Raw genomic sequence first — 72,089 nt, 5'->3', positions numbered from 1 at the left:
ACAAAGGAAGTTATGCATCAGCACTTACGCTCCTAACTCAAAGGCCATATCTAGTCATTTGTCTACATCCACTTAGAAGGGGGCCAAAAAATACATCCTACCAAATACCTAAGAGGAGAAGAACCAGAAACATTTGCTGAATTGACTGAGGATTAGCACATTCCACTATTCTAATCATCAAGGATCTGTGTTGTGGTCCGAATGTTTATGTTCCTCCCAAATCCATATGTTAAAATCCTAACAACCAGGGTGAAGGTATTAGAAGAGGGGCTTTTTGAAAGGCCTTTCGGAAGGCAGAGACTTCATGAATAGAATTAGTGCCCTTATGAAAGAGGTTCCAGAGAACTGCTTTGCCATTTCCATCAAGTGAAGAGACAGCAGAAGGCACAATCTACGAGAGAGCAGGCCCTCACCAGGCACTGAATCTGCCAGTGTCTTGATCTTGGATTTCTCAGCCTCCAGAACTGTGACTTTTTTTTTTTTTTTTTTTTTGAGATGGAGTCTTGCTCTGTGGCCCAGGCTCAAGTGCAGTGGTGTGATCTTGACCCACTGAAACCTCCGCCTCACAGGTTCAAGTGATGCTCCTGCCTCAGTCTACTGAGTAGCTGGGATTACAGGCCCGCTACCACACACAGCTGATTTTTGTATTTTTAGTAGAGACAGAGTTTCACCGTGCTGGCCAGGATGGTCTCACACTCCTGACCTCAAGTGATCCACCTGCCTTGGCCTCCCAAAGTGCTGGGGTTATAGATGTGAGCCACCGCACCTGGCCAAATTCCTGTTGTTTCTAAGCCACACAGTAGTTTATGGTATTTTGTTATAGCAGCCCAAATGGACTAGGACTATCTGATTCTCTGTCTTTTCTTTGTATAATATATACTTACTTGGACCTAAAAGTAAACAACACATTAAGCCTTCACTATTCACAATAGTAATCTAAAGATTGAGATTATTTGGATGACGAATGGCAATCTTTGTATACGAAGGTGATACATTAAATTCCCCACATCAGGACCAGAAATGGCTTTTCTTGATCCACATCAGGAGTCCCCAACCTGGGGACGTTGGATCCATACCAGTCTGTGGCCTATTCCTAACAGGACGCACAGCAGGAGCTATCAGTGGGCAAGGGAGCTTTACCGCCTGAGCTCCACCTCCTGTCACATCAGCCAAGGCATTTGATTCTCAGAGGAGTGCAAACCCTATTGTGAACTGCGCCCTGCGAGTGATCTAGGTTGTGCGCTCCTTATGAGAATCTAATGTCAGATGATGATCTGAGGTGAAAAAGTTTCATCCTGACACCATCCATCCTCACGCCTGTTCATACAAAATGTGTCTTTGACGAAACCGGCCTCTGGTGCCAAAAGGTTGCGGATCACTGATCTAGTTGTTATGTGTCCCCACAACCTGATATATAATGGTACAACAGATGCCTTAAAACTGCAATCAGTACTCACATTTAAAAAGCAGAAGATACAAGACACATACATAGTAATCTGTAGCAATTCTGGGAAAACTTTTTGATGTACTCCTATTCCAGTGATGAGAAATGTTCCTAGAATATTCTCTGATTCTGTCCTGGAAGATAATTCCTGTAGTCTAACATTTTTTGTGGTTCTTTGCACCTCTCTGAGAGAATTTACCCTCTTTGTTTTCCTTACTGTCCATACCTTAAGTTCAAATTGGAAGAATACATTACCCTTGAACATTGAATAGTATGCTCAGCCTGATTGCTTTCCAGATAAATTCATTTCAAACCTTAGCTATCACTTTATCTTTTAGTCAAGGTTGAAGGTTTTTTTTGGCCATAGAAGTCTCTCAATAACTTCTTCAGCTTCTTAACAATTTGCATGCAGTTAGTTTTATGCAACAATAATACCACAGTCCTGTTTGATATAATATATGCTTCTTAATCACAGATAACTTGAGCTTATCAGATTTTAATGGGCATGTTACACTATGAGAGCTTTCCTGAACAATCCTGTCAACAAAAGAGATTTTTTGGGAACCACAACAATTCTTTCAGACATTTTAACAATCAGTGTATAATGGTCCTCTATTTGATTTAATCCTCCTGCAAAATAAATTTTGATTGGTATTTTTGCTTGTGACATTTCTCATTTTTATCTTAATCTCTTTAGGGTGAAGAAGCAGCAGCCTTTTCCAACTTAAAAACTTCTCTATTTGTGGATTCTCTCTGTCTATCCTTTTATCTCTGCTTTTACAAGGCCTAATTATTTACCGAGGCTATTTCTTAATTGTAATAGCTTGTCAAATGCAGCTAATAGAATGCAGTTCATACAACATTGGCTACTATAAGTCTAATGTCCAACCTATTATCTGAGCATTACAACAGTCTCAGCTTTATATTCTGAGTTCCAAAGTATCTCGGGTGATTCTTTAACCAAATGTTTCTGCCACTAAATAACATAGATCTTTATTGTTCAGTTTCTTCACCCTGAAATGATCCATCCATAAGACGCTGCCACATGTTGAGGTTTGTTTGTTTTGTTACAGCAGCATTCCTCTTCTGATTCTGATTTCTGCATCATTCAGGATAGATCAGGTGATGCTCTGGTAACAGTCAATCCTAAATCTTGGAGGTTCAAACAATAAATGTTTGTATTTTGCTCGTTCTGTATGTTCATCATAGGTCAGCAACTCTAGTTACTTTTAGACCAAGAGTGACAGATGGCAAACATGTTGAATGTTGCTAGTCACCACAGCAGAGTAAAAATAGAGCTCTGGAAGTTCTCACTGGCGATTAAATGCTTTTCAGAAGAATGATATATCTCATTCATGTTCACAAGCTTTTGGTTAAAACTAGTCAAAGGGCCTCATCCATTTTCAAATGAGGCAGGCCATGCATCCTTATTCTTAACCAAGAAAGCAGAAGAACCGAAAATGATGAGCAGCACTAACATCTACTATATATGCTATCTGTGATGGTCATGGATGCAAAGATCACACATAGGATTTTTAAAATATCAGTGCAATATGGGCAACATAGATAGTACATGGAAAACATTTGTTTAAAGCTGAAAGTTCTCCAATCCAGAAAGCATAAGCTAGGAAAACAGAGAATATGTTTCCAAATTTGTAAAATATTTGAAGTTAGATGACAAGTTAAAAGGTTCCTGTGGAGATAGAAGTCCATGCTCCAGTAGACTGAAGTAGTTACACATTAGGTAACTTAGAAAACCCTTCTATCAACTGAATAGCAATATTTTCCACAAAATTAACATTTTGCCATCTCTACTCAGTAGGCAAAAATGCATAAGAGTATTGGTCAAGACAGATACTATAAACATGATGTTATTTTAGGCTGATGGCAACACAGTTAACCTCCGATTGGATACAGCTCTAAGTCATAGTTTATTCAGTCGTTGTTAGCAATATATTTAAAACACTTGTTGGTTTCCGTAGCTTACTTATTTGTTTCAGTTTAATCTGGAGGCATTTAATTCAGTTCAATAGATATTACTGCATGTCCCTACATTTTCATTCTGATGGTGAGCCACTATTAAACTATTCAAATAAATAAGACTCTCAAGGAATTAAACAACTACTGTGGGAATGAGGAGAAACATAGACAAAGGGATATTAATATCTAGAATGTGAGTGCTGCAAAATAGCCAAATTATTGAGCAAGGAGGAATATGTTGAAGGATTCAGAAAATGCTTTCTATAGGATGTATATTTTCATACTGGAATTGAGAAATGGAAACTATGTCATTACGTAGAGATGGACCCAATTATGAGGAAGAGAATCAAAGGAAAGGGGACAAGGAAACATTCCAGAAGTTGGGAGAATAGTAAATCAATTAGTTGAACTATAGAGAGTAGCCAACATAAGAAAGCACTGAGATCAAAGAAGAAACAAAATTGTGCAGAAGCCAGTCTTTCTCTTTACTCAATATCTGAATACATTTTATATCCTGGCTAATTACCTCTACGACTCAAACCGTCGCTGATCACTCTCTCTTCTTGAATACAAAAGTATCTGCATCACATCACTTAGATCACAATTATGGGCAGTGTTGATTTTCACCTGAGTATATAAATACTTAGTTTTTGCCCTTCTGATGGCTGGAATTCGCTATAGCTGAATTTACATATTCATGTTCCACATAACAGTGTTGACTATTAATTATATTAACATACTGTAAAATTATTGTATAAAATGATAATATAATTTGGGGCTCTCTGCTCACTTTTTAAAGGTTTACGTTGGAATACAGCCATACTCATTTGTTCATCTATTTTCTATTGCTGCTTTCATAATACAGCGACAGAGTTGAATTGTTGTGACAGAGTTGATCTGGCCTGCAAAGCCCCAAATATTTACTAACTGGCCCATTACAGGTAGAGTTCACCATTCTTTATATAATGCATTTACAAATGTGATAAATACTTTAATAATTATTTCACATACATTTTTATTCTTACAACTAAAAGTTATTTGTGGTAGATATTTCTATTTTGTAATCTATTAATTATTTAAATTGTTAATTCATAATAATTAATTATTGTATCTTATTGTCATGTATTATTAATAATTTAATTATTATGAATTAATTTGTATTCATGCTTGCACAGGCTGCAACTAAGTATTTGTATTTCTCTAAATTTTGCTCCAAATTTAATGTATATCATAATCCATTAATTATAATAAATGCACTTATTATAACAAAACGTTATGGTAATTTTCTTCAAACATATAAGTTAAATAAATAAATTTGATATTAGTTCCAAAAGAAAAATGTTGTGAATAATATGCTGATTTCTAATCACAGATAATATAATTATAACTCAAAAAAACTGACCTTTTAGACAGTAACAAAAGTAATGTAACCAATATTTAAGTGCATGAGGTGTAGAATCAGGGAAACCTGGTCTAAAATCCTGATTCCTTCTTTTTTTTAGTTGTGTGGCCTTGATCCACGTAGGAATCTTCTGCCTCAGTTTCTTAATTTATAAAATGAACTTGATAAATAGACCTATCTTATAATCTGACTTAATTAAGATAATAGTTGAAAAAGAGCAGGCACTAAATAAATATTTTATCATTTCTGTTATTATTATCATTTATATTTTTATGGTATCTATGTACCAGATTATCTTAACTGGAAGCATTATTACTGAAAAAAAAAATGAAGTGGTTGGTTAAAGATAAAAAAACAAAATAACAAACTGGCCTCACACATCATAATCACGAATCTATTAATAGTGAGAGAAAACCCTTATAAGTAATTTTCTTTGAGTTCATGTTTGCTTTTTTGCTTATCCACCCTTACAATTTACTACTGCATGCTTTTACTTGTTGTCACTAGTTGTATTATTATTTTTATCTATAAATTAAACTTTAAAAAACTTAAAAATAAACATCATATTGTTTCTAAGGAAGCCTGTTAAATCTTTATAGACAAAATATAGCAAAAATCTACTTGTTTTAACTTAAAATGAAGTACATTCATTTTCACAAAGAAATTCAATACGTATTATTTTTAATGACTATATATAACAAGAATAGCATATCTACCCTTTTCACCAAAGAGTGAATGTTTTGATAAAGCTTTCAAAACAAACAAACAAAAGCAAAATAAAAAAGGGTATGTACTGAAGTTGGCTGATTACAGGGTTTTTTCCTTTCATGTTGTCTCTTCAAAATTTCAAACGAGTCATGTCTATGCATTACGTGAAATTGAAAAGCATGAATCACCAAGCCTCTCTCACATTGCAATATGTCAAGTTTTAACCTTCTAATCTCTAATCAAAAGGATAGGATTACAATTAAAACCTTATGAACAACAGGGATAAATATTTCAATACCAAGTAATTTATTCTCATAGTACTGTTCATAGTTAAAACACATGCCCATCAACTGGGAAATGAGCTCTCTGTGTCGTTCCCTTCTTTTCAAGCGTTGGAAAATTAATTGATTGGAAACATTGAGGAGATTAATTGGTGAATGTTCATAGTTCATCATAAAGGCATTTAAATATGATGATTCTGGTACTTTTGAACTGTGTGTCAATTCGATTTTTAATAGAAATCACTAAATGAGGAATTAGATTAAAATAATCTCAAACACCAAACTAATCTTTTTTAGTTGTCATGCTTTGGAAAGCATTAATCACAAGTTAACACAGTAGATAAGTAAGGAAACAAAGGAATTCTTGTTGCACTACACAGGAACAAAGATATCTAAGTTCTAACTACTATGATAAATATAGTGTGTGTGTGTGTGTGAGAGAGAGAGATTGTGTGTGTTTATGACACAGTGAGAGAAAGGGAGAGAAAGTGCCTATGTAAGTGATTCATAATTGAATTTATACTCTTTGTATTATAAAGTAAATCAAAGCCATTTTATTTTCCCTTTACCTTTAGAGTTTGTCTTAATCCATTTGTATTGCTATAACGAAGTTCCTGAGACTGGGTGACTTATAAATAACAGAAATTTATTTCTCACAGTTCTGTAAGCTGGGACATCCAAGATCAAGGTGCCAGCAGGTTTAGTGTCTGATAGGGGCCCTCTTGCTGTGAGGCCCTCCTCTCATGGCACAAGGCAGAAGGGAAAAAAAAAGATTTAAACCAATTCTCTGCAGCCCTTTAATGACACACAATCCAGTACTCTTTAATCACTTTCTGAAAGGCCTCAACTCTTAACCCCACCACATTGAAGATTAAGTTCCAACATGAATTTTGGAGGGAACACATCCAAGCCATAGCAGAGTTGAAAATGCCTTTGCAAAAATTATGACAATGAGAAAAATTTGACATAGAAAAAATACGACAGTGAAAGAAATCTGACTTAACTGACTCCATTTTGCTTTTAACTTCCAAACTGCTCTTGTTCATTCCTGGGCGTAGGCCGAACTAGCTATAGGAGGAATTTAGTGTATAGTTTAATTTTGAAGCAAAGATGGTAACAGCTCTTCCCCCGAAAACTGTCACCTTGCCTGGGGACCAGACTGCTTTTCTAAAACTAACAAATTAACCACAAGATTACAAATTATGGCTCAGGAGTCATGCAGCCAGAGCCCACAAGATTCCTAGCCTCCCCAATTGCTCCTATAGATAACATCACTATTGTAAAACCAAAGACTGGTGTTCAAGATATTTTTCAGAGTCTGCATTCTGATGAATTAGCTGGTGCCACCCAGACTGGTAAGCTGGCTCAACTAGTTCTGTGATCCAATCCAGGAATGAAGACAAAAAGAATAACATGCTTCAGCCCCCTATGATTTTATTGCTGACCCAACCAATCAGCATTCCCCAATCCCTGGCCCCCTGCCTGTCCTATTATCCTTAAAAAACCCTAGTATCCAAACATTTTTGGAGACTGATTTGACTAATAAAACTCGATTCCTCCATTTAGTCAGCTCTGCATTTGTTAAAATCTTTCTCTATTGCAATAATGCTGTCACAGTAAATTGTCTCTATCTGTGTAATGAGCAAGAAGAACCCGTTGGGGTTGGGCAGTTACAGAATTCTTCCAAAGAAAGAAAAAAAGCCCTATCTTTCTTCTAAAAGCTGTAAGTAAATTCCTATTGGGCCATAATATTGGTAACTTTTATTCCAAGAATTTGAAGGCAAGAGGAAATGAAAATTGTGGACTTTACTGAGGAATACAGAATTACATGTGCTCACTTCCATGGCCACTGACATAAATGAATATTATAGCCTTATTTCTGTCAGGCTTCTGTAAGGCACAATGGAAAATAAATTACAGGTTTCTGTACCAATCCAAGCAAGTCTTAACAACAACGAGAGTAGGCAGCTTTCTATGTTGTATGTTGGGACTGCTATTGCTCAGTCTATAAAACAAAAGTGTGTGCCATTCACTTGAATCAAGAGTTTGTTTTTTCATGCAAATATTTCCTAGAAATGTAATATTTAAGTTTCTGTAAGTTAAGCCCATGTAAGGAGTTCATTGATAGCAAGGCAGAAAAAAGGATGTTTTGAAGGGAATATGTCATTATAGAATATTAAGTTTCTATAAAATGAAAGAAAAAAGAAAGTTTCTCTACAACTAAAGAATATTATGTGATTAAATATATGGTCATGACCTTTGATTTCCCACATATTTCATCGTGGGTATTTCAAGTTCAGCATATCAAGAGAAATAGCCACTTATATCGTGTCTACTTATTAAAATATATACCACAAAGCATCTCCTAAGATTTTATAATAAAAATACCTCACTTTTTATTGGACACTTGGTATGCACTAGGCCATATGCTAAACCATGTATGCAATGTTACTAACCCCTCATGATAAAACCATGAAATATACATCTCTATAGTCACTACTGTCGTCATCACCATTTTACAGATGAAGAATCTGACATTAAAAAAATTAACAATTCATTTAAGATCATACAACAAATTTGTCAAACATATTAGGCAAACTTATAGGTACATGTTCTCAAGTCCAATATCTTTAGCAATATTAATACTTTAAAGTTTGGACTTAAAATGCAAACCCTTGAAACTGTGGAGCAATTGTCTATTTTGTTTCCCCCCCTTAATACTTTATATTGCACATATATACAATATGCATTCAACAATAGCCTGTTAATTAATTGTTAGAAATTCATAATCTTATAAAATTTTTAAATCTATGTCAGCCAGTGTGATAGTAGTTGTGTACTTTTTCTGTATTTTTGTATTAGAAGGAAAGGTTTGAGATGTAGTTTACTATTTAAAAATTAAAAATAAAACATGCTTATTTTCTACTGTAACTGGAATGGTGTACTGGCAACAGTATTTAAGAGCAATATTGGCCAATATATGTCTAAATAAATCGATATTTCTTCTCTTTTTATATATCCTATGGAAATGGTTAGTTCACATGTCAGTGCACAGTCTGACCCACATAACTGTATATTGGAAACCAGAAGTTATATAGGGTTGAGATATAGTCATTTTCTCTTTCTCTTGGTTTGATACCAGTATTCAGTAATACTTTGCATCAAAGATGTGGACCAAAATAAGAGATACAGAAAGACCAAAAAATCAAAAAGCAGCTATAATATTTTATCAAAATACTTTAAAAATTACCAAAGCTAAAAATGACATTTAACGTAGCTCTTTAGTACAAATTGATTTCAATAAAAGTAATATATTTTATCAAAAGTATCAAATAATATCCTTTGCACCAAAATGAATGGAGCTAGAGGCTATAATCCTAAGTAAATCAATGCAGGAACAGAAAACCAAACACCACACGTTCTCACTTACAAGCTGGAGCTAAGCATTGAGCACAGATGGACATAAATACGGAAACAATAGACACTGAACTACTAGAGTGTCAAAGGAGAGAAGGTGGGTTAGAAAACTACCCTGATGCTGACTACTGGGGAGACAGGATCCATACTCCATCCAGACCTCAACATTACACAACAACTCCATGTAACAAATCTGCACATGTACCACCTGTATCTAAAATAAATTTGAAATTTAAAAAATATACACATGAATAAAACTAAAATAATAATAATATATTTTATCATTTAAATATTAATCATGTATTCTTCTTTTAACAAGATTTCTTTTTCCTTTCTAAAGGACAGTGAAAACAAAATGAATATTTTATATTTTTTCCACTAATTATTGCAATGAATTTTTTGTCATATAAATATTTTATTGTGAAAAGTAATAATGTTGCTTCTTAATAAATGGGATAATCACAGATAATCTTAAGCAACTTAAGTCATTTGTGACAGTTCATACTTCAATGTAGTAGATTTTTAAATATATTCAGTCTCATTATATATATTTCAATCGAAGTTTCTAGGCAGATTCTTCTTACTGACTCCGACCAACACACTGTGCATGATTTTGAGTTAGTCCCTTTACAGCAATACATTAAGCCTAAGGACATATTGGATATTATATGCAGTTGGCACACCCTGAATACTTGTCTTTCTGGTATGCTAATGCTCTCACTCCCTTCCCCCTAAATTGGATGTTGTGATGAGGGAATTTTCTACGTTATCAGTAATGATACATAAGATTGAAATTGTGCAATGCCCAGTATGTACTCATCTTACTTCATTTTTGCAACAACACTGTGACATTGAATATTATTTTCCCTTTTACTAAAAAAAATTAAATTTGAAGACACTAGTAAGCAGCAGAGCCTCGATTTGAGCTCAGTCAAAATGGTTTCAAAGCCTACGTCAAAACTCTCTATATCTATGAATTGTAACAAAATTAATTTTAGCATATCCACTAATTTTGCCGACTCCCTTCAAAATACAATAGATTGGAAAAATAATGACATCACAGAAGGATTTTCAAAACATTCATGGTCATAACCTCATGTGTATTCATCTGTTATTTATGTATTTATGTGTATGTATGTTAGTATGTGCATGTAATGTAATTTTTTACTTGTAGTTTCTTATTTACATATGTAATATCAGTTGTATCTTTTCCAATTAATCATTTTAGCAGTTAGTGATTTTATACTTTGTGATTTTTGTAAAAATTTTTTATAACTGCACTTGAAAATAGTAATGATAATACATAATAATTATAATATCTACATGTTAAAAATATTTATCAACATTATTATCTGTTGCTATGTTAAATACAAAGGTTAGATTCATAGATGTCCTTGTAGTCTTTCAAAACATTCATAAAAATGCTGTGAACTTAAGGACTTAGAGTTCATCTAGAACTCTCTTTTCACCTCTTCTTCTATAACCTCTCATTGTTCTTTTTCATACGGTAGTCCGTGTGTGTTCTAGAGAAGCAATAGTGGCAATATTTAATGACACACTCGCATATTTAATCAAGACCACTTACATCATTATTTTATTCTTTGTGTATTACTCTATGCTTTTTAAAGGCATTTTAAGAAAAATATATTTATTTTACCCAAATTATTTATTTTTAGAAAACAAATTTGTAAATTATTAACAGTTATACATTTTTAATGTTAAAAGTTATTCATGGAAATTGGGTGGTACTTAAATTTTGTGTTTATATTTATCTAGTTTTTCATTTATTTACTGTTGCTGACAAATCAATAAATAGGTGGATGTGTTCAAACCAGTATGGGATTTTAAAACAGGGACTTTTGAGTATATAGTTGCATAGATGATGAAATAGATGAAAGGCAACATATTTAGACTTAATGAAAGAAGATAAAACTATGTGAGAACACAAAGAAGCACACAGTTGAGAAGGCTTTCTGATGATAGAGGTATCATTTAGTAATATGACTATTTGGTCAGGGGATTTAAAAAAATTTATGTAGGATGTGAATAAATAGAATAGTTTTTTTAAAAAGAGATACAAACTATTTGAATTATAGTTTTCTTTTGGTTATATGCCTCTTTGGTGCGTGGGCATTATGTTAGATCGTAGAATCAAGTAAGAGATTAACAACAAAGCATAAGACTACAACCCAGGGATTCCCCAGGTTCTTGGCTCTACAAGCATGTCTACCTTTTTTCTGTCTAGAGTGCTATCATTTATGAGTCATTTCAGCATAATTTTAAAGCATATGTATTTTTGTTCACATTTCAAATTACCAGGAGATATAGAATCTGATAGGCTTTTTTTTTTTTCTTGAGATGGAGTCTCGCCCTGTCGCCCAGGCTGGAGTACAGTGGCGTGATCTCGGCTCTCTGCAAGCTCCGCCTCCCGGGTTCACACCATTCTCCTGCCTCAGCCTCCCTAGTAGCTGGGAGTATAGGAGCCCGCCACCACGCCTGGCTAATTTTTTTTTTTTTTCGTATTTTTAGTAGAGACAGGATTTCACCCTGTTAGCCAGGATGGTCTTGATCTCCTGACCTCGTGATCCGCCCACCTAGGCCTCCCAAAGTGCTGGGATTACAGGCGTGAGCCACCGCGCCTGGCCTGATAGGCTTATTTTAATATTTAATCCATGATTTTTTTTTATTGTTATCAATCTTTGAGGACTTGACAGGAAATATTCACTGGAGGAAACATTGTGAGTCAAACAGTCATCTTAAATTGTAATGCACAAAACATTTGAGAAGTAAATATTTGGCTGGCAATACATAAAGAGTATGTATGCTTTCAACGTGGTGATGTATATATTATATCAGGAAGGTAAACTCAAAGAGATCTGGATTCTAGGGGAATAGTAAAGAATGGAGTCTATCAGGTCACATTAACAGTCATCTGCTGGATACCCCTACAGAAGTGACTAAACTCTCTCACTTTTCCACTTGGAAATTTAAAGTAATAATAGTATCTTGTATTTTAGTCACAGGTTGTGTGCTTTAATGAAATGTCTGTGAGGCCCATCCGCTCACTGAAATCAAGATATTATTTTCTCAAAAATGCTCACTCTATTACTGAAAAAAAGAGAGAGTTCAGGATTAGCATTCTTACTCATTGCTCCATTTTGAAATAGGTGAGCAATGTATTAAAATTAGTCAGAGGAAATGTCAGGAGACTGCAAGCAATTTCTTGAAATCGTGATGACTCACATAAGCCGATATCTACTATCTCTGCATCTATAAAACTAAAGGGTAGGGAAGACAGTTTTTCCTCTCTGTCCTTGTATCTCCCTCATAAGTTTTGGTAAAGATAGTAATTACTTCGGATGCAAGAATATATTTATAAAAATAGTAAGTTACACATGACAGTATAGCAGCATTTAGGTCAATAGTAAGTCTAACAAAATATAATTAGATAGTATAACTAAAGAACAGATGGCTTTTACATAATTCTGACCATGTATATTTGAGCCTTTGCAATTTGAGTCTTGCAAATTATCTCCCAAAACAGTTTGTATGAGCTTGTACCAACATTTCCTATGCAGTAGCATCCCTTAATTTGCCATCTCCTCCCTTCCTTCATGTATAACTAGCCTGAGAGAATGCAGGCAACTTCCTGCAAGTATTATAGTTACCCCCAAAGAAAACACAATCACAGAGACCTAAGAGAATATCAGGTAAGTTTCCTAAAATAGGTCTTTTCATTAATGAAGAAATTAACATTTCCTTTGGAAAAAGTCTAAACTCTTGGGTATTATTAAGCTTGTGAACCAAAACTGTTCTTATGACTGTCATTAATATTTTCTCTCTCTCTCTCTCTTTCTCTCTCTCTCATTTCCTCTCTTCTGTCAAGTTTCGAGCAGTTGGCATTGTTCTGTGAAATGATAAACTACAAACTAAAGAGCCTGAGCATATTTTTTTGAGGAGCAGAATTCAATTTAGTTCATACTTTAAGACCCATTCCTGCCTCATACTCTTCAAACCACAGGAAAAAAAGTGTAGAAAAATTTAGAGCCATAATATGTCAGTGAATCAGAGAGCCCCTGGGATAGGGAGAGCACTGCGTATGGGCAGGAGTGGAGAATGCAGCCCAGCATCTGAGGGCACTCCAGGAATCTCCAGGCCACAAGACACAAAATTGCCCTGGAGAGCAAGTTCTGTCTTAGTCAACCTATTTTGTTAGCCGGGAGGACAGAAGGGCTGGATCTTTTCAATTCATTGCTTCTGGCTCTCAGATGCCTCCATGAGGTGGTGTTGGGAGGCCGGAAGAGGAAGTTTCTAGAACTTTCTACTCTTTTCCTCTGAGTTTTTTGCCTCTGTATTTAAGTCATAATTACCTGTGTTTGCCTGTTAGTGACTGGCATTTAGAGTTTCAACACAAAGTATTCTATAAATACGTCAAAATAAAAATATGTAATGAGGCTTGAGATTCCTTACAAGGAAACTATATTTTGAGATATGAATACATAAGGGGAAGTAATTTTTTCTCTCCCTCAGAAGAAGATGACGTGTGCCCCACCCCACCCTTCCCAAGGCACCCATTGCTTGTTCTGAGATGTGATTTTACTGTTGTTTGAAAGGTATCCTTCTCCAAAACTCAGTCAGCTTCTTTAGTCTGCTAGTATTCTGAACAATCCCTCTACTTACAGATGCATTTGTCCTTTTATAAAATTCAAACAAACATTATATGTAAAATTAAGATACTAATCCTTCAAAGGCAGGGACCTTGTTCTACACAGCTTGGGACATAGAGAACTAACAAATGTATTTTGTAATAAATGGAATTATTCAAGCTGGTTTTTCTGTGTAACAACTTTAAGGTCAGTTCATTGGTTAATATTTCTTTTTCCAGAGGACTGCATGAGATTTGCCTGTGCTGGAGAAATAGGAATTAATGAAGGAATAGAAATGGAATGGATTGAATTTGGGAGCCAGGTATTTCAGATTGATGACAGGGTTCTTTGAGTGGTCAGAACACAATACGAAGGGAGGAATAGAGAGGTGGGAGGTATGTGCTTAATCTTTACAACGGGAGATGAGAAAAGCTGGAGAGTGACTGGGGCAAGGAGTCAGGAAGATGGATACTTTTCTTTGTGATTTTATAATACTACCACGCCAGCTGTGCTTTTCTTTATGGTTCTATAGAGCTTTCATACTGGGCCTATGTGGAGTTAGTTTTTGTTGCTTATGTCACCTTATACCTGATACTTCTTCAAACCTGATCCCAAGGTTAAAGCATTCTGATGGAAATATTCCCAACAGTGCCTTCAATATAAATTCACAATATGCACTTTAATCACACAAGAGATATAACACTGTAAACTGATCATTCCTTATTAATCATGCTTTGTGACTATTGCTGTTGTTATTGTTAACCTTATCACTAGCCCTGCTTTTCTCTCAGATCTAAGGCTTATTACAAAAAATATTGTTAGCGGGAAGACCACTCCTTAGTTTGCTATAAGCAAGCAAGTCAAATTTGTAGTTCCTATTTGAATTTCCAGAACCCCTCTCCCATTTCACGCTGCTGTGTGTACTGCATTAAACCTTGAGGAACACCACTGGAGCCCTCACATACCTGGGATTTTATCTGCATTAGGTTAATTTTGACATGATGCTATGCATATAGCCAAAGACAAATTCATGATTCTGAATTTTACAAGCTGGTATGGGAGCAGAAAGATAACTGCTGACAATGTCATTGCATAGTTGAGCATAAGATAGTCATATGGAAGAAACACATGTATAGATTCAGAAATAGATTCTAACCATGTCTCCTTTTTCCTTTGATCCTTTATATTTATCTTGTAAGATGAAAAAAATTACCTAAAAATAGAAGGAAATAATTCTACTTTATTTTTTCTATCGGTCTGCAGAAATTTTAAAGATGCTGTTGAAACACTGAAGATGTATTTTGAAGACTTCAAATAATCTAAAGAATTATTTATATTTTGCATTAACATTCAAGTATGGAAATAAATGAAATTGTAAATCTACATGCCTTCTGAATTCAAGAGACATGGTATTTCTGAGCTTACAAGCAAAGGAAAAATTACTTACTTTACACACAAAAAGGTGTCATAGTCTGACTAAAAAGCTATATCAGGAATCTAAGTTCTACAAATCCAAGTTGCACCTGACAAAAAAGCAGAGTCAGCTGAAGTCTCATCTTTTTTTATCAGGCTGCAACAAATAATTAAGAGTGCAGTTCATAGTTTTAAAATTAGAATGCCTTGTAGTTTGCTACTTGGCTCTCAGCCTTGCGTTGAGACTTCCTTCACTAACCAGAGTATGTCTTAATGCTATTGACCTCCATTCTCTGCTGCCAGACAGGGGCACTCTCAGACACAAGAGTGCACACCATTCTGCTATGTAAGTTTGAATGGAAAATAATTCATTGCCATTACTTTTGAGGATACAAATGTTAACTCTTTGGTAGAGGGTGTATGCGTGTAAAGATGGGAGAAGCTCTTTTTATACTTATTTCTTAAAGGGCATGGTCAAAGCAGGGTTCACATGTAAACTGTCTGCTCAATCTCGGTCCATTGTAGGCACAATATAATAGGTGTCAGTGCTTCAGGCACAGAAAACTTCGGCATTTTTTTTCTCTGCCTTGTGTCTACAGCACTGTCTGACAAAAGTAGATACTTCAAAAGATTTGTTTGATGGATGAACTAAATCTTAAAGGAATAAAGAAATGTATGTATAAACTCAATTGTATTATTAATTCACTTTTAAGTTGTAGCCTATACCTGAGGGGTTTTTTAAATGTAAAATACTCACTTAAATTGTCACTCACAATGACACTTGTCACTCACAATGACAGGATTTAACTTTGATACCCCAAGAAATAACTGGTGGTCCCTTGGGGACCTGCACTGTGTATAGGCTTTACTGAAGATGGGGGAGATCAGTGCCCCTGGATGGGAGGGCTCCATGAAGTTACTCTCAGAAAGGCTGAGTGGCAGAAGAGAGTAGAGAGTTTGTGTTTCCACTTTTCCATCAGCCAGGGAACTACTACTTCTAAACATTCCTCACATTGGACTTTCACGTAAGATTTCATTTAAAGAAGTGTTGCTGCTTCTAATGTTGTTTTGGACGTCATAGGTGTGCTACTTACACTGATTCTAAAATTTTCTAAAATAAGACTGAAGAATGGGAAATTCAAGGGAAATACAATGTGGTCTAAAAAGGAAAACAAAGCTGTGAATGCAGAGTATAGAAATAACCCAACAGCAGGGGACTCGCACGGTAAAGAGGAGCAGCTCTGCACTATTGGGTTGTATTGGTGTTTCGAAGTGTGGCATTCCCATTGCTAATGAAAGTTCTAGAAATGGCTGAATTTATTCTGTGTCACTGTGTTTCAATTCAGGCTCTCATGACACGTGAGCAGTTCAATCACTTACCAAGATTAAGCAGAGCCTCTGCCATGGAAGTTGGCAGTCTGAAATGAACACGGTGTGATCCAAGACATAAATGTATGATGTACCAGGTCTAGCCAGCAAAATTAGAGAAGAAATAGAAAATCAGGACTTAAGGACCTAGAGCTGAAAGCAAATTGTTTGTAAGCTGAACCTCTAATCTCTTTGGTCTTCTTCTCCCTTTAGCACTTAGATGGCCTCCTAGGCTGAAGTTCTTAATCTCTCTTCACAGACTTACTTTCTTGAAGTAAAAAGTAATTTAAAATTTATAACCAGAAAAGGTAAGGACCCATCTTTACACAGACTAGGGCCCTGCAGTGTGTTCAAATATTGGTGGTTTAGCACAATCCAGTTTGGGATTATTATCAGAAAGGAGCAGGACTTTGGTGAACAAAACCATAGGACTGAGAAGGGAAGAAAGGGAGCTGAGATTAGAATATACCAGCCAGAATCATAGGAATTGAAACATTTTTAATTACATAAGTTACAAAGGATTATGTTCCCATTATAAATTTTCCAAACATTGAAAAAGTATCCATAGGAAAACATTCTCATTTTAAGGGTAGTCTCTGCTGTTATGGGGTAAGAATGAAATATTCTACACTCAGGGACACATAGTTCACTTTTTGCTGTGATGTTTCTATCTTCCCTAGGAATGCTCACCATCTGTGACCTCTTTGTGCCTCTTGGACCCCAACATCCATAACTACTTGATTGTCAGGGAGGCAGATGTTGCTGCAGTGAGATCTTTAGTGAATCCAAGGGAAGGTGGAGAGCACTGTGTTTAGAAACCCAGCAGAGCCTAGGACAGTTCATCTATTCATCACTTTGTCAATTGCCCCAGGACTCCCCCTGACCACTTCCTTCTTCGCAGCAGGCCTACCCAGTTCGTCGGCTGCAAATATTTCATGGATTTTCTACTCCATTTGTCTGCTCCCATCTGCTTTCTATACTTTAGGAATTTCTCAAAAAAAAAAAAAAAAAAAAAGTGGCCCATTGATGGTAATAGTTCTTATTTTCTGGCCCCGTTCTCAATATATTTCTTAAAAACATTCTCTGCCATTTCTTTTTTTATTTTTTAAATTTATTTTAAGTTCTGGGATACATGTGCAGAACGTGCAGTTTTGTTATATAGGTACGCATGTGCCATGGTGGTTTGCTGCACCTGTCACCCCGTCATCTAGGTTTTAAGCCCCACATGTATTAGGTATTTGTCCTAATGATCTCCCTCTGCTTGCCCCCATCCCCCGACATGCCCCGGTGTGTGTGTGATGTTCCCCTCCCTGTTCTCTGCCATTTCTGAGGAATTAAGATAAAGGAAGAGATAACATATATACTAGACCTGCAGTCTTCATTCAATCTCCCACCATTCTTTCTTTCAAACACAACCATCTCATCTTTACTAATAAACTAAAAGACGATCAAAGGTCACAGAGTTCAGGTGTCCAGATAAATAATATCACCACATTTAACCACAGGTGTGCCATCTCCACTGAAGTGGAAGCCACAAATTTAAATAGGTGGGGTTTGCGATTCTTTGGGTTTCTAGAAGACAGAGACTATGGATGCCCAATTTAATATTAGGTTAAAAAGATACCTTAATTCCTATGTTATACATAAATATGTTTTTGAAGAAAAAAGAAAATCTCATCTAGCTTCAACTAGCACTCTGTTTGGACTGAGATATCTCCAGGCCATGTGTAAAATTGATATTAATGCTAACATGAGCTGCCTTCAGGGTCCTAGTCTAATCTTCCTTAAGAGATTTCCCACAGTGTTCAAATTATTCCATGTACTAGAAAAGAGGGCACAAAAGCAATTAAAATAGGACAAACTGGTCAAAATTATGAGTGTGATAGTGTCTGATGCATTGGTGTATATGAGATTTTTTAAAAAACTAAATCTGAACAACTTTACAAGAAGATTTCACTGAAATCACTGGAGGGAAGAGAAATCTTGTTGTCAAACACATCAAGTAGACACTGGCAAACTGTTAAAAATAATCAGCAATGAAGAACGTAAACAAATTGAAATTATGCATTTGTCTTAGTGTTGCTAATTTGGAAAGATGTGTGTATGTTCTAATATACAGAGACAGAAAACACGTTGAAACCAGTGTTGTTTAAAACTTTTCCCTAGTAATTTTTATTTTAAGAAATCTATAGGGTTGATTTCCAACTCTGATTTCCCAGTATATTATAGCAGTAGCTGCTTCTTTTATTTTTTTCTTGAAATTAAAAAAAGCTTGTAGCACACGAAGTATTTCAGAAATGTCTTAAAAAGAAAAGAATTATCCTTGCTGAATGTAACAATGTTACAATATTGGATCTCTGCACAGATTGAAATACTTTTTATAAATATAGGAGGAATTTTACATTGAAATACTATTCATATCCATTTTGTTCTCAATTGTTTTATGTCAGCTCTTTAGATTATAAAATGTGTTTCCCTCATTGAGGGACTATTATCAGTAATTGCCTAATTAACCCACAATACGATTGATGTAATACATGTTGCTGGTGTGGGTCTTTTGAAATTAGAATGACAGCGTTCTAAGCCTGTGTCGCTTTGGGACATAAGTCTCTTTCCAGTGTTAGATTTATCTAAGAGTCAGGACAAATGTGTGCTTAGAGCACTTACAAAATGGAGCCATGAAAACAACATGAAAGTACTTGCTATTTGCTATTTCAAAAAGAAACACTGATGGAAGTCAAAATGGAAAAGAAATAAAAGTGCTACGTATTTCCTTGCATTACTATAGCTTAAGATTAAAAATTGTTTTTATTTTGAATAACCAGCATTCCTGCCTATCCCATCATGTTCTTTAGGCAATAATCTCTTCAGTGTTTTGGATCTCTAAATGTGATCATCCAATCCTGCCTCACAGAGGCGTGAGCTCAGTTCTTTCTACCCCAAGCAGGCAAGAGACAGGATCATGATCAGAAGAGAAAATATTTTATTGGCTAAGCAAGGTAATTGCTCCAGTAAGTGATGAGATCGAAGTTCTAAAAAGAAACTGGGAATTCTTTTTACCTTTCAAGGGAAGGGTGCTGCTTCAGCAGATAGGAGAAAGGACTAGAAGAGAAGAAGCCTGAGAAGCAGAAATCTCTGGTGATATGAATCTGGAAAAAGAAGTTCTCAGAACTCAAAAGTAATCTGTTATAAAATGAGATGTGTAGATTGTTGACAGAAAGACAGTTTCACATAAAAATTAAAAGCATAGACGCACCAACTAAATTGCCTAAATACAAATTGTAGCTCTGCAATGCATTAGTTGTGAGAACAAATTATTTAGGCTTTTTGAGCTTCACCTTCCTCATCTGTGAAATGAGATATTAATTATGCCCACTTTATGAAGTTTTAGGAAAGATTAAGTGAGTTAATAACTGTAGTAAAAACTTTATCGTGTCCCAGCACTTTTGGAGTCCAAAGCTGATGGATCACTCAAACCCAGTAATTTGAGACTAGCTTGGGCAACATAGCGAAACCTTGTCTCTATGAAAAATACAAAAATTAGCAGGGTGTGGTGGGTCATGCCTATAGTCCCAGCTACTCGGGAGGCTGAGTGGGAGGATTTCTTGAGCCAGGAAGGTCAAGCCTAAGGTGAGCCATGATTGTGCCACTGCACTCATGCACAGCGACAGAGGGAGACCCTGTCTCCCCACCCAGAAAATAATAACAAGAGAAACCAGCAACAACAAAAGTTTATTGTGGTTTAAAATATATCCACAAAATCTTCAGACATGAAAAAAGTGGAATGAACATAAATTCACTTCCCATGAGTGTGGGTTAGATTTTAACTCACTTCTAACACATAAAGCAAAGCAAAAGTGGTGAGTGTGACTTTGGAGATTAGGTCACCAAAGGCATGTAGCTTCCTTTTGGTTCTCTACCTAGGATCACTCACTCTGGAGAAAGCCAGCTATGCTGCACAGGGGATTCAACCAGCCTTACTGAGAAACCCACCCGACAAGGAAACGAGGCATTCTGCCAACAACCAGTAAGAAACCAAGGTCTTCGGTCAACGTGACTGAGCCCTCTTGGTAGGGGATCCTTCATCTCTAGTCAAGCCTTCACATGACAGCCACGCTGGTCTTTTTTATCTGCCACCTCATGAGATACTATAAGTGAAAGCCCACTCATGAATGTCTCACTTGAACTTTTCATATGCAGATGAAAAACTAAGGACTCCAGAAGGAAGACTGTCCACACTTTACGTTATATATAATGTACTTCTTTCCTTTCTGTGTCTACTCTCATTGAATTATACACTTTCTTTCATATCTTCAATGCGGAAAAACACACACACACACACACACACACACACACACAATAAGACCAATCAAATGGGGAAAGCAAAGGGTATTAATTCATAGCTTATTGTGGCAAGGGAGTCATTCACCTTCACTTTCATTTTGCCCAAAACTCAAATGCAGGCATAGAAGTGATAAACATTTACAGTGGAAAAAGGAAAGGATTTATTTATGCCCTGATTGGTGGTTGTTGACATGGGAAGGCTGTAGGTGAACTAACTAGAGGTGAGACACCTTATATAATCAGTTAGGAGTGTGTATCTTACTTTCTGTGGTTCTTCTCAAGTTGGAAGCAGGGACAAAAATTAAGGAAACTTTCAATTATTACTCATGCTCTACCTATTTTGAGATGATTGCTATAGAAGTTATTGTTTAATCTGTTGTCACTACAGATAGCAATCCGGCTTCCTGCAAGTCTGATTTGTAGTAGGCTGGCTTTCTGGGTGGTTTTCATGGTAAGGGGTTGGTTTCCTGGGCAGATTTCCGGAGGTTGTGAGTCAAAGCTCTGTTTTTATATATTATCTGGCCATTGTCATTTGTATATTCAATTTCTCATCAACTATATGCTATTTTTTACACTAATGTACTGATTGTAATGCCTGCTTCTTTGTTCCAAGTTTCTAGCACTATTCAATTCCATTTCCATATCAAAGTGTTGCTAGCATTTCTATAAACATCTGATTTATGAAGTACTGAAATCAACTTTTCTGGACGTGAATAATAAAATAATCAAGAGGATTATATCTTGGCAGAAAGATACTTTCTGCTGTAACAATAGACCTAAGCACAGAAAAAACAAAACAATAAACAAAAACACAGTTTAAAAGTCAACACATTTCCAGTAAAAACAGGGAATGGGAGTGGAAAAAAATTTATCAAACTGATGAATGAACCAACATAATCATATTTTTCTGGCTTCTACTAGATTGTTTCATATGTGGTATTTGATGCTATTTCTAACAGTATCTTTTGTACAAGTATATAAATGATCATAGAGAATGTATTTTCAATATAGCCTTTTATTTTTCACATTGCAATTATTGCTTGCTATTGTTTGACTGGCAACAATGAGTCAATAATCATTTGATTAGTATAAATTGTTTTGGGCTGGAGCAAAAAGAAAAAATGATTAGCATTATTGAATGTGAAAGGCAGAAAATAGTTCCAGTTATATTTCACCAGTTCTTAAATTCCATTGTTCTTGCAATGACCCCATGAAGTCATCAGGTTGTTTACCCCCTATTGGTAATACATAAGCTGAGTTGTAATGAACCTAAACAGTACATCCTTGATGGAGATCCAAAAATCCAAATGCTTACTGTGATGTAGGCAGTTAATAAAAGCACATAGGCAGTATAAATTTATTCATTAATTCAATACGTATTTATTTAAATACATTTATTCATTCATTAAATACATATTTATTGAAACATAATGCCAGGAGTTATTCTAGGTACTGAAATAAATTTTGTACCAATTATCTTGCCGTTTATATACCCCTTGATCTATATTTAGTGTTTATACATTTGATAGAGACATGATTATTGATAAATATTTTCTTTATATTTTACAACAAGACTGATGATAAATGATTATTTGCCCCACGCTTCTTTCAGGAATTTAATAGAAGGTGGTAAGGATTTTAGTCCACTGTATTTTCTAATGGCAACAGCCACTTGTTTACATGCAGAAAGACCAAAGGGCTGCCACATCATCTTGTATTATTTTCATGTTTTTTATAAGACAGAACTACAGATTTCTTTTTCATAGGAACCCATGAAATTTTATTTATATTGTCTATTAACAAAAACAGTGCAGATGAAATGACACATGCCAATCTATTTTATTTCCGAACAGTTTGGAACATTTGATTTCAATAGAATTAACTCAATTATCCTTAAGAATTTAAATATTAATGCAGCTCACAAGCTATTTAATTAGTCTAAGGCTATTAGTAAGCATTACCAGTGATGACAACTATAATAGATGAATGAAAACATAATCTTGGATATATAGACATGGCCATAAATGCTTTGGTCTGTTTATTTCCTAACTCTCTGGGTGCTCTGTTTCATTGGTGGATTGTTTCCCTGATCTAATTCCTTCAATTAAATGTTTTCCAACATTTTGTTTTTAATCATTTGCACATTTTTAAATCATATGATCTACTTTCCGTACTTCTATAAGCTACTCTACACATTGCCTCTCAAGGCATCCTAAAGCAGAAGATATTCTACTTATTAAAGCTTTCATTGTCCTCCATTTACACAGCGAACAAAATGCAAAGTTGTCCAAAGTGTTTAATCATCGAAGCCAAATCAGATTTTCCTAACTTTTGTTGTGTTAAACTCTCTTCCACTTGTGCAACCTCTTCAATTGTCTGTAACTGGTCAAGTAAGCATGTCCTGTGCTTTTTCACTCTGTCTTTGCTTGAACAAATCTTTCCCCTCCAAAGTACTCTTCTAAGGTATCTGCCAACACTGAATCTGTTCTCACAGGTCACTTTCAGTTTTATAATTACACAGTTTTTTTCTATGTTCCCTAGTTTAAGTAAAACATGTCTACTCCTATTTTCTGTGTGCAAGCTGTTAAGAAAATTAGTCTCATATTTAAGTCCTTTGAGAACAATATTTCTCTCTAGATATGGTTCAAGTTCCTGGTCACCTCTATGTGTGGGTTGTTGTATAAATAATAACTAGCACTGCTCTTTCTCCATAATAGGCATTCAGTTTCTGTTTGTTAAATTGAATTTTAATTAATTAAGTCCCAGATGTTGAAATGAATGCTCTTTTATTAAGGCACATCATTTTGAAAAAGGATTTGTGACATGAACATTGAGAGAAAAATCTAGGCTGGGAGAAATAGTAGAGAAAATGGTTGTAATTGTCCAGGAAATAGCACATTTGTTGTTTCCTCTTCTATGTTGTCACAATTAATTTTATAGTACCCTTTTAAAACTTATCTCAATATAATTATGTAGTTATATATCTGTATCATCACTAGACCACAAATTCAATAATAATGAATTATGTTTTATTTGATGTTGCATTTAAATGTCTTGCACAGTGCTTGACCCATTGTTTATACTGTAAATGCTTATCATATGCTGAATGAATAAATGTACAAACAAAAGACTCAAATCTGGAGATGCTTGCATCTCTCAAAGGAAATCTAGGAATATTGTATTGCTGTTTAAATCTGTGACTTGAAAATGTATAATTATTTTATTCTCATTATTCTTTTGATATTGAAAAAATGGAATAATAACCAGAGTAATTATCTACATTTTCCTGAATTTTGTCTTCACTTACTAAGAGACCTCTCAATCTTTGTTCCATAAATTACTTTTCTTCCAGTTATTCTAGGACTCAGAGAATTCCCTTTTTCAAATGATCAAATCTTTCAGCGAACACGTGAATGTTATTTTTTTTTTTTTTTTTTTTTTTTTTTTTTTTTTTTTACCAACAGTCACATTGCTCTTTAGTTAAGTGTGCTGCTGACATCTCTGATGTCTGCAAAGCTGAGTGAAGGTGGCTTATCCATTTGTCTGCCCATAGTTTAGTCCATAACAGGCCTGCCAGGAAAACTGATCCTAGGGAAAAAAACATTGATAGACAGATAATTTTCTTTTTAAATTTTTTTTCAGTTATTGTGGGTACATAATAGTTGTATATATTAATGTGGTACATGGGATGTTTGGAAATGGGCATACAATGTGTAATAATCAAATCAGGGTAATTGGAGTATCCATCATCTCAAGTATAACTATTTGAAAATAGTTAGCAAATTATTGTTAACTATAGTCACTCTATATTGTGCTGCCAAATACCAGATCTTATTCATTCTACCTGTAATTTTGCATCCGTTAGCCATTTCTATGTTAGCCCCCACTCCCCGCTACCCTTCCCAGCCTCTAGTAACCATCAATCTACTCTCTATCTCCATGAATTCAATTACTTTATCTCCCATATATGAGTGAGAACATGTGATATTTGTCTTCCTATGCCTGGCTTATTTTACTTAACATCATGAAAATTTTCTTAGGTCAAGTCAAGGGAATAGACCTCCTCTTTTGGAACAATGAAACATCTCAGAAGCTCATTTAACCCAATGTGGGTAGACTTTTAATGGACAAGTTTCTTACATTCTCTGGACTTCAACAATTACAGTGATAGACACATTTATTGTTCAATCTGGAACACACACATACACACACCATACACTCATATAGACCAAACTTGTGATTTTAATTACTAAGAAATTAGATTACACTGATGAGTTCATGTCCTTTGTAGGGACATGGATGAAGCTGGAAACCATCATCCTTAGCAAACTATCACAAGGACAAAAAACCAAACACCGCATGTTCTCACTCACAGGTGGGAATTGAACAATGAGAACACATGGACACAGGAAGGGGAACATCACACACCGGGGCCTGTTGTGGGGTGGGGGGAGCGGGGAGGGATAGCATTTGGAGATATACCTAATGCTAAATGACGAGTTACTGGGTTCAGCACACCAACATGGCACATGTATACATATGTAACTAACCTGCACATCGTGCACATGTACCCTAAAACTTAAAGTATGATTAAAAAAAGAAAAGAAATTAGATTAGACAACCTCTAATGTTCTCTCAACTGAGAGACTATATTACACACTCATTCAAGCATTCACTCATTCATTTAATAAATACTATAAATTCATTCAAATAATACTATACTATAGAAATTTATTCAATAAATACATTCATTCATTCATTCAATAAAGAAGATGTTAGGTAAGTATGAAGGCTAAGTCCAAAAATACAACAAACACAAAAAAAGTTGGAGAAGTGAGTCACCACTTTAGTTTTATCCTCACTTTGCAGCATTCCATTTAATATTTTAACTATTTAAGTGTTTTGACTTATAGTAACATTACAAGAAGTATAGTAATGGTAGTAGTAACCTTATAAGAAGAAAAGCCAGTAAATAAAAATAAAAAAAAAATTGGCCTATAGGGTAGGATAAAAATCAAGAGTCATGGGTTATGGGAGCAAAGGGAGAAGAGAATTTATGTACTTCTCAGATGTTAGAGAATAAAAAAAGCATGTTGAGTAGGATAAAAGCCACATCAAAGAGAAACTGGGAGCCAAAGAAATCAATCACCCCCATTATTTATTTAACCAAAGTCATGGATTTAGTTTATGTGATATTTATTTACCTTTTTTGCTCTAGGTGCTGCAGTAAGTGTTGGCAATATAAGGACTAATGTAAAATAGTTTCTATTTGACTAATGTAAAATAGTTTGCAGCTTAAAGAAACTACTTGAACTTTCTTTTTTAACTTTTATTTTAGGTTCAGGGAAACGTGCAATTTTTCAATACAGGTAAATGTGTCACAGGGGTTTTGTGTACGGATTATTTCATCACCCAGGTACTAAACTTAGTACCCAATAGTTATTTTTTCTGATTGTCTCCCTCCTCCCACCCTCCACCCTCAAGGAGGCCCCAGTGTTTGTTATTCCCTTTATTTCTCATTATTGAGCTCCCACTTATAAGTGAGAACATGTAGTATTTGGTTTTCTGTTCTTGCCTTAGTTTGCTAAGGATAGTGGCTTCCAGCTCCATCTATGAAGAAACTACAGGAACTTTAGAAGGCATTAGAGTCACCAGTGCTTCTTCTTAACATTCTCCAGATCCCATCCCACAAAGTTTTTGATTTAATGTAAATTAAATTATTGTCCAGAAAAAAAGAATTTTATAAAAATAAGCAACCTGCATGATTGTGAGTAGGTGATTGAAGGGGCATCCTGCAATAAAACAGCTTTAGTGATTATACAAAGAATTCACTTCAAGATTAATAGCTGCAAAAGGAGCTTTAAATATAAAATTGTTTCTTATTTGATCTTAAAATTTTCTTTCAGAATTTGAATCAAAAAATAGGTTCTAATTTATTTCATTTGTCATCTTGTATTCCATTTTATTATCTAAGCTTCTGAAAATCAAAATTGTTACATGGTGTTTGGAAAATATTTAAGGAACTAACTCTTTTGTTAGCCTAAAAAATGAGAGATAAGGTTGAATAGCTACATTATTACACATAAGCACTATTTTATGAAGATGTACACTGAAATTATATAGGATTTCAACATAATTTGTTAAAAAAAAAAAGGTTGTGGGATTTAAGATTTAAAAATGAATTTTTGGTTATAAATATAACCAAAAATAAGGACAAATTATGAATATCAACTGGATAAATTCTGCTCATGTGTGTGATGCAGGTAGAAGAAATAACTATCTACCATTATTAATTTAGGCATTGCCCATGTTAGTCTAATGTAATTAATACATACAGAATTCTAAGAGTGTTCCAAAATATGATTTTTATACTCCCAACAAGAGGAAGAAAACACCTAAATACACGGTTCCATGATTCTGACCCCCTTTACCTCAATTTGTATAGGTCAAGTGGTCTCAGCTGGATCCCTTGGTTTCAGCTAGGTCTAAGCGTGTCTTGTCAGCTCAGTTACAGAGTCAAAATTTGCATGAGGGTTTGTTAAAACAGGTGTAACAAAACACACACACTTAAGAAAACAAAAACAAAGTAAGAACAACCAGCGGTATGTATCTGGTATATTGGGCCCTTGACCTGAATTCCTTGATTTTTGATGAAACTCCAAGCAAATGAGATGGGATGTCTGGAAGAGCTATATTTACTAGAACTTTAGTGATAGATTGAGAACCTGAGCAATATTGCTTTTTTAGTTACATAAGAAAGTAGTCACAAAGTGAGGGAGAGGAGCAGTCTCCTCAGTAAGGTATGGCTTTGATTGACAGAAGACTACTGTGCGTATATGAGCTCTATTGAGAGCTTTAGCCCCTTGGCAGTAGTTGTCAGAATGTCATTCACATGCAGACAGGAGAGACCTCCCATGCACATTACACTGTGTAGGTCCTCAAGACTTCAGCACTGATCATGACTAGGGTAGATGAAGGAATGTCGCTGGACATGGAGAAAACGTACATGACATTATCTGTGAACTCCCTGAAATTATAGAGTAAGATATAACAGGATGGCCACAATCTCCTATTAGTATCTAAGGAAAAGATAAGCAGAGAAGCATGAGTTATTGCTCTTTGCACTTTGAAAACAAGAGTCTCACCTTAAAATAATTGGTGATCTATGTACATAAGATCTGAGTATGTGCATATAAAAATAATTGTCTGCAAGGATAGTGCCTGTCCTTAGACTATATTAAGCAATACATTACTTAGAAAAATGGTATGGAATCCAGTGTGGAATTCTTGTTCTTGTACGATTAAGTTTTCTTTAGTTTACAGTGTAATTATTTCAGAGAGCAGGTCAGAAATTACTGTCATCAACTGGATACACTGAACATATCAGTCAGTATCACCAAAGCAAACAAAATTCACAGGTGGTTCAAATGTTAGGAATTTCAAACAGAGACATAGACAAAGTTAAGGGAGCATGTAAGGGATGCTGAGGATCTCAGACATCATCAGGACTGGGGAAGCATTACTTCTACTGGGACTGAAATTATGTTACCAGAGATTAATGATACTGGGAGCTAAAGGAAAGGCCACCTTGTGGTGCTGTGAAGGAATGCAATTATTGTCAAAAAAGAGGCTGGGCACAGTAGCTCCTGCCTGTAATCCCAGCATTCTGGGAGGCCGAGGCAGGCGGATTGACTGAGTTCAGGAGTTTGAGGCCAGCCTGGGCAACATGGTGAAACCCTGTCTCTACTAAAATACAAAAAAAATAGCATGGTGGTACATGCCTGTAATCCCAGCTACTGGGGAGGCTGAGGCACAAGAATTACTTGAACCCAAGAGGTGGAGGTTACAGTGAGCAGAGATAGCACCACTGTACTCCAGCCTGGGTGACAGAGCAAGACCCCTTCTCAAAAGAAAAAAAAAAAAGTTAGTGCTGAAAGCCAATTGGTTAGGGAATCTGGTGATGTAATATATTGGATCAGCCACCCTTCATCCCCACCTCAGAGGAGGGCAGAGGATTGAGAATAGATTCTTGAAGTGGATACTGGGGATAACCCACAGAGTTTACTCTTAATTCTTGTTTAGACAGATAATTCAGAACCTTTTTTCTCAGTTGCTGGGTAATTTCTAGAGTATTCCTTTTGTTCAGGCTACAGCAAGGGTCGAATTTTAATGCAGCCAAACTAGATATGCTTTGCCTGTGCAATACCATATAACTGAAAATTTAGCTATTGTACATTGAGCTGACTCAAATGTACATTACATATTCTTTGTAGAATTGATTAATGAAACAAGTGTTTATATGTTAGAATATCGTTTAAGAGTTAATATAATTTAAGTAGCTGAAAGAAAAAAGAAATAAAAAAATTTTAGGCAAGTGTTGTATTATACAATATCCTTTTATTCAAAACCTATTTTAAATACATCTCTGTTCATATCGTAAGTGTAGGCACTGTATTTTGCATGTACAGTGTCTTGATCTGTGCTATACACAAATGCCATGGTTCAATTTACATCCACCTACCTTGCTCAATTAGTGTATTTTTAAATAGCTAAGTAAAGCTTTTTTTTTTTAATCCAAAATAGCATCCTGTGAAATGCTTAGGTCCAAAATAGAATCTATGTGAAATCCAAAAAACCAAAATAGAATTCCTACAACTCTTCAAATCTAAAACACTTGAAAATAGCTTCAGTGGGTGTGACATATCCATCACTTTCTTATTGACTTGGGGTCACCTCTTAGGACTTCTCTGTAGGTTACTTAAAAATAAAAACACAAACAAATACACACCAAAAACCTCCTACTGTAATTCCAAATACGTAGAATTTATTTCTGGATTTCAGTTATCACTAGCTAGCACCCCAGGAATGAAGTTTTATAGATGAAGCATGGTGTATGTGTGTGTGTGTGAGAGAGAGAGAGAGCTTGATTACGTAAATAGCTAGTAGATATCAGTTTAGTTAACTGATATTTTTACCAATGTAAATCTTCCTTCAGATTGTATTTCTAATACTGGCAACAAGATGCAGTCTACTGAGCTCTTTGTGATCAAAAGTCACCTAGGGTACTGACTTCTAAGCAGACACACCTTTCCTTTTTTCCTTGGAAAAAATAGCTATATAGGAAAATAAGGCTATATAGTACTATAGTACACATGTCACTTATCATTTCTAAGAGTCATCAAAAACATATTAAAGTCACAAAGCCCATGTTAAAATCTTGTTCAGCAGAGTTAGAAAGTGAATACAGAAAGAGGAAATATATTCAAGGAAAGGAAATGAAGGAAGAATCCAATGCTAGTAGTTGTCACTTACTAAGTTATTATATATGAATCCCTTTCCCATCTCCTGAAAGCTTCATTGTTGGTGATCTCAATCCATGCTAGGGAAAGAAAATAAAAAACCAACTGTGTGTGTGTTGGGAGGGGGTGTGGGGGTATGTGTGTGTGTATGTGTGATATTCCCATCTCTGTCATCTATTAACTGTGTGGCTTTGATCGAGTTATTAAAACGTCTAAGACTTAGCTTCTTTTAGAAAGTGCTACATAGAGATTGGCTATTTTTTATTACAAACCAAGCATTTTGCACTTACAATATCTAATCATCAGAGTTATACTTCAAGTCAGATATCTTTTTCAGTTTTAGAGATAATTGTATGGAGGTTCAGAGAAGAGTTGAGAACATTGCTCAGGATATGTAGGTACAAAGTGACAGAGCTGGAACTTGAAACACAATTCTTATTGTTTTATTCTCCATTGTATGCGCTTATATCCAAGAAGTGGTCAGGGACAAGCACAAGGAAGCCCACGTAGATTATACTAATAATTTTGGCCTTTAAGAAAACAAAAACGGCATTGTCAATATTTAAAATAGAAGACTAATTGATCTGATCAATCCTGATTTTGCTTTAAAGTTTGCCTTCTATGTGTAGAATAAAGAATAGATGATAGAGGGGTATGAGTGTATCTGAGGAGTTCAGTGTCTCCTTGATGGAACTGAAAAAGAAAATATAGACAAATCTGAGAAATATTTAGCAGGACAAAGACACCAGTAAGAACATATATTTGGAAGAGAGAACAGAATTAGGAAAATACAGCTCCAAATAAGACACAAAATACTTCACCAAATTGGCATCTTCCTTTTGATTCTCTCTTTAAAAAGAATCTACCCATTGCTGGTGTAGTGTGCAGGAAGTAATTATCTAGTATTTATGACTAAATATATTGTACTTTTGTTTCCACTACTTTCACATTATTTCCTAGATTACAGTTGATTTTTCTTTTTACTACCCTTTATGGTTGTTTTCAAGAAGATTCCTTTTTTGAACACTTATGATGTATATCTTGATACTCTAATCTAGCTCTATTTTCTGATAGATGATATGTCATTTTTGTCTCATCTCAAGATATGTATAGTGTTTGACAAGATTGCCTTAAGTAGCTGGAATTTTGATAGTGGCACTTCCTTGCCATTATTTTTCTTTCATTATATACCAGGATAAATCCCTTCCTCGCTTCTGTCCTTGACCTATGTATTGGTCCTAGGTTCTGCTTTGCATATGAGCTACAAATTAGCCATGGATTGCCAAATCTAACATTGAATGATGGGTGCTTTCCATTTTCAAACTGAAGAATACTATTTTCAATGGAATCGAAATGAAAGAAAGTATAAAGACTTTTTGTTTCACTTTTAGAATTTGCTTATTGTTATATTTCATGAGTAGTTTTATGAGTATGGGAGTTTTACAGACATTATAGATGATCCTCCCTGAACACCAGCTAATCTTGCTGGTAAATAATTATGAATTTTGGTTCAGTTTTGGTTTTGACCAACCAAGTAGCAGATAGCATACTTACACATTCACATTTTTTAGATGATTCTATAATGTCACTCAAATAAACAGTAAATCTATATTCAGCCTTCTTCAGATGGACTTCAATATATCAATTCATTTTACATCAGCATACTTGTCAAATGTATATGAAATATTAAAAAATTACATGAATTTCCCATGAATGTTTTTAGTCATGAAATAGTATTATATACTTTCAAGTATACTGTTTCCTAACAAACTTCTTTCAAACTATGCACATAATTGGAGATGAAGATCCAATAAGTCTGTATTATAGCATGATGTGCTGAGTATAACACTGTAAACAAATGGGCTTCTTCAATTGCATCATACACATATACATGGAGGAAAAATTCTGAACTTTAGCCAGGTGTTCTACAATATGACAGACAGTCTTTATTTAAAAATCTGAATTGGTTTAATGTTTTATAGTTTTATTTTAGGTTCAGGGGTACATGTGCAGGTTTGTTACATGAGTAAATTGAATGTAAAACTGCCAAAATTTTAAATAGCTAGATTTCTTAATTACATCTTGATGGAAGACAAAAGAATTTTGTAAACAATTTGTCCTCTGTTATGTTGTGTATCAGATAACATGTTACATTTCTCTTGTTCTGCTGACTTGAACTTATCAAGACTTGAGTGTACCTTTTTTATTTTTTTTCCTGAAGCTCTGCTACACAACAGATGGGATGTCTAACATCCTTTTCTATTTAAAACATGCAAGTTCTAATTAACAGGAGGGTTTTAGAATGTTAAACCAGCCAGCCATAAGAAATGTGTCATGCAGTTTCCTGTCATTCTAATTAATTAGATAGCATTATTTGTTGTCCCCAATGAACCTAAATGAGCTCAATGCCAGGATAATAGCTTCATTCTTATCAAAGGTTTGTTTTCATATTATCTGCTTGGATTGAAGCAAAAAATCCAGTATTCCAAGATTATCCCTAATTTATGAGGACTATGATTTATATATGAAACCTATGTATTTAAACTTAGTACTACAAGCAGCCTATTATTGCATGCTATTCTTCTTCTAAAACTACTGATGAAAAGAAATGCTATGTAAATTATTAGTGTGCGAACTATAAATAAAATATAATATATGAAAATTTAGCATTAGTTATTGGGAAGCAAATGAACATAGAATTAAATGTCAAATGAAAATCAGGAGACAAATTAGAAGACAAACTAACTTAAAATATTTAATCTTAATCTGAAGGCCATCCTGTGAGATTTTAAAGTGAAGGAGACATGCTAAGTAAAATAATAATGACAATAGGTAATTAAGCAAAAGTGAAAAATACTAATTTCACTACATGATTCCAGCAAGTATGTTTAGATCATTGCACCATATAATTATTTACTTATTATTACCATCCTTAAAAATGTCTACTTACTCAAAACATTTCACTAATTATATATTTCTTTTCTTTCTCCCCACTAGCTGTGCTTTGATATTTTCTGCAAATTTATTTAAATAAATAGTTTATTTAAATATATTTCACTTAGATTTCAAAAGTCTAAACATATATTTACCAACACAAACTCTTATTTTTGTATATAAAAATTTAAATCTTCATGCTGGTAATTGATGTAATCTCCAATAATAAATAAGATCTAGTGTGTATTTGATGTGGCTTCTTTTTTCTTTTTTCTTTTTTTTTTTTTTTGAGAAGGAGTCTCACTCTGTAGCCCAGGCTGGGGTGCAGTAGTGCAATTTCGGTTCACTGCAACCTCCACCTCCCGGGTTCAAGTGATTCTCCTGCCTCAGCCTCCTGATTAGCTGGAATTACAGGCACCTGCCACCACGCCTGGCTAATTTTTGTATTTTTAGTAGAGACAGGGTTTATGCCATGTTGGTCAGGCTGATCTTGAACTCCTGACTTCGTGATCCGCCTGCCTTGGACTCCCAAGTGCTAGGATTACAGGCATGAGCCGCTGCGCCCGGCTTGATGTGGCTTCTAAGAAGATATTTGTATAATCACATTGACATCATCTAGAAATAAGTGGCAAACGTAATAGAGCTTAAAAGTTGCCACGACATTCCTATTATTGCTTTGGAAAAGTCTTCCACCACTGCTATGCCATAATTAAGTATTAATTGATAGAAATATGTGCTTTATCTTTGGTAGTACTTCAAAACCGTCAGCAACCAGTACATTCTCTTCAGCTCATTTATTTCAGTTGAAAGACTACTGGTTTTCTAGCATCCACATAAATTTTGCTCATGAAATCCTCCTTCATTTACATAATTGTAATTAAGCACTCTCTTCCTTAAAATTTTCAAGCCCAGTTTCACATTTTCATTGCTTTTATATTTCAGTGTCTATAACATCTACTAAGCCATGAGTTGACAAACTTTTTCTGTAAAGGGTCAAATAGTAAACATACTAGGCTTTGCAGGCCATTCAGTCTCTGACACAACTGTTCAACTGTGTCATTGTGGTGTTGGCAAACAGCCATAGGAAATGTGTAACTAAATGGTCATGGGTGCACTGCAATAAAAATTAATTTACCAAAGTAGGTAGTGTGTTTGATTTGGCCCACAGACTGTAGTTGACCCACCCTCATGTTCTATAGTTGGCCCTCCCTCATGTTAGACTGTAGGCTTCTTCAGGGAAGAGACCATATCTTATTCATCTTCACCACACGGTGTCTGTCGCAGGAATTTGCACATTTTAGGGCCTTCAAAATTCATTGAATTACTGGGAGACATGTTACCATAGTATAATATACTGTACAGTCAATCATATAAGTTATGAGGAGTACATAAAGTAAAAAAAAAAGGAGGTGATGCAGAGAAAACAGGAGTAAAATGAAAATCATCTATGTTGTCATTTTAAACTATTTTCCTTATTTAGAAATTATATTACAAGAAAAAATTAAATCAATGATAATTTATGGCATATTTCACTGTGTTTGTGAGAATTCAGTCCTTTTCCATGATGAGCACATAATAGAGCTAGGTAGAAAGACAGTATCCCAAACGCCTTAATAAAGTGGTGAGCACAGATCCATTGTTACACAACATATGAAGTACTTCCAAAAAGAATTCACATGTGCTTCAGACACGAGAAGAGTTTTTGAAGGTTCAAAACAGTTAGTGTTTGAGACTATAGAAAGTTGGTCGCCTACTCAAAAAGAAAGTGAAACACTGAAGTAACTGCTGCTTTGAAGCTTACTCTCTAAATTCATTTAACAAATGAAGTAGAGGTACAGACTACAAATAAGGGAAGTCCTTTCATTTTCCCAAAATATTGCTGGAAGGTATGCCATAAAGACAACTGTATTTCTTCAGACCTGGATTTCAGAGTTGAACTCGTGACCAAGATTTCTGCTTTAAATAAGTCAAAGTTGTGACTAGCTTTGTGTAATGACAAACTTGCAACTGCGAAGGGCTTATTTATTCACAGTGGTGCACCAAGTTCCATAAAATGTGAATATACCGTTTTAAAAATTTCAGTTATACACATCATGAGCTTGAGGAAATGGAAAAACAAATATATGGAGATATTGTAGGGACAGAAGAAAATATTGGTCTGGAAGTTATATGTGAGGTCAGGGCTAAAAATACTGATTTGGGAGTCATGGATAAAGAGATCTCTTGGAGAAGGAGTTTTGACTTTCCTGCAGTTGGAATGATGGAGTAGAAAATCCACTGTACAAACATTAAAAAGTATGAGGCCCACATTTGTGGTTGGTTGGTTGACTCTATGAACTTATTTCCCTGTCTTTAGACTAAGAGAGATGTCTTAGAAGACCTTCAGATTCTTTTCAACAGTGAAATTATTCATTTATGCATGAGGCCTCCTTCAATTAAAATGAATGCATATGTCACATTAAATGTCATAATTGAGCTTATATTCATATTTCTACCACAATAAACCACAGTAGAATATTTAATTAGGGCTTATTGTGTTTTCCCATTTAGAATTCATATGAGCTTCATGAGGTTTCAAATCCCTTAAGAAAGATGTTCAACCAGTTAAGTTTATTTTATTTTCTTCATTTATGTTCCCTATAAGTAAACTTGTTCCAAGACATCTTTCTATTTGAGATGCTTCCGATTGAAATTTTTGCAATAATTACAATATGAATATTGGTATTAATGGTGATACTGCTAGTATTCCTACTGGAAAGCAGATTTGCCCATGACTCATTATCGATTATATAATTTCTCATAAGAAATTGAAATGTAATATGATTTTCATACAAATTTACCTATATTTGCATAATATTAATAACAATTTTAATCTAGTTGTTATCCTTAAGTACAAGATATTTCAACTTAATCTTCCTTAGTTCTTACGGAGTGGTTAAGCTCTTGTACTACAGTAGATATTAGCTGTTTAGTCAGAATCTGTATGCAAGTAAAAATAAAAAGGAAATGTTTAGAACATATGCCATAGCAAAACTATTAATTAGACAAGCCATTCCTACTAATTTGTTTGAAAATAAAATTTAACCAGATTTTACCAAAATAAAGATGTCTCATACTCTGATGATAATTATATATGTTTCCTAATTTTCTTAAAATTAAAAAATAAATATAGACAGATGATGTGGAAAGAAATTCGGAAAGCCCCAAATTAGAAGACAAAGGTAAATTTAGATCATTCTCTAAGGGTAGCACAGATATTTCTGGAATGACTGACAGACAAAATGAGATCTTCTATAGTGTTGGTGCCAATAATGAGATAGTTAAATTCTTAACATAGGATTAAACAGAAGAAATAGAGATAAAGGTAGAATCAGAAATGTTGAAAAAAATTGGATACCTTGCTTCAAAATATGTAAAAAATATATTTACTAAAATAATTATGTTTTACTACTCTTGACTATCTTTGAAACCAACTGTGAATTAATTCACACTGACAATAAAACAATCCAAACTATTTCTGTAGCTTTGGAGCCTTTCATCAGGACCAGCAAGCATGTAGAAACACAAGGTACATACAGTTCCCTCATAAAAAGGCAGTAAACATAGGGGATGTACTAATTTTCTATTGCTGCGTAACAAGTTTCCACAAACTAAACAACAGCCATGTATTAGCTCACAATTCTAGAGGTCAGAAGTCTGGCATGACATGGCTTAGTTCTCTGCTCAGGGTTATCACAAGCTTGAAATCAAGACTCTGTTCAGGCTGAGTTTTTGTCTTGAAGTTCTGGGGAAAACCTGTTTCTAGGTTCATTCCTGTGGTTAACAGAAGTCAGTTCCCTGCCTTTGCCATTCTCCGGTCCCCTCTTTCCCTCACTGCTGTTGGATGAAGACTGCTCTTAGCTGCTAGAGCCTATCTCTCTCCATTGGCAATTCAGAAGAGTCGGATGTCTGATTTCTTCCAGACTGAGCACAGTTCATCTCTGTGACTTCTGTTCTGTGACCAACTAGAAAAGAATCTCTGCTTTTAAAAGGTTCATGTGATTAGAAAAGGCACAGCCAAATTGTCTTCCTATTTGAGGTCAACTGTGCTATATAACGTAACCTAATCAAAGTAGTAATATTTATCAAATGCACAGTTCCAAGGATTATACAGGGTGCCATTGTAGAATTCTGCTTATCACTGGACTCTGGAACCTGAGGACCTGTCTTTACATCTTGACTCTGCTGATTTCTAGTTGTGTGATCGTGAGAAGTCTTATGATTTATTCCTTCCTCAGACTTATTTGTAAAATTGGCATAATACTATTGTGAGAAGTTTACACTGATATTAACTCCTGAATTCATGTTAGTTAGCTATTATCATTAATTTACAAGACTATATAGACAATGGGGAGAAGAAATGGTATGAACAAATAGTTCAAAGTAAGCCTGTCCTTGAAATAAAGATGAGATGAGATACATCTGTTTGTCCTTCTCTTAGCGCATTTCAGTTTCTATGACCCTCCCTTGATGAAAGTATCTTGCAACGCTAAAGTTCTAGAATTAAAAATATGAATTTTGGGTACAATTTCACAACTAAATATGACCAAAGCAACCCCTTCATCTGCCATACCTGGGGAAAACAATGATCTTTTATAGTATTGGGAGTAAAATGGTTAATAGACTTAGAAAGTGTGTATCCATCAACAACGGTCAAAAAATAAATGAAAAGGAATTTTCAGGGTAACAGTGCACTGATCTGAAATTTAATTAATGCACTGAATTTATATAATCACCCCTGAAGGAGATATGACTTCACTTGTAAATTCAAATTGATCTAACTACAGAAGCCAAAATTAAACAACTTTACAGCTCTGTTCTTTTTACTATATAAAATGCATTTTGATAAAATGACTACTGCAGTTATTATATATCTTTCCTCCTTTTCAGAATCATCTATTAACAATTTTATAAAAGTACTTGCTGGCCTAACTAAAACATGTACATCTTTTGGTATCTTAATATCAGCTACCTTCATGAAAAACAGTCTCCACTCTGCACTGAAGTTTTCCCTTATTCTCTGTGATACATGCCCTCTACCGTGGTTATGACTTTGAGGGTATTTAAACAGCCTGAGATTTACAATAAAAAATGTGATGGTTCCTATCCATGAGCAAGGAATGTTCTTCCATTTGTTTGTGTCCTCTTTTATTTAGTTGAGCAGTGGTTTGTAGTTCTCCTTGAAGAGGTCCTTCACATCCCTTGTAAGTTGGATTCCTAGATATTTTATTCTCTTTGAAGCAAATGTGAATGGGAGTTCACTCATGATTTGGCTCTCTGTCTGTTATTGGTGTATAGTGGTATTGTGAAAATGGCCATACTGCCCAAGATAATTTATAGATTCAATGCCGTCCCCATCAAGGTAACAATGACTTTCTTCACAGAATTGGAAAAAACTACTTTAAAGTTCATATGGAACCAAAAAAGAGCCTGCATTGCCAAGTCAATCCTAAGCCAAAAGAACAAAGCTGGAGGCATCATGCTACCTGACTTCAAATTATACTACAAGGCTACAGTAACCAAAACAGCATGGTACTGGTACGAAAACAGAGATATAGACCAATGGAACAGAACAGAGTCCTCAGAAATAATACCACACATCTACAACCATCTGATCTTTGACAAACCTGACAAAAACAATAAATGGAGAAAGGATTCCCTATTTAATAAATGATGCTGGGAAAACGGGCTAGCCATATGTAGAAAGCTGAAACTGGATCTTTCCTTACACCTTGTGCAAAAATTAATTCAAGATGGATTAAAGACTTAAATGTTAGACCTAAAACCATAAAAATCCTAGAAGAAAACCTAGACAATACCATTCAGGACATAGGCATGGGCAAGGACTTCATGTCTAAAACACCAAAAGCAACGGCAACAAAAGCCAAAATTGACAAATGGGATCTAATTAAACTAAAGAGCTTCTTCACAGCAAAAGAAACTACCATCAGAGTGAACAGGAAACCTACAGAATGGGAGAAAATTTTTGCAATCTACTCATCTGACGAAGGGCTAATATCTAGAGTCTACAAAGAACTCAAACAAATTTACAAGAAAAAAAATAAACAGCCCCATCAACAAGTGGGCGAAGGATATGAACAGACACTTCTCAAAAGAAGACATTTATGCAGCCAACAGACACATGAAAAAATGCTCATCATCACTGGCCATCAGAGAAAGGCAAATCAAAACCACAATGAGATACCATCTCACACCAGTTAGAATGGTGATCATTAAAAAGTCAGGAAACAACAGGTGCTGGAGAGGATGTGGAGAAATAGGAACACTTTTACACTGTTGGTGGGACTGTAAACTAGTTCAACCATTGTGGAAGACAGTGTGGCGATTCTTCAAGGATCTAGAACTAGAAATACCATTTGACTCAGCAATCCCATTACTGGGTATATACCCAAAGGATTATAAATCATGCTGCTATAAAGACATATGCACACGTATGTTTATTGCTGCACTATTCACAACAGCAAAGACTTGGAACCAACCCAAATGTCCATCAATGATATGGACATTTAGAAATGTGCACATTAAGAAAATGTGGCACATATACAACCTGGAATACTATGCAGCCATAAAAAAGGATGAGTTCATGTCCTTTGTAGGGACATGGATGAAGCTGGAAAGCATCATTCTCAGCAAACTATTGCAAGGACAAAAAAAAACAAACACCGTATGTTCTCACTCATAGGTAGGAATTGAAAATGAGAACACTTGTACACAGGAAGGGGAACATTACACACCAGAGCCTGTTGTGGGGTAGGGGGAGGGGGGAGGGATAGCATTAGGAGATATACCTAATGTAAATGATGAGTTAATGGGTGCAGCACACAGACATGGCACATGTATACATATGTAACAAACCTGCACGTTGTGCACATGTACCCTAGAACTTAAAGTATAATAAAACAAAATGTGATGGGTGTAAAGGCTATTGCATTCAAGTTCTATGTCCATGTTTTATTCCTGGCATAAGAGCCTGACTTGATTAGCTGGTCAACCATCCTAGGGGCTGGAAACTTGTTGCCTTTTGAGAATCAACTTTGATGATGATTCCTGAAATCTGTGGGTTTATTGATAAAAAACTTGAATAAAAAATAATAACTGTGTTTGGAGCTCTTGCTGCTAAACTCTGTTCATCTATTAGGGTGCCTCTTTTCTATCTACGGTCAGTTCACATTTTTCAGGTTGCTGGTTTCTCATGGCTAGATTAAATTTTGTCTAAGCTGCTTTAGCCGATTGCCTTGCCCTATCCCAGCTGATGATTCTCTTTCTTCTGTCAGCCCTGGTAGATTCTGTAGTCCCATTGTTCTTAATCAGGTCTTGCCTATCTTTGGATAAGTGTTAATAAATGTGGCCTAACTGCACAGTACTAAATTGTAGAGAAGCAATACCAGCATAAGGACAGATAAAACTGTGCTCTGCATTACTCTAATCCAACAGTGAATACTAAGACATATTTTTGTCTGTTGAGGAGCTGTTAACGCTTTCAATATAATCGATGAGAGCCTGTCATTGAATGCTGTTAAAATGGACTAGAACACTTCACAGATTTTCAATACTGTTGTGTTTTTCTCCATACAGTTATGCCTAAAGCAAGCATCAGCCATTGGTTGATGGTTTATATTAAAATCAAGAGAATCTCTACCTAGGCATAGGGATTTTTGCCCCTATTTATTGAGATATTATTCATAGACCACCTATGGTAATAAATACCTAGAATTTTTGTATTTATTAAGTTTATTTATTTTATTTGTTTAATGCAAATTGTCTGATCCCATTACATTTAGACTGAATTAATATTTGGATTCAGCCAGCTCACCAGATGATTTCTTTATCTATTGCCTAGGACAATGCTGGCAAAAATTCAACTGCCCTATAATAAAATATAAAAATTCTAACAAATACTTCTGTCAGACTCCAAGTCTATTCGTTTGCTATTATATGTTATAGAAAAAATATAAAGTGCAAATTACAGTAATTAAGTTTATTCTGAATTTTCAAGACATTCTGCTTCATTTGGAACAATTATTTTTGCGGGTTTTTTATGTCAGTTATACAAAATAGGAGATTATTATATAGATGCTGAGAAAAGGAAATGAAAACATTTATACCTGGCTTGGGTCATGTCATAGAACTTTCCGGGATCAACAAAGTTCAAATAATCATATCCCCTGAAAAATGACTGACATCAGCCTTCAGTCTCACACTATGATTTTATTTTTGTAAATTTTGAAATGATACATTAATGTATGCCCCAATGCCTAGACAAGGGATGATTCTGTTTATGAGAACTAAGCCTCTCTAGCTATAAGCAGAACTGTGATGTGAGGGTAGTATTTTATTGAAAGATTCAGAAAGACAGGTTAGGAATGTACAGAATCATTATAAGTTAGTTTGCACAAAGGCATACAAATATATACACAGAAAAACTGTGTAACTTGAGCAGTTACATAAATCATGCTGATCTAACAAGCTTCAAACAAGTGGAAGTCAGGCCCTTGTCTTGTCTCTAAAGACATTCTTTGCCTTTTGGTTGAACCCCTCTCTTTCCAAGCAGAGTTGACCTCAGACTTCTCTCTAACATTAATCTCCAATAGCTAGGTAACAAAGGTAAATTCAGTAAAGGCATTACTGTCATCCTGGGAAATTGGAGGGTGAGCTACAATGCCTATGCAGCAAAGCTGAGTAAACCAGAAATAAGAAAGATAAACAATCACTGGACACATTCCTCTCACACAAACGCATTCTCATCAAGTTGCTACAACCACAGGGTCCCAAAGGAGGAACTGGCAAGAAAAACACAAATGAAAAAATAAAACCTATTCACAATTTCAGTGTTTGTTGAGACAAAGTAATTACAGAACTATCAGGCCCAATTACAAAGCACACAGAGTCAATGGGCATGAAGTATTTAGAAAGACAAGTAGAGAAGCTGTTTGACCAACATCCTTCCATTCAGTGCAACCCAGCTCAGGGGCTTCTTGCTCCCAGTTTGTAAGTCAGAAAACTACAATGTGTAATTGCATTGCTTGTTCATTCTGCCCTTAAACATTTACCACAGAGAATTAATTTCTCCATGAGATCTTCTATTGCAACTTAGAAAATGCTGATTATTTGCTCCATTCCCATTGCAGGGATTTCCTTCTTTTTCATAAATTCTCTGCTTTCTTTCTCTTAATATTTTGATTTATGCAGTGCACATGTCAATCTAATGTTTCAGAAAGATTTTGCATCAACATCTTTTGCAAAATGTATATTCTATACATATTTTGAAATCTTTCATACATTCAGAAGTAATATTAGAAGATTAATTATAAAACTCCAACTCCATCTCCATTTCTAAAATATGTACATAGGCCATGATCCCAGAGATATACGGCACGGGATGTCAGATTTTTCAGTTTCCACCTATGCTAGAATCTAATCTCTAAGTAACTTGGCAATGATTAAAAAATACAATAAAATATTGCTTGTAGTAATTTTATTTACAACAGAATAAGAATGGCAATTGACATCTGGAACTGTCATAAATATATGTTACAAAAACCTCTACATATGTTATTTCATGTGATTCTTTGATTCCTATAACTTTTTTTTTTTTTTAAAGCTTGGGCAGTATGATCCTCCTCTCAGATGAAGAAATAGGAGATAAATTAAGAGACTTTCCATAAATTTTCAGAAAGGAAATGCAACAGGCATTAAAACTTCTTAGTACGTATCACTTATCAAAAGTTTAATTCTTTACTTAAAATCAGTTTTGTTTTTAATTATGTAATATTTCAATCCTATAGAAAACTCGAGTAGAACAATAAATATACACCTGGGCACCTAACATCTATATTTTAAAAATTAACATATGGCTCTACTGGTTTCATTTTTTAAAAAAATAGCATTTTAATTATGCATTTGATGTCCCCGCACCCATCCGAACTTCATGGTCTCATTTATTTCTCTTCTTGCCTAAATGTCACTATTGTTCTAGTAACTATGTATCTTTCTCATGTACGTTTTAAAAAGTAAACATGTGCATCCATAAATACTAGTACTTCTCTGTGTTTCAAACATTTACATAAATTGTAATATATTTATCACTTTCAATTTATTTTTTTAAACATATCCACATTTTGAATGTAGATTTCATTCAGCCATTTTGGCTGCCTTATCCTTACTGTTACAAATATCACAATTTATTTATCCATTCCTTATTTTTTTTGTGGACATTTCATTTATATTATTGCTTTTATAGAAAATATTTCATTCACTACATTATTTAGATTTTGATAAACTTATCTTGATATTAATTAGGTTGATTTCTTCCTCTTTGTTTCTTCTTCTTAAAGCATTTTCTTCACTGTTTTGAGCTATTTTTACAATTCTAGATAATTTTTTTGTTTTAATATTTAGGACACATCACTGACTAGATTTCAATTAAAATTACTTTGAATTTATACACTTATTATATAACTAATTAGGGAGAAATTTATTTATCATCATTAATAAACACAATAAATTATCAACATTAACTCAGCTCTTCTTTTATAACCATAAATATAAAATATATTTTACTCATTTTTTTTGGTTTTGACATATTCTTATTTTTAATAGACATTGCTAAGTTAAGTTTGTTAATAATATAATAATTTTTCATGAAACGTTCATAGGAGAAATTGGCTAATAATTTTAAACAGTCCTTGTCCCATTTTGGTATAAAAGTGTTAATAGTATCATAAAATGGTCATGTGTTTATAACAGAGGACTCATCATTTGCTTGAAGGTTTGATAAATTTTGCCATTAACATGACCTGAAACAGTAAGTTTGTGTGGACAAATTTCTACTGTTTCTGCTATTCAAATGAATATTGATTACTCAGATTTAATATTTCTTCTTGAGCCAAAATTACTATTTTGTTTTTGTTTAAAAAAAACTGTATGATTCATTTAAGCTTTATTTTGCCATGCATTTTCATCTTAGTGTTGTTTTATGATATTTAAAAGCTTGTTTTATCCTGCACTGTTTGCATTTTGTCTTTTCTAATAATGCACTTACGTGTGCATTTGTATTCTCAGTTTTGTTTGTGATGAGTTTGTCAGACATTTGTTCATTTTATTCATCTTTTTTCAGAATGAGATATTTATTAAATATATGACTTTTATTAAATTCATTCTTATTTTTATATTTTACTTTCTTTTACTGTATTTAGTTTTTAATCTCTAGTTCTGGTTTATATTTCTGGTAGCTTTTTAAAAAATAATGTAAATAATATATGTGTATATAATTATCTTTAAGAAGTCCTTTGGGTGTATCTTATAATTTTTAATACCTAGCATTTGTTATTCATATCAAAATTTAGCAATGTATTTTATAATTGTGTTATAATATTATTTCTTTTTCATCTATAAATTAGGTAGATGTTAGTTTATTTCTGAGTGGAATGTCTTATTTCTTGAAGGAATAAGACATTTTAAAATCAAATTCACTGCACTATTGTCATAGAATGTGGCATATTCGATCTTGATTATTTGGAATATATTTACTACTTCCTTCAAGGATTATTATGCTATTATTTCTTGCAAAAGTTTTATATATTTTTGAAAAGAATATGCACTAATTTGGGGAATAATGTTACTCTGTATGTCTGTTACATCAGTTTTAATGCTAGCATTATGAATGTTTACTATATCTTGTATCTTTTAAGTTGCCTGGTCTTTCTATTTTTGAGAAAAGCATATCAGAAGATTTATTTACTCAGTCATTCTTCAATATATTTAGTTACTATTCACTGAGCAACTTCAGTGTGTCATAAGGAGGATATTGGTAGAAAACCTATTCTTTCAATTGCTCATGCCCGGAAAGCTTGAAATCTTTTGTAGTACACATGTACAATCTATCAGAAAATGCCAAAATTCTTATGATGACCTACCAAGGCTATACCTGTCTGGAATGCAGAACTATTGCAGAGTTTGGAGTAGACAAACACAATGAACTGACTTTTATTTGAAAAGATAAGTCTCAGCTTTCATGGAAATCATTTAGAAGGCTGTTGCAGTCATTCAGATGAGAGATGATGGTGGCTTGATTCCAGGTAATAGTAGGAGAATGTTGAGAAATGACTGTACTCTGTGTATATGTTGAAGTAGTGCTAATAGTGTTTTCAGTTAGATTAGATATGTGCGTCAATGGTATCTCCATTTTTTTGTGTCTAGGCAACTGGAAGGGTGGATTTGCCCCAAATTATATTCTATAATTGTGTATTTTAAAACATTTTCTCTTAATATAGTTAATTGCTTTATATATTTAGACTATTTTGTTAGACTTACTTTGGTTCAAGCCTACAATATCTTTCCCTTGAATTCTTTCCTTTACCCTAAAAAAATCACCCTCTTTGTTTGTTCTTAGTCATTCTGCTTTACCAGTATGTCTCATATTCCTTTGGCCATTCTTGCACTTTTTTGTTGGCTCATAAAATACTGTAAATTTTAAAATGTATTGACTGCATGTACAAGACATAAAAATTAAAAATTGCAAATTGTTAGTACTTCTCTTTTTCACCCCTAACTTCAACCACACAGTTTCTTCTCCAGGGGTAGCCAGTGTTGTCAGTTTCCTATCCAGCATTCTAGGATAGTCTATGGGTATATAAGTACACATATGCAAACAAATACACGTTAACTTTTTAACACAAATGATACCATACTATACACACTGTGCTACACCTCGAGATTTTTACTTAACAGTATATAACAGAAACCCTTTTGTATCCCAGTATTACAAAGTTGCCCCATTACTTTTTGCAGATTGTATAATATAATCTGTTATATGACTGAATATTATATATATTTGTATAATTATATGTATTCTATATTATAGATAGAATATTATATGTATTCTATATATAGTTTATGTAATCTATCCTCTTTATTTTCAAACTTTATGTGCCATTATATTTTAGGTTTTTTTGTAACAGCATGTAATTATTTTGCTTTTTTCTATAGTCTAATCGAGAACCACTTTTTAAAAAGAAAAAATTATAATCTAAGTACAGGCATATCTTTTTATATTACACTTTGGTTTATAGCATTTCTCAAATATTGTGTGTTTACAAAGTGAAGATTTGTGACAACTCTGTATCAAGAAAGTCTATTGGCACCATTTTTCCAACAGAACATACTTACTTCGTGTCTCTGTGTCATATTTTCTAATTGTCAAAATATTTTGAACATTTTCCTCATTATTATGTCTGTTATGGTTTTCTGTGATTATTGATCTTTGATTTCATTACCATAATTGTTTTGGGGTGCCACAAACTACACCCACATAAAACTGAACTGAAACGATAAACACTGAGTGTGTTCTGAGTGCTCCACCTACCGGGCATTGCCCCATCTCTCTCCCTCTTCTCTGTTCTCCCTATTCCGGAGACACAAAATTGAAATCAGGCCAATTACTAATCTTACAATGGCCTCTAAATGTTTAAGTGAAAGGAAGCATTGCATCTGTCTGACACTAAATCGAATGCTGGACATGATTATGCTTAGTGGGGAAAGCATGCCAAAAACCAAGATAGGCAAAAAGTTAGGTCTCTTGTGCCAAACAGCCAAGCTGTGAATACAAAATAAATGTTCTTGAAGAAAATTCAGACAGAGGTTGGTTTATGAGGATTAAGAAAAGAAGCTCTCTCTGTAACATGAAAGTACAAGGTGAATCAGCAAGTGCTGATGTAGAAACTGCATTAAGTTATCCAGAAGATTTAGCTAAGATCACTGATGAAGGTAGCTACATTAAACAACAGATTTTCAATGTAGACAAAACCACCTTTTTATTGAAAGATGCCATCTGGGCTGGGCGCGGTGGCTCATGCCTGTAATCCCAGCACTTTGAGAGGCCAAGGAGGGCAAGGTCGGGAATTCGAGACCAGCCTGACCAACATAGAGAAATGTCATCTCTACTGAAATTACAAAATTAGCCGGGTGTGGTGGTGTATGCTTGTAATTCCAGCTACTCGGGAGGCTGTGGCAGGAGAATCACTTGAACCCAGGAGGCGGAGGCTGTGGTGGGCCAAGGCCGTACCATTGCACTCCAGCCTGGGCAACAAGAGTGAAACTTGGTCTTAAAAAAAAAATAAATAAATAAATAAATAATTTTTTTAAAAAAAGGAAAAAAGAAAAGAAAGAAGATGTCATCTATAACTTTGAGGGCTGGAGGGGAAAAGTCAATATGTGGCTTCAAAACTTCAAAGGACAGGCTCATTCTTTTGTTAGGGGTTAATTCAACTGGTGACTTTAAGTGGAAGCTTATGTTCATTTATCATTCCAAAAAATCCTCGGACCCTTAAGAATGATGCTAAATCTATTCTGCCAGTGCTCTATTCATAGAATGACAAAACCTGGATGATAGTACATCTGTTTACAGCATGGTTTACTGAATATTTTAAGCCCACTTTTGAGACCTACTGCTCAGAAAAAAAGAGATTCCTTTCAAAATAGTACAGCTCATTAACAACATACCTGGTCACCCAAGAGCTCTGATGGAGACGTACAAGGAGATTCATGTTGTTTTCATACTTGTGAACACAATATCCATTTTTTAACCCATAGATCAAGGGATAATTTCAACTTTCAAGTCTTATTAGTTAAGAAACACATTTTGTAAGTCTGTATCTGTCATAGATAGTGGTTCCTGTGGTGGATCTGGGCAAAGTAAATTGAAAACCTTCTGGAAAGAAGTCATCATTCTAGATGCCATTATGTAAATTTATGATTCATGGAAAGAGGTCAAAATATCATTACCAGAAGTTTGGAAGAAGTTGATTCCAACCTTCATGGATGACTTTAAGGGGTTCAAGACTTCATGGAGGAAATAAATACAGATGGAAATGGCAGGTGAAAGTAGCAAGAGGCTAGATTTAGCAGTGGAATCTGAAGATGTGCCTGAATTGCTGCAATCTCATGATAAAACTTGAACAGATGAAGAGTTGATTCTTATGGATGAGCAAACAAAGGGGTTTCTTGAGACAGAATCTACTCCTGGTAAAAACACTGTGAACATTGTCGAAATGACAACAAAGGATTTAGATCACATGAAAACTTAATTTATAAAGCATTTGCAGTGTTTGACAGGATTATTCCAATTTTGGAAGACGTTCTAGTGGGTAAAATGCTATCAAGCAACATCACATGATAGAGAGGGATCTTTCCTGAAAGGAGGAGTTAAATAATGGGGCAAAGTGTATTGTTGTCTTGTTTTAAGAAATTGCCACAGCCACCTCAACTTATAGCAACCACCACCCTGATCAGTTAGCAGCCACCAACAACAAGGCAAGGCCCTCCACCAGCAAAAAGATTACGACTCACTGAAATCTCAGATAACTACTAGCCCTTTTTAGCAACAAAGTCTTTTTGAAGTAAAATGTGTACTTTTTTGGATATAACACCATTGCACCCTTAATGGACTGCAATATCGTATAAACGGTATAGAATAAGCCTTTTATATGCAATGGAAACCCCTAAATTCATGTGCTTCATTCTTGCTTTATTGTGATATTTGCTTTATTATTGTCTGAAACTGAACTACAATTTTCCAAGGTATGCTTGTACATATATTTTAGTTTCTATTATATTTGGGATTATTTCCATTTTGCATACTATTTTTTGCTTGTTTTCATCTTCTCCATGACTTATATTCTATCAACCACTGTGACTTATTTTTTCCCTCTGCTAGATGGGTATTATATTGTCTAATTTTACCTATTGTATTCATTTCCTGTATTCACTTACTGTGTCTTTCTAATTAACGTACTAAATCAAAGCCTAAATTTATTAATTCCGTGATCAAAACATTGTCTACTATTGAGAGACACATTTTCCCTAAAGGCCAATAGAGGTGCCATTACTAGAAATGAAGTAGGAGAAAGTCTTGTAGGAGAAAACCATATTTGTGATATTTCCTTCTGTCTTATCAAAACAATATATTAAGTAAGCCATAAATCAGATCTGTGTATAAAATTCCACTTTCATTCTGTATATTTTGCTTTTGTACTGGTTGTATTTCAAAAAATGCGCATAGAAAATATTCACGGTATTTTAATGTACAAAAATGTCATTTAATTTAAACTCTGTAAAACACTTTGAAATAGACTAAAAAGTATCTTTTCATTGGAAAACTATAACCTATTCTGGGTTACATTATTGTATGGAGTCTCTGCCTTTCATTGTCTTTGACTTATTTTATTACTCTCTAAGATGTTGAAAATGAATAGTAATGTAATTTATTCTCTTCCATAGAAATACAAATGAATTTGTCTGTTAGAGGTGCAATTGATAACCTTCCTTTTTAAAAAAATCTAGTTTTGCATTTACAAACACATTTATTTGACTTTCCTAATTGCCCAAAAATGTATCTCCTTTTTGCATTCTCTTTGAGCCAGTTTTTACATTTTACTGGTTTCTTCATTAATTATGAGCTAGACAAACCTTTTTTTCTAGCTTTATTGAGGTATAATTGACAAATAAAAATTGTATATATGCAAAGTATGCAACATGATTATTTGATAGATGTGTACATTGTAAAAAAGATTATCACAGTGGAATTAATTAACATCTCTATCACCGCATATAGTTATTGTGTGTGTGTGTGTGTGTGCGTGTGCATGCTAAGGACACTAACAATCTATTCTTACAGCAAATTTCAAGTAAACAATACAATATTATTAACTATAGTCACCATGGATCCCCCAATGATTCCTGTTATAACTGGAGGTTTGTACTCTTTGTTCACCATCTCCCTATTTCTCTCAACCCTCATCATCTAGTGACTTCTATCCTACTCTCTGCTTCTATGAGCTTAAGTTTATATGATATATGTTCCTAAAATATCTCTCTATCCATGTTTGGCTTTTTTCACTTACCAGGGTTTGTCTCTGTTGTCACAGAGGGCAAGATCTACTTCTTTTTATGGCTGAATAATATTTCATTGTGTGAGTATGTGTGTGCATCTCATATTTGTTTATCCATTTATCTGTCCAGAGATACTTATGTTGGACTGTGTTGGCTATTGTGAATAATGCTGCAATAAACATACAGTGTAGATATCTCCTGGAGATACTGATTTTGTTTCCTTTGCATATATACCCAGAAATGGGATTGCTAGAATGTTTGGCAGTTTTATGAGATAAATAAATTTGAAATGTGTGAAATTTATAGAGCTACACTTTTAACTTTAAAATTCATCATTTAATAACTCATACTTAAAATATAAAGCTGGGTATAAAATTCTTAAATTTTGTCTAAATTTTGTCTAAATTTGAAGGCATTCCTCTGTTATTTTTAATCAGACAGTGCAGTTAAAAATTCTGTTGGAAGGTTTATTTTTTATGTATAGGTTTTACCCTTTCTTTAGAAGCTTTCATCATTTCATCATTTTATAACTTATAAAACAATTTTATCATTTATATTCTATTCTCAGACAATGAATTCATTAAATCTGAAACCTCAATTTTCCCATCAGATCAGATAAATATTATTCTAGCACTTTTTATTTCTTACTTTGTTTTATTTTCTACATATTCTCAATTACTTAACTTTCTTTTCATATTTCGTATTTTTTTCTTTCTGTTTTAGTAGATTTCTAGCAGACTTAGAGATATTATTATTTGTTCAAGCTCACACATGGTGAAGAGTGACCGGATTGGAATTTAGAACCCAGAAGCTCATCCCTTAATATATAAAAAAAAATTAGGATTTCTTTTTGTCTGTTGTCTTCTGGTATCTAGTGCTATAGACAGTCAAGAATCTAGAGATCAAAAACTTGAAAGAAATATAATTGCCACTCATGTGCAACTGAGTCTCCAGTTTAAGATTTGTATCATTTTATTTTATTCCAAAGAATGTGTTTTCCCTTTTCAAGAGGAACAATACTAACATGTTCTCCTATAAGTCTCCCTATAATAGCTACAACAGAACTTAAAACATTAACCCTAAAATGCTTAAATTGTGAATTATCACCAAAGAGGTTTTAAAATTATGTCTCCTGCACAGAGGATTGCTGCTTCTTACAGAATAGAACCACCAAAACAAACACAAATTTACTGAGTTCTCCAATTAGAAAGAAAGTATTGGAGACACAGGCATGACTATACCATTTTGGAGGAAATTAAGCATTTCTTAGGAATCAATAAATGCTCTGTTAGTAACTATTATTTGAATAAGTGTATAAACAAAACTAAAATAGGGTCATTGAAGTGCTGAAGCAATAAGCTCATAAAAAAATTCAGGCCATAAGATTTGGAAAATAAGAAAAGTAATATCAACTTGATCTGAACAATTTCCTTAGCTGTGACAGTTATCCCTAAATACTTTGTGAGAGAAAAATCAGTGTCTGAAATTAGCACCTTGATATTTTGTGTATACAAAAAGTATTTGAACTTAGCTTGACATAGTTCCTCTTAGAAATGTCAGTCCAGTCATTCCTTTAGCAGTCTTTGAAAGTTCTGAATAGGAAAAGGGGAAAAAAAAAGCCTTATAACTTAGCATTGTATCTACCTAGCTAACTATCTATTTCAACCTGGATGGGGTGGACTCCACATGACACTGAAGTCAAGGTTCTGCTGCCTCTGGAGCAGACAAAAGCGGGAGAGCAGTGAAATAACCTTGGAGAATTCTCTTAAGCAGCTTTGTCTTATCTTTCTTTTTGTGTAATAATTACATTGACACAGAACAAATTCTAAATGAAACTAAGATTCTTTTGATTATCAATTGGAAGAGGGTACTTGGTTTACTTTTATTCATGACCAGCAGTCACTCTTTGCACTGCAGCATCCCTATCTCTAACACTGAGATTTTGATGACATCATCTCAGAGAGGTTTTGCTAAAAAGAAACGAATATAAAAGGAAATTGATCACATACCCTGTGAAGCATTTTCCAAATTAATGATAACATTAAAAATGTACATAATAAATCTAACACGCTTTTCTAATGGCTGACTTATTTGCACACTTAGGTTTCAAATCATGCATGCCGAAGTTTATTATTGATAAACTTATAAGTTTATTATTGATAACTTACTATATTGATAGCTTATGATTTTCTTTTTTAAATTTGGATTTTTCTTTTTTTTTTTTTAATTTTCCTCTTTTTTGTCTCTCTTAACTCTGTTACATTCTTCTCAAGGACTGAAGCGGTAGCAGGTGAATGTTCTATCTTGGTTTAACTAGTCCCTAAGGGGTACTTCAGAGGTAGAAAAAAGAAGCCTAAGATTCAGTGAAGGACAAAGGGAAAAAGGAATACAGGTGGTGAAAATCAACGTATGATCCCTGGTCCCTTGCGATACATTACACCATACCATACTGAAGACTAATAGGAAATGTTCCCAAAGTTTCAATCTCTAAGTTCAATATTCTACTAAGCCAATATTCCATTCTTAAAGATATTGGTAATATGTCCCGTAGAAAACATACACTCCCTTCATAATTCTGATACTTCTTAATATGTGTTTTATTGCTTCCTGCTAGTCACAATCTAGTTTGTGTCTTTGCAGTGGGCCATGTTTTAAAGTTGTATAAACGAGTGATAGAAACAAACTTCCAACAGCAGTTTTATTAAAAAATAGTTTAGGCAACTATGTGAGGGGATTTTTTAGGTCAATATGGAATTTAATTAGAAATTCCCACTATTATCTGTGGGCAGATAATAATATTTGGCAAATATATCTAAATTCATTAAAGTACATTCATTTACTAACCATTTGTAAGCCTACTATGTATTATATTATGAGGGTAAAATTAATTTCTTTTATTTAGTTCCATAATTTACTAATTTTTTTTTCTCTCTCTCCCAGGCTGTTTCACTTTCACACTCCCACTCTAGCAAAATATTTTTTCAAGGTCAAAGGTAAAATGTCCCTCAAGAAAGTTTTACTATAATTTGAAGCAGATAATTTCAAGTTGAAGGGCCAAAGTCTTTAATGAGGAAAGGACCCTCGATTTCTACTAAAGTTTGAGCAACGATTAAAGAAAAGGTTTTACGACCTTTTAAGCAAGCACAGCAGGAGCGATTCCTCTGTTTCAGGGATTAAAAAATAAACCATGGTGTGCTTTTTTTTAAAAAAAAAGACACTATTTGTAAAATATTTCTTGGATAAAATATTTAAGCAGGTTAAAATGATAATGAGAGTCATTTTGTATAGCAACTGCAAAATGATCACTGGTTTCAATGGATACATCATCTCAAGTCTCAATTCACCATGATTTATTTTTATGTCTGTTAATCAGTCTAAGTGAGCTTTCTATCAGAGGAGGGAAATGTCAATCAAATGTGCTTTCAACTACTTGCTTCATGTTCAAAACCAACTGATAAAAATGTGTATGGCATTTTAACTAGGTGATTACATTAATGCCATGGAATCTTGGAATATTAAATTGGATTAGACCTTGAACCAAACTTCTCTGAATGCATGGATAATAAAATACAAGCAGATAAATCTTATTTGTCTCATGATAGGCCCTCAAAAGCATGTTTCCCAAATCCTAACTTATTATGATTTTCAGCAAGTAATTCAACCACCACAGGAAAAAAAATATTTCATTTTCCAAATATATCTCTACTGATTATCTTAAAAGAGGTACAAATTATGGTGGAAACTAATAGCTTTTTACATCACATTTTTGTTGTAGCGGAAAACTGATTTAATTGGCTCTTGGTTATCTTTCTGGTTTCATCTCTTTTTATTCTTTTTCAAACTCTTGCCAACCAGAGTTAATTCCTATTTTCGTGGGTGCATTACAAACTTCGTATCTGTGTTTTCCCTGAAAGGATTCTTACACGTAGGAAGTCTTTGTGTTTCTTGAATAATAGTCCTCATCATTATAGCTAAAGTTTATCAAGGACAACACTATAAGATACGGTCAATCGCTAGCACAGTTTTATAGCTGAGGAAACAGGCAAAGAACAAAACAAAGAACAAAGTACGAAGGCAAAAGAGCTACTATGTAACAGAATCCATACTCTGAATCCTACATCTTATTTGGATATTGCTTCAGTATCATTTCCTTCTCATTCTAAGCTTTAAGCTTCTTCACCCATGGTTTTCCCATAGTGTTTAGGATTTATCTCTAGTAACCCCCCTATATTGCATTTGTGTAATGTGTCTAATTTACCCTTTAAACTCTCAACAACTTGAAGTTATGGAACGCATCTTTTTATGTACCAAATAAATCAACTGAATTAATTAACCAAATAAATATTCTCTTCTTCAAAGTAGGGTTCCCCTGGGGAGTGAACAAAAAAGATGCAAGGTTTTGTACTAGAGAAGATATAAAGAAAGATAACATTCAGCTTATCCATAAAAATTTGAGAAAGAAGTTACACAGTAAATGGTAGGCATTTTTTCCTGACCATAAATGCTTGATAGTAGAATACTAAATAAACACTTTCCAAAACTTTGCACAAATAAAGGAAAGTTCAGAAATGGAAGTTTGTCCTGCTTTGTGTTTATATATAACAGGAACATAATGCAGAATAGACACGTTGACTGGGAGGAGCGGGTTAATTATTTGGAACTATTTGTAAGCAAAGGAGAAACCATCTCATCTCAGAAGGCAAGTAGGTAAGGCGAACGAAGGGCTGATTTTTGGAGCCTGAGAGGGTTCTGAGGAAAAGCAAAAGTCAGAATACAGCAATGAGGGGTAGTGCCCTGATGAGGGGGCCACTCTGAATTAAAACCAAAGACAAGCAGTGTGAAGATCCGTAAAACCTAAAGAGTCATTTGATTGACATGAGAGAACGTATTCCACTAAAGCGTAATATCCAGTTCAATTACATGGGTAATATACCAGAGACGTAGTTGGAAATCTAAATCAGAAATTCCATAAATGGGAAAAGTATAAGGCAGCTAGAAATTGGAAGGAAGGGTACAGTTGCTGGAAGTATATATAAGTGAGCGTGCTCAGTTTTTAACACACAGGTTTGGCTATTGTTATGGGAGGGAGGCAGGGAAGTGCTGGGAAGGGAAGGGTGTGGTCTGTGGCTAGGGCTCCACCCCCCGGGCCTGTGCGCATGGACCTACGTGAGGAAAGGCGTTTCTGGTTTCCTGCCCAACAACTGCATTTTCCAAAACCACCCTGGCCCGCCACACCCCCATCTTGTACCTATAAACACCCCCAGACCGCAGCAGGCATGCACACGAGGGCTGGACGTCGAGAGGAACGCGCACGGGCATAGGAGCACACTGACAGGCACAGCCAGACGCTGGCAGGCCATCAACCAGCAGAATGACGGGGTTTCCCCGGGGAGGCTGGAGGAGAGTCCTGCTGCTGAGCGGCGGACTCCAGGGGAAGACCACCCTCCCACTCCTTTTCCGGCTCCCCATCCATCTACTGAGAGCTACCTCCACCTTACTTGCACTCATTCTCCAAGCCCATGGGTGATCTCATTTTTCCCATACACCAAGGCAAGAACCCAGGACAGAAAGCCGTCTGTCCTTGCAATAAGGCAGAAGGTCTAATGGAGTGGATAAACACAAGCCACCTACAGATGGCAAAACTAAAAGAGCACTGGGGCTTCAGGAGCTGCAAATACATTCACCCCTAGACGCTGCCGTGGGGTCAGCGCCCACGCTCCCCAGGACCTGCCCATCTCCCTGCTCTCCCTAGGGGTTTTGAGCATCAGGAACTGAGGAAGAGCCACACCTCTGACATACGCCCTGCGAGGGGGACAAGGGAATTTTTCCTGTTTCAGTATTAGGTGTGGACTTACCTCTTAGCTGTGTGGAACTTGACAAGCTATCTAACTTTTCTTGAGCCATGATTGTCTCATCTGTAAAATAGAGAAAATCATGGCTGCTTCATGATTAAGAATTAATTAGAACATGTCCTTAAAATTCTTAACATAGTGCCTGATAAGAGTCAGTCGTCAATAAATGGCCATTCTTATTGTTGTTGCTGCTGCTCTTGTTGCTCTTCCCCAGTGATCTGCTTATTTGTTGTGAATATCAGATAACATTTTCTTTGTGTAGAAAATATTTTAGGTGGAGGATCTTGAATGTACTGAATGTATTTGAATTGCTTCTTCAACATTTGCCATAAAAAATAGGAACATTTTTCTGTCTGACTTTTTAAAATAAAATTATTTCATAATCTCCTCCCACTATTTCCAAAGTCAAAGAAATTAGAAACAGCACAGCAAAACCAATTTAGTGCTTTGAATTCTTTCTACGATTACCACAGAGAACTCAAATCTTTTGCCAGATCTTGCAGACATGAAGATTTGTGTGCTCTGGCAACTTTAATATTAAGTAACTATGAAATCAGGAGATACCATAACTATATATCCATCTATATATGAAGGGAGAAAAAGCATAATGGTATGTTTTATGATATTCTTACGTATATACATTCAGAAATCATTTAGAAGAGTCAGATTGAAAATTTAAAATGTCACAAAGACTAAATAGTAAAAATAAAGGAATGATAACCCACACAACAATTTAAGAGAACACAATAAATCATGATTTTTTTTCCAATGTTGGAAGAAATTTCCTGTATGTATCTGCAGGACTGTTATTAAAGTAACATTAGGCTGGGCTTGGTGGCTCATGCCTGTAATCCCAGCACTTTGGGAGGCTGAGGCCGGTGGATCATTTGAGGCCAGGAGTTTGAGACCTGCCTGGCCAACATGAAGAAACCCCATCTTTACCAAAATTACAAAAATTAGATGGCTGTGGTGGCACACACCTGTAATCCCAGATACTGGGGAGGTTGAGGCATGAGAATTGCTTTAACTTGGGAGGTGGAGGTGGCAGTGAGCTGAGATTGTGCCACTACACTCCAGCCTGGATGACAGAGTGAAACTCTGTCTCAATAAATAAATAAATAAAAATAAAGTAACATTAAAACTCTGAACTCACCGCCCAACAGCTATATTCCTTTAAAACATTAAAATAGAAGAGCCTTGCATTTTAAACTACAACACTGGTATTTAAATTTAAGAATACAACTGCAGCATCTCTAATTTCAATATATTGTTGCTATGTACTTACAATTTACAAAGAAAGTGTGAGTATAGACATTCGCACATCAAGATAATTCATGCTTAGGAAACTGCTAGTTAACTAGAAGAGATAGGAGAAAAAGAATAGTAAGAGAGAGAGGACAGAACCTGAATTGCTTTGAAAATCGTTGAAGACTTTTACTTACTTTAATGAATAAAGTTTGTTTATAATCTATTTCCATGCAAATCTTAATCATGAAGCAGCAAGTGGCTAAGCAAATATAATTTTTATAAACTAAATCATAATCATGTATTACTGAAGGTGGAGAGTAAATATGAATGTGTACACTAAAATCTAAATTTAGCTTTAGAATGTGAGTACATTCTAGTGGTAACAAAATGTGCTTTAGTTTATGTGCATTGAATTTCAATAATTTTCCTCATTACTTGATGATTGTTTAAAATCTCCATTTATCTTTTAAAATTTTGACACACATATATTGGCTAAATTTAATGTGCATTGGAAAACTTACCACTATTTTAGTTTTTGCTACAAATTTATAGTTTGTATTAGTTCATTTTCACACTGCTGATAGAGACATACCCGAGACTGGGAAGAAAAAGAGGTTTAATCGGACTCACAGTTCCACATGGCTGGGGAGGCCTCAGAATCATGGCCGAAGGCAAAAGGCACTTCTTACGTGGCAGCAGAAAGAGAAAACAAGGATGCAAAAGCAAAAACCCCTGATAAACCCATCAGATCTCGTGAGGCTTACTCACTACCAGGAAAACAGTATGGGGGAAGCCCCGAGAATTCAAATTATCTCCCACTTGGTCCCTCCCACAACATATGGGAATTTTGAGAGTAATATTTAACCTGAGATTTGGGTGGGGACACAGAGCCATATCCTTCCACCCTGGCACCTCCTAAATCTCATGTCCTCACATTTCAAAACCAATCATGCCTTCCCAACAGTACCACAAAGTCTTAACTCATTTCAGCATTAACCCAGAAGTCCACAGTCCAAAGTCTCATCTGAGGCAAGGCAAATCCCTTCCACCTATCAGCCTAAAAATTCAAAAGTAAGCTAGTTACTTCCTAGATACAATGCGGGTACAGGCACTCAATAAATGCAGTCATTCCAAAGGGGAGAAATTGGCCCAAAGGGGTTGCAGGGCCCATGCATGTCTGAAATCCAGCAGGGCAGTCAAATTTTAAAGCTCTAAATTGATCCCCTTTGACTCCATGTCTCACATCCAGGTCATGCTGATGTAAGAGGTGGGTTCCCATGGTCTTGGGCAGCTTGGCCCCTGTGGCTTTGCAGGGTTGTTTTCATGGACTCCTGGCTGCGTTCACGGACTCCTGGTGGCTTTCATGGACTGGCGTTGAGTGTCTGCGGCTATTCCAGGTGCAAGGTGCAAGCTGTCAGTGTATCTACTATCCTGGGGTCTTGAGGACTGTGACCCTCTTCTCACAGCTCCACTAGGCAGTGCCCCAGTAGGACTCTGTGTGGGGGCTCTGACCCCACATTTCCCTTCTGAACTGCCCTAGCAGAGGTTCTCCATGAGGGCCCTGCCCCTGCAGCAAACTTCTGCGTGGACATCCAGGCATTTCAATACGTTTTCTGAAGTCTAGGCAGAAGTTCCCAAACCTCAATTTTTGACTTCTGTGCACCTACAGACTCAATACCAGGTGGAAGGTGCCAAGGCTTGGGGCTTTCATCCTCTGAAGCAACAGCCTGAGCTGTACTTTGGCCCCTTTTAGTCACGGCTGGAGCGGCTGGGACATAAGGCCCGAAGTCCCTAGACTTCACACAGCACAGGGACCCTGGGCCCTGCCCATGAAACCATTTTCTTCTAGGCCTCTGGGCCTGTGATGGGAGGGGCTGTCATGAAGAACTCTGACATGCCCTGGAGACATTTTCCCCATTTTCTTGGGATTAACATTTGGCTACTCGTTACTTATGCAAATTTCTATGGCTGGCTTGAATTTCTCCGAGAAAATGAGTTTTTCTTTTCTATCACATTGTCAGGCTGCAAATTTTCTGAAATTTTAGGCTCTGCTTTCCTTATAAAATTGAATGCCTTTAACAACATGCAAGTCGCCTCTTGAATGCCTTACTGCTTAGAAATTTCTTCTGCCAGATATCCTAAATCATCTCTCTAAAGTTCGAAATTCCACAAGTCTCTAGGGCAGGGGAAAAATGCCACCAGTGTCTTTGCGAAAACATAAGAAGAGTTACCTTTGCTCCAGTTCCCAGCAAGTTCCTCAACTCCATCTGAGACCACCTCAGCCTGGATCTTATTGTCCATATTGCTATCTCCATTCTGGGAAAAGCCATTCAACAAATCTCTAGGAAGTTCCAAACTTTCTCACATTTTCCTGTCTTCTTCTGAGTTCTTCAAACTGTTTCAACCTCTGCCTGTTTCCATTTCCAAAGTCGCTTCCACATTTTCAGGTATCTTTTCAGCAGCACCTCCCTCTACTGGTACCAATTTACTGTATTAGTCCATTTTCATGCAGCTGAAAAAGACATACTTGAGACTGGGAAGAAAAAGAGGTTTAATTGAACTTCTAGTTCCACATGTCTCGGAGGGCCTCAGAATCATGGCAGGAGGTTAAAGTCACTTATTACATGGCAGCAGCAAGAGAAAATGAGAAGTATGCATAAGCGGAAACCTCTAATAAAACCATCAGATCTTGTGAGACTTATTCACTACCAGGAGAACAGTATGGGGGAACCATCCCCATGATTCATATTGCCTCCCACTGGGTTCCTCCCATAATGTGGGAATTATGGGAGTAGAATTTAAGATGAGATTTGGGTGGGGACACAGAGCCAAACCGTATCACAGGTCCTAGCACAAATAAAAATGGAAGAAATGTGTTTTGTTTTTCTCTATTATGGGATGTTTTCAATCATGATCATGATCTTATGGCCATGGAAAATTGTTCACAATATATTTCTTAGCAAGTAAACCTGCTATAAAGCAAAATGGAATCATTGATCAATTTCAAATATAAAAAAATGTTGGTGACTGAATATTCTCAGTTGTGGTTTCCACGTGTCTTTCAGTTTTGTTCCTTGGTATTATAATGATAAATAGAAAAAATATAATAAAATTATCAATTAAGTTTTTGGCATATGTTTGAAAAGTACTTCTTTAGTTCATTACATTTATTTTTTAATTCAGTGATTTTAAAAATATGTCTTCATTTATTACAAACAACCCTAAACTGTGGCATTTAATATGAAAACTTGGATACATTCCTTTAGTTAAGGTCTGTTTAGTACAGGATGCTAGTGTAGGTAATGTAACAAAAACACAGATGACTAATATTCTGCATGTGAATCCTCATCATAAGGACTTTAAATCTAGAAAATAATGGTCAATGAGTATGATTAAAAATGCAAATAAATATTTTTAGGTTAAAAGAAAGTACACACACACACACACACACACACACATTCCTTTGGAGTTTAGAACACAAACATAACAGTCACATTAAAAATTCCTAAAGAAGGTTGTTCTTTCTATTTTCCTCAGAGTTTTTATTACTACCTGCAATTATCTACCTATTCATTTGCTTGCATCCTCAATCAGGAAGGTAAGCTCCATAGCATAATTTTCCTTTTGACTGGTTCATTACAATGTCTATATTGCATCCCAGCTTCAAGTCAGTTTATAGAACATGGTAAGTGTCCAATAAATATTTGTTGAATTAATAAATCAGTTGTTTCAAGTATTAAAAAGATAACCCATGTAAAGCTTTTAGCACAGTGTTGTATACATGCTAAACACTTCTAATTATGAACTATGTATTGTTATTGGCATTATTTTATTTTGAAATAATTCAAAATAATATGATCAGGGTAAGTTTAAATGCAAAAGTGGTGCCTGAGCTATTTTTTTAAAGGTAAATATTTTAGTACATGGAGTGGGGGAATTCAAGGCAAAAGAAATGCCAGAAAGAATTAGGAGGCAGAGTGTAGGGCAGACTTTCTGGAATGCAGATAATCAGTTTAAGTAAGCATGTTGGTGCTAAAATTTAAGTAATGGGGGCTTGCATAAATATAAATGAAGCAATTTGGATGTGTTCTTAGAAAAGCATCAAGCTACTAACTTGTACATTCCTTGAAGGAAATCACTTCTCATTCTTAGTATCAAACACTAAGACTTAGTTCTGCATCACAAATGGCAGACTGAACAAATGATGAAATTAATGAACACATTATTGAAAAACACTATCCAGAATAGTGATATAATATCAAAATTGTATTAAGAATATAAATCTGGTGGTAATGTTCAAGACTCATTTGATGGGAAGAGATCAAAGTCTTGGAGATTACATTAGAGGGTTGTTTGAACAATTTAGGCATGACATAAAAAGACCTAACCTCAAGAATTGTCATTGTGATTGAAATGAAAGTATATGAGAAATATTGTGAAGAAAGTATGAACATATAAGTACAAATTCATGTGGTTTTAATATATAGTGTCAGAGCCTTCATCACAATATCTCCAGAGCTTTATCAGTTTTTTATTACTTTCTAGTCATTTATTCTTATGGCTAAGCACACTGTGGTGGTTTTCTTTATTGTTTTGTTATTTTTAGATATGTAAAAAGTGCATCCCTTTATAAATGCATGGGTGTGTATATATACACACACACCCATACATGTGTGTGAATGGTTTCCCTCTTCTTGATGCTACATTTCAATACAGTGAATATGACTCAAAGCCTGAATACATGTGACCCATATATATGTTTATAGAATTATCTGAAATTATTGAGTCATATTCACTGTATTGAAATGTAGCATCACAACGAGGGAATCCTGATCAGAGAATGAATAATGGTTATTTTTAAAGACAATAAAAAACAACGCCATTCTTCAGAATCACATTTATTTATGTGTACAAGACCAAGGACCTAAGAAAGTTAAAAAGCCATTAGAGAGAGATCTTTCCAAAAATTGACTGCATACTTCTAAAGAATAATACACTGTCTATAATTAAGGAGTAACCTCCCAGCTGCAAGAGTTTCCCAGTCATCATTGAGTATAATATGAGATGAGCTGACTTGGTCTGAACAGGAGGTCACCCACAGAAAGACATGGGAAATTATACAGTCAAGGCCCCTTGCTGTTAGAAAAAGCTATCATTATAATAAAGTAGAATAGCACATTCTTAAAATACCCAAAGGCCTTTCTCATACCATGGGTTAGCGAATGTCCTCATTATTCTCCAGATCAAAAAAGCCTTCAAAATGTAATATGAGGAACTGAGACTAAGGACAAGGGCTGGAATAAATTATGAAGTCTTTGGTAGAGTTTTTTACTCTTTTAAATTTCATTTTCTTTCTCTATCTCTCCCTCTATCTATCCTTTTTCCCCTCACTAACTTGATTTGAATGTCTCTCTCTGTAAAAACAGAGGAGAAATTTTAAACTATTAGACTAAGGTAATCAAATCACACTGCGTGTGCCCAGTATACATTCATTCTCTTCCTTCTGCAGCTTTTTACTAATCTTTACGCACTTTATTTCACCTCCTACCCACAGTACCTGTTTCACAAATATTTTTTTGAAATCCCTAGGCCTTCAACTTCATCCTACTCCATTACTTTCTAGAGGCATCAAGTGCCTCATATTCACATTGCCTTTTCTAGTGCCTGGAGCAGAGGACATATTTGTTTGTTGAATGAACCAGTCTTGCTGGCCTTTAAAAATATTTCATTGTAAACCCCATTAATTATTTTTCCTTCTGCTTTAAAGTTTCTATCTCTTATCAGTTTCTCTTTATTGCAGACAAAAAGACTACTTAATCATATTCTACAAAATCCACCATCTAATCACGCCCTTGAAGTTATCACCTCTTGCTTCTTTAAAGATCAACTCAATATCCGTTATATTTTTTTCTTATTCATTTATCTGCATCCTTGCATTTGTCCTACAACTTTGAACCTGGCATAATTCTAAGAACTTTTACATATATCATTCCCTTGTATCTTCATTACAAATTTTTGGAATTGGTACTATTATAGTTAATCTACGTGTTGAAAATGGAGGCAAGGAGAAGTTAGTTTCTTATTCAAAAATTTGACTTTCAGTTGGTGCTGGTGCTGAAATTCTGACCAAAGTCTGATTCTAGAGGCTGACCTGTGGACCAATATTAACATTAAGTTGCACCCCACATCTGCGTTTAATACCTTTTAATCTGTTTTTAAATGAACTCTCTTTGGAAAATAAAGTTTCAAAAGTTACTAGTGAATGCCCCAAAGATAAATTCAATGGCATTATCCTATTGTTCCTCCTAGCTCAACTTCTCATTTTCTTTATCAAGTTTTTCTTCTTAGTATTATGTGTCTCTGATGATTCTTCTAATATTAAGTATGTTAATACTAACTTTTCCATATAATAAGTATTTCCTTTCCTCTCAGATTTCTCTTTTTTTTTTTTTACACTCTTCTCTGTTTTAGGCAACACTTACATATGACCCCTGTCTTTCTCTACATATTCTCGTTGGTGATTTCATTGCATTCATCATTTCAAAATTAACTATATGCTGATAATTCTCAAATCTATTTATTCAGCTCTTCTATATTTTCTGAGCCCTAATTTATTATTGAGCATTGTCAAACATCTGTACCACAAAGGAGGTCTGAGAGTTTATTAAATGTACCAAGCTCACTCATGCCTATGTGCTTTTTCCTTTGCCTCAATTATACTTCCCTTCAACTCTTCTTGACCTGGTTAATTTCAAGTTAGTTTCAAGATCCAAGTTTAAAAGAGTCTCTTCCACTTGGGGTTCTCTTATAACTAATGCACTGTATCAAGAGTTCCCGTGCCCACAGTATCTTCCCTTGATCCTCACTAATAAAAGTTCTGATTTTTCTGTGTGTAAACAGATACCTAGAATAAAGAGTGTATTTCCCAGTCTCTTTTCAAGTCAGGGGAGGTCATGCAATGCACATTCAACTCAAAGATATATAAGCAGATGTCTCACATGAGCTCATCAAAGTTTTTATTTTTTATTTTTTTACAATTTAATTATCACCACAAATCTTTAAATTTAGACAGGCTCCCTTACTTCTTTCCTTTTTCTTGTTGGCTGGAAGGCAGACATGAAGGCACGAGGCTGAGCAGCCTTATCGTATCATAAGGCTGCAACCAAACGTGGCAGAGAAGCAAATGCTTCAATGTATTATTTCTATCCTCTTATGTGCTTTATCTCTTTAATATTTGACACCATCTAACACTATATCAGTCAAGGTTGTGTATCTATCTTACATTTTCTCTTCAACTACCCACATGCAGATAATTTGTTATGTTTTATTCAGTATTGTACCACCATGGTCTAGAAGAGTGCTGAGCACATAGTAGGTGCTTAAGTGATGTTTGTTAAATTTTTTAAAAAATATTTGTTTATTAATACACTGTCTGGATTTTGTCAACAGTCATGACATCTGTGTACTAGAATTTAGGCAAAATAGTTTCCAGTTTAAGAGTGTTAAGAAAGTGGATGAACTAATGAAAGACATTTTAGCATCTTAGATTTAGAGATGTTTTCATGTTGTGTCCTCCCTTTTGGATGATGCATTCTGTAACCAATCCTCTCCTTTAAAACATCTTAAATACTTTTTCACAATATTAAAATCCAGGTGCTTTGATATATCCATTATATACAGCCTTTTAAATTGCCTTATAACCCTCTGAAAACATACTCTAATTGAATGAAAAATGTTTCCTTGTGTTCTTAATTTATACTTTCTACAAAAAATGTTTAGACATAACACTGCTAATGCTTTGTTTCCCAGAATTGCTATTATTATTTATTATTATACTAGACCCTCAGTAATTTACACTAATAACTGAGAGACTCACTAGAGATTACTGAATTTGGCAGATTAGTTAGTGAACAAATAAATATGAAAACATCAACACTGCTGTGCCACAAAATGTGCTTTATTCATTATTTTGATAAGTGTAGTTTAATTATAATCATCTATGGTAATGTTTCACAGTATGCTAATAAACACAGCATCATATTTTATGAAATTAATGCAATCTTAGTTAAAAGAAAAATTGTTGCTAAATTTGTTCCACTTTTTGGAGAAAAATATAAATCTATGATTTAGCATAATTTGCATTACTTTTCTTCCAGAAAAATAGGTGCTATATTATATGCTATTTTAATAATTTCCATTGTTTATTGTCTATATCTCCTGCTAGAAAATACAGTTCATGGGAACAGATTTGCTTCCTCGCACACATATTGTACATATTATGCAGAGATATGTATGTAAGTATCCATTGTGCAGGTATATAATACTTTGTAAATGGAAAGATTTTAAATATAAATCTGTAATTTGTATTACATTTAAATATACATTTTTCTCTCTGTCCATGGTATTCTACGCTTTTAGTGGCACTACAGGGATAAATTATTTATTCCTATTTTTAGTAATCTCTAAGCAATTTTTAATGAGAAGATAACATATCTAAAATCATTGCTAAATTACAAAAAGACGGATCAAGATGACCAAAAAATTTTATGCTTATTTTGTTTTGTTGTTTTTTTTTCCTATGGAGTAGAATATTGAACCAGGTATTAATAGCTTTCAGTCATACTTGATAATTTCTAAATTAAAAAGAGATCATTGAATTCTTACCAAACTAGATTTATTGATTTCTCCATTCATTCATTTAAACAATAAATATGTAAGAAATTAGCCACTAAGTTCTTGTTCATTGTGATAATAAAACAGCAGAAAAGTAAATAAATAAAAATTTTTGCATTCATGGATATCTTGTTTTCTAGTTGGAGAGATAGAAAGTAAATGACATCTGTAACTAAAATAAGTATAGGTTACAGCATCATATGAGATTAGGAGAAAAATAAACCAGGGAAGGAGAGAAGTTGTGCCCCACTCAAATCTCACCTCAGATTGTAATCTCTATAATCCCCACATACCAAGGGCAGAAGCAGGCGGAGGTAACTGTATCATGGGGGTGGTTTCCCTCATGCTGTTCTCGTGATGGTGAGTGAGTTCTCATGAGATTTGACGGTTTAAAAGGGGCTCTTTCCCCTTCACTCAGCACTTCTTCCCACCACCTTGTGAAGAAGGTGCCTTGCTTCCCCTTCACCTTCCACCATGATTGTAAATTTCCTGAGGCCTCCCCAGCCACGTGAAACAGTGAGCCAATTAAACCTCTTTCCCTTGTAGATTACCCAGTCTTGGGCAGTTATTTATAGCAGTATGAAAACAGATTAATACAGTCAGTGAAGGCGACATTTAAGAAAAGACCTAAAGGGGGTGACGGAGTAAATTGTGCTTCAGTCTAACAGAGGAGCTTTCCAGCCAGAATCAAGCAAGGGTAGAGATCCTGAGGCAGAAGCTGTTGGTGTGTTTGAGGAAAAAGGTGGCCAGTGTTAGACTGGCTGCTTACACAACAGAAATTGACAGTAACATTTATGTGAAGTACTAACTACTTCCATTCAAAGCAGCACTCAGTTTTTAAGAACACATGTAAGTAAAAAGAAGGAACATGGAGGTGAGACATAGTGCTAGAAAATAATTTTTTAATGCGATTTTTAAAATAAAACTCTACATCCTTATAGTCTACCTAAAAAGATAATTAATTTATGAAGTGACAACCAAACTAGCATTACATATTAACAAATTTGTCTGAGTCAGAGAGCTCATTGTAATGTTTTGCTTTTGCATGTACATACGTCTGTGCACAGGCACACAATTTACTGTTTAATGAAGTTTCAATATATTAAAGAAAATCACCTTAATATCATAGAGCAAATATACTACATTCATAACAATATAATCACAATTTTATAAGCAAGATTTACTGAAAGTATTTCAAAATTGATAAATACAAGCTACCAGAATCTTATAGCAAATATAACCTTTCTGTGATTTAAAATCAGGTCATCCCAAGATCAAATAAAACGGCCTCCTATTGTAACTCCTTTTTATAATATTACTAGTAATCATATTTAATGCAAACGACAAGAAAAAAATAAGAGAAATATTATCATTAATTACAGACGCCTTCTATTTCAGTGGATACCTAGGGAATTCAATTAATAACTCATCTCACTGCCTGAGTTCTGAAAACACTGAGAAACAAACAGAAGCATACCAGATGAGGAAGAAATATATTACCTTCCAGTACTGAAAACTGGTGGTTATAATTGCAACAAATGTCTTTCTTATAATAGAAATTCAGTAATCGAATGACACACTTTATCAAAAGTTATGCTGGATGCCACCACAAGGCTTCCTCATGGACTGGGCCTACATCCCATTTAACAAATAGTCAAATGCAATTAAGGGGAGATGCTCATTATACTTTTTTTTTTTCTCTCAGGAGAACAAGGCTTATTTGTGATTCACATTTTCTTTCCCCTGTAAATAAGTGAATGTGAGGCCAGAGGAAGTCCAAGAGTGTAATTCTTGAAGAGCTACTTCTACATCTAAGGACATATTCTTAGTGAAAAAAAAAGAGACATCTTCCCTAATAATAGTCTATTAAAAATATCCAAAATATACAGCTGAAATTTAGTTGGAAAAATTGAAACTATGGGTGGATACAAACTAAAGATATGGAAAAATAATAATCTTAATTTCATACCAACCATCAGTTAAACTTGTTAATTAATAGATACAGCATTTGTGCCACCATAAAGAGGCTCATTTATTTCGATTACAAGTTTGGGCCAGAAGTACATAAAATTTTATTGAGTCTATAAAGTAAATCAAATGATATCATCCCATTTTCTTTTGCAAGAAAATTCTGTATTATGAAGATGTCAATTATCTCCAAACCAGTCTATATTTAAATGCAGTTCCCAAGCTATTTCCAACAGGTTTGTCATGTGAAACTTGACAGCTGATTCTACATAGCCAGTGTGTCAGTAGCTTTTCTAAGACTGGAAACTTGGGCAGAATTTGATGCTGCAATATTGAAGTAGAATGTTTCTGTCTCTGGAAAACCTCAGTTTGTGCTCCCCAAGCTTCCAACTGACTGAATGAGGCCCACCTACATCATTGAATATAATCCCCTTTACTTAAAGTCAATTAATTGTAGATGTTAACTACATCTGCCAAATAGCTTTATAGCAACACCAAGATTCCTCTTTGGTTAAGTAATTGGGTAATATAGGCTAGGCAAATTGACACATATAATTAATCATTACATCTTATAAAGAGAAAAACACCCAGAATAGCCATAAATATTTTGAAGAAAGAATAAAAATATAGTGGTACCTTTTTCATCCAGTCTAAATTTATATTGAATATAATACCATTCTTGTAGGTATAATAGACTAATAACCTGGTGGGAGTTTAAAATTAACATATATGAGGTTTCAATATATGACCATTTCAAAAAAGTGGATTTTTTAAATGGTCATATATTGACCATATCACATTTTTGAACCATTTCAAAAAAGCAGATAAGAGATCCAGTTGTTCATGATTCAATAGATCATGTTGGAATAATTCAATATGTATAAAATTATATATATATATACACACATACAAAATATTATTGATAAAATAGACTTTACATAATATCATATAAAACAATAAAGCTATAAAGTCCAAAATAAAAATGGATTCTAAGTGAAAATTTGAAATGTGTGTGAGCAGCTGTATTACATAATTGTAATTTTTCCTTTCCTACTGTCCTTGCCGTGCTTTTAGCATTGGGAGGATGCAGTTACCTCTTTTTCGTTTGGGCTGGAACACTCCTCTCAATTTGCCTAGTGCAAAATGAGTTGGTAAAATGTGTGTAGGAACTTTACATGTGGTTATGCAGTTTTGGCTTGTATTTATGCTTCTGCCATCCACCAATGACAAGGACTTCTCTGGAGTACCACTGACATCAGAATAAAAAGAAATCTAGAAAATTTTTGAACCTAATCTACAACCTGGAATGAAACCAATGAATCACAGCTTAGTCTTAGCAGAACACCAGCTAATTTACAGCCCTATGAGCAGGAAAAATAAACGTGTGTTTAATGTACCTGAGATTTGACATTTTTTTGCAACAGAGCTTTATTATTGTGATAGTAATTTAATATATTATAGGAAATATTAGAGAAATGTGTGAGTGTTTTATTTACAGAGTGAAGAATGCTTTTCTAGGCCAAAAAATAATAAAAAAAAACAGAAAAACAGGAAAAAATTGCCTTTATAAATATATAAAGTATTAATGAAGGAAAATAAACATCAAATAAAAATAACATGATAGCCTGTGAAAAACTATGCAACATGAAAAGATTGATATTATAAAATTCAAAATCTCCTACATTATTGAAAATAACAAAATAGGAAAATGGCTTAAAATAAATACGTAGAAATATTAACAGAAAAATACATTGAAGATGATTATCTCTTAGTAATATTTGTATCATAAGAAATAAAATGGTCATTTTGTTCTTTAAAGGGTAAAAATAAAGCAATGAAAATAACAAGTGGTTTCAAGGATAAGGATAGATGGGAATATTTTCTGTTTGGGAAATATTAATTTTAGAGTAATTTTAATTATTATCTATATCTTAAATGCACATAACTTCCATCTAGGAATTCTACTTCTAATAATTCTATCAAAATTTTAATATTTATGCTTAGGCATGCTTATACAAAAGTGTCTATGTTTACATTGCATATTAGAGCAAAAAATGAAAACAATCTAAATATGCATCATTTAACAAATTTTTATTTGTAATATACCCAACAACACATGTCTGGTGCATACAGCATGTTAAATAAGAATCAGTAATACTTATCAATCAATAAACCATGCTCCAACTAAATCTAATTCGAGATGTTAAGATATTTAGTTTACTCTTCAGAAACATACGTTTAGGTGAATGTTAAAATCTTATTTTTGCTCTTAAAAATTCCTAAATTGATTTATGTGTTCAGTACAATCACAAACAAATTTCTACAAGGTGTTTTTGTAAAAATTTACAAGCCGATTCTAAAATTTGTGTAGAAATGCAAATGACTTTCCAAAAGATTATCAGTGTTGAAGGGCTTACATCATCAATTTTAACACTTATTATAAAACCACAGTACTGGAGCATAAACATAAACAAGTGGAGAGGAATAGAGAGTCCAAAAATAGACTCATGCATCATTAATCAGTATGTTATTAAACTAATTACTTATATTAATTTTATAATTAATCAGTTAATTAAATTAAACAATTAATTTGTCCATTAATTTTTGATAAAGGGGTAAAGGCAATTGAATGGAGATAGTCTTCAAAAAATGATGCTAAAACAGCTGTATAGTCATACCCAATAAAAAGATTCTCAATCCATACCTTGTACCATATAAACATCAAAAGCTACACTGTACCATACAAATATCAATATCCAGGGTATTCCCCAGTTAATTTAGGACATTACTGATATCATGGGCCTAAAGTGAAAGCTTTACTTACGAGTTTGTTATTGTGATGTTATAATTGGTACAAGAGAAAAGAAATAAGCAAAACGCACCCCCAAATATTAATTTTTTAAAAAATAAATCCTGAGAGAAACAATAGTTTCAGAAATTGAAAGCACTACCTTGATCATTCCAATATTGGCATGCAGGCTAAGCCAATGTTGAGCCATACCAAAGATTATTAAGGGAGTCTTTGATCCTGTAACAGTTGTTAAGCTTGAATATCAAAGCTGTTCTCAATTATAACTACGACACTGTAAGTAACAGAGCTGAGTGATTAGATGCCACATATAGGAAATTCCTTTTTAAACAACTTGTGAAAGATGCAGCTTAATTAGAAAAGGCAATCAAATTCCAAAATTTGGGAAAAATACACTTTCTGACAAAAATACTAGTCAGCAGTTTGAATTCAAAATATACATGAAATGGAAATTGCAAACTACTCTGAAATGGCAAGCTATCTACACAGGTGTAATGTGTGTGTTATAAGCCTCTAGCTCTACCTTAGTAAACATATTTCTTTGAGGACTTGTAGTTCTATTGCAGGGATTGTGTCTCCCTGGAAGAGGTTGCAGGTGCCATCTTAGTTGAATAAAAAGACTTCAGACTGTTATTTCGGAAAAATAAATCTAAGGAAGTGTACTACAAAGATTCCTCACCCCCACCGCCCAGTCTCTCCAGATTTTAAAAGAGAAAAATATATACATCATGAAGACTTTTTAAAATTAATCTCTAAAGACATTGAATCTATAGCATAAATTTTATAAGATCTAACATATTGATTTATTTTCTGTTGACTGATCAATATGAGGAACTGCTACTCATGTATCGATACTTGAAAATCAGGTTTATTTTGTACCTCAGTACTCTCTAGACATCAAATAGTCTAGGAAAACCTAACATTTTTGTATTCCCAAATATCTTAAACACTTAGAAAGTACCTCTTTTTGATTCACATTTTGCCACTGTGTTCATGAACATTTGCGGTAATAACATTTCAGCTTCTTAATGTTGTCATTCTTAAAATATCATTCACCATAATATATTTATTGTGTTTTGGCAAAACATAATAAAAATATTAATGCTACTACTAATAAACACACAAAACAAGCAAACTTTTTTTTTTTTTTTTTTTTTTTGTGAGACAGAGTCTCGCTCTGTCGCCCAGGCTGGAGTGCAGTGGCACAATCTCGGCTCACTGCAAGCTCCGCCTCCCGGGTTCACGCCATTCTCCTGCCGCAGCCTCTCCGAGTAGCTGGGACTACAGGCCCCGCCACCACGCCCGGCTAATTTTTTGTATTTTTAGTAGAGACGGGGTTTCACCGTGGTCTCAATC

This window comes from Hylobates moloch, unplaced genomic scaffold, assembly GCF_009828535.3.
Source record: "Hylobates moloch isolate HMO894 unplaced genomic scaffold, HMol_V3 SCAFFOLD_30, whole genome shotgun sequence".
Lineage (NCBI taxonomy): Eukaryota > Metazoa > Chordata > Mammalia > Primates > Hylobatidae > Hylobates > Hylobates moloch.
Note: the sequence above shows the minus strand (reverse complement) of the source record.